Source organism: Takifugu flavidus, chromosome 3 (genome assembly GCF_003711565.1).
Source record: "Takifugu flavidus isolate HTHZ2018 chromosome 3, ASM371156v2, whole genome shotgun sequence".
NCBI lineage: Eukaryota > Metazoa > Chordata > Actinopteri > Tetraodontiformes > Tetraodontidae > Takifugu > Takifugu flavidus.
The window spans coordinates 11,505,948-11,575,719 of record NC_079522.1 but is presented as its reverse complement, the minus strand read 5'-3'; the positions used below and the strand labels follow the sequence as shown (position 1 = coordinate 11,575,719).

General features: G+C 45.3%; 3 protein-coding genes and 1 long non-coding RNA gene across 5 annotated transcripts in view; 2 read left to right on the top strand and 2 right to left on the bottom strand.

The window, feature by feature from the left end:
- The window catches only part of obsl1a (obscurin like cytoskeletal adaptor 1a), an 11,023-nt gene extending 5,410 nt beyond the window's left edge, over positions 1 to 5,613 (bottom strand). The window contains exons 1-11 of one of the 2 annotated variants that reach the window (XM_057027217.1): positions 5,323 to 5,598; positions 4,796 to 4,860; positions 3,398 to 4,703; positions 2,430 to 2,699; positions 2,038 to 2,298; positions 1,657 to 1,962; positions 1,281 to 1,547; positions 926 to 1,201; positions 683 to 797; positions 371 to 531; positions 22 to 294 (exon numbers count right to left, since the gene is read on the bottom strand). In XM_057027217.1, the coding sequence (XP_056883197.1) occupies positions 22 to 294; positions 371 to 531; positions 683 to 797; positions 926 to 1,201; positions 1,281 to 1,547; positions 1,657 to 1,962; positions 2,038 to 2,298; positions 2,430 to 2,699; positions 3,398 to 4,556 (3,088 nt within the window). In that variant the 5' untranslated portion in view covers positions 4,557 to 4,703; positions 4,796 to 4,860; positions 5,323 to 5,598. Of the gene's footprint in view, positions 1 to 21; positions 295 to 370; positions 532 to 682; positions 798 to 925; positions 1,202 to 1,280; positions 1,548 to 1,656; positions 1,963 to 2,037; positions 2,299 to 2,429; positions 2,700 to 3,397; positions 4,704 to 4,795; positions 4,861 to 5,322 lie in introns of both variants that reach the window. The other variant, XM_057027216.1, reaches the window with a different exon arrangement.
- Positions 5,614 to 21,748: 16,135 nt separating this feature from the next.
- LOC130522929 (sodium/potassium-transporting ATPase subunit alpha-1) lies at positions 21,749 to 34,277 on the top strand. Its single transcript, XM_057027818.1, has 23 exons — positions 21,749 to 21,986; positions 22,318 to 22,428; positions 25,656 to 25,715; positions 26,984 to 27,085; positions 27,202 to 27,303; positions 27,399 to 27,512; positions 28,008 to 28,142; positions 28,298 to 28,415; positions 28,524 to 28,792; positions 28,874 to 29,182; positions 29,425 to 29,559; positions 29,662 to 29,854; positions 29,934 to 30,109; positions 30,205 to 30,341; positions 30,753 to 30,903; positions 30,979 to 31,147; positions 31,227 to 31,381; positions 31,465 to 31,588; positions 31,674 to 31,819; positions 31,941 to 32,071; positions 32,152 to 32,253; positions 32,760 to 32,851; positions 34,080 to 34,277. The coding sequence occupies exons 1-23, from the start codon at positions 21,975 to 21,977 to the stop codon at positions 34,106 to 34,108; spliced, it is 3,072 nt and encodes a 1,023-aa protein (XP_056883798.1). The 5' UTR covers positions 21,749 to 21,974; the 3' UTR covers positions 34,109 to 34,277.
- A 1,854-nt stretch (positions 34,278 to 36,131) lies between these two features.
- LOC130522927 (sodium/potassium-transporting ATPase subunit alpha-1) lies at positions 36,132 to 51,331 on the top strand. Its single transcript, XM_057027816.1, has 23 exons — positions 36,132 to 36,377; positions 42,864 to 42,983; positions 43,375 to 43,434; positions 44,198 to 44,299; positions 44,375 to 44,476; positions 44,559 to 44,672; positions 44,755 to 44,889; positions 45,227 to 45,344; positions 45,430 to 45,698; positions 45,766 to 46,074; positions 47,227 to 47,361; positions 47,436 to 47,628; positions 47,720 to 47,895; positions 47,990 to 48,126; positions 48,242 to 48,392; positions 48,939 to 49,107; positions 49,187 to 49,341; positions 49,646 to 49,769; positions 50,046 to 50,191; positions 50,275 to 50,405; positions 50,498 to 50,599; positions 50,741 to 50,832; positions 50,980 to 51,331. The coding sequence occupies exons 1-23, from the start codon at positions 36,366 to 36,368 to the stop codon at positions 51,006 to 51,008; spliced, it is 3,081 nt and encodes a 1,026-aa protein (XP_056883796.1). The 5' UTR covers positions 36,132 to 36,365; the 3' UTR covers positions 51,009 to 51,331.
- Positions 51,332 to 51,536: 205 nt separating this feature from the next.
- LOC130522931 (uncharacterized) lies at positions 51,537 to 52,904 on the bottom strand. The gene is made up of 3 exons (XR_008949737.1): positions 52,561 to 52,904; positions 52,371 to 52,474; positions 51,537 to 52,289 (listed from the first exon to the last, which is right to left on the bottom strand). It is a non-coding gene; the product is annotated as an uncharacterized LOC130522931 (long non-coding RNA).
- Between the last annotated feature and the right edge of the window lie 16,868 nt (positions 52,905 to 69,772).

Here is a 69,772-nt window from a genome sequence, read left to right as displayed (position 1 = left end):
GTAATTAACTTTTGATCTTACCCTTAACTGTAAGCTGGAAAAAGACAGAATCTCCATCAGTTTCGCAGACATACTCTCCTCCATCATTTGCTGTGCCCTTTAGAATGCTCAGCCTCCTGTAAGGACCCTCAGATATCAGCTGGAGTTTGTGGCTTTCCTCCACCACCTGGCCATCCTTGAACCACCGCACCTTCCCGCTCGAACGTGACAGCTCACAATGTAGATGGATGTCCTCTGAGATGTAGCTCTCCATCACAACATCATCCTTGGGTTCCACAATCATCACAGGAGGTTCTGTGTTTGGAGAAGCAACATAATGATGTTTAATGTGGTGTAGAATGCCCACTCTCATCAGGTCAGAATGCCGTACGTCTTATGTTGACGCTGAACTCAATGCTGTTGTTTCCTGCCTGGCAGGTGTAGATCCCAGCATCTGAGGCATCAGCAGAGCGTATGATGAGTCTCCTCATGGTTCCTTCTGCTTGTAGAGTGATGTTCTCACTGCGATGGATCTCACAACCATCCTTATACCTGTTGCCACACACAGTAGGAATTGAGAAAAACTAACTTTTTACACCAAATATCAGACACAATTTAAACACAGTTAATGCGTATCCTATAAGAGATTTCTACGGTAACTTCATGGTCACAATGATTTCATGATATGGCAACAGTGTCTTACCAGGTGACTTCAGCATCTTCTGAAGAGACATGACAAAGCAACACGACTGGGTCCAGTTCCATGCTGTGCTTGTGCAGTTCCTCTTCTGGAACGGGGCAGAACTCCACAGGCGGTCCTGAAAACACAGGAAGACAGAGTCATACCACTTTAGTGCGACGCTACACACAGCCATAAACAACAAAATAATACTTAGGATAAAGTCATGGAAAATTGATAGTTTAGGGTAAATTGATGGTCTTTTACCTGCAACTTCCACATTGAATTTGATAACATCTCCTGATGTCTCACACGTATAAACTCCAGAATGAGATTCATCAGCTGAATGGATCACTATCCTCCTCATATTCCCCTCTGACTGGATGATCATGCCATCAGTCTTCAGGATCTCTTTGCCATCTTTAAACCAGGAGACTTGAGCAAAGGGGTGGGAGACTTCACAGTAGAGGACAATTGTGTCGCCAGTTTCTACACGCTTATTGCTGTCGGCGTCTGACAGAGGACCGAACTTTATCACGGAAGCTGCAAATAATTGAAACCAATTATTGTAATCCCCAAATATTTTTTGTGTTGAATGTAGAAACTGGAACTTTCCACCTACGTGTAACCTGGAGCAGAGCAGAATCACGAACTCCATTGGCGATGAACGTGATCTCTGCTTTATCCTCGCTAATACAAGTTTGATGGATCACCAAAGAGTGTTTTGTTTGGCAATGCTGTATTGAAAACCGCCCACCATGCTGCAGTTGAGCGCTGTTCAGAAACCAGGTTCCAGCCATGGTTGTCGACAGTTCGATGAAGAAGGGAGCATCTTCCCCTTCGGAAACCTCACAGCCTTTGAGGCGACATTGGATCTTTGGCCCGGGTACTAAATGGAAAAATTGGAAATACAAGTGAATACTGCAACAAAGACAACAATCAAATGTCCCTGGCAGGTTGTGCTGCACCCTCAACATACATCCCATAAATATCCTCACCCAAATGGACAACTTTGGGAAACTCAACATGGCCGCTTCTTCCATATTTATTGATGCAACAGACTCTGAAACGGTAGTTGCCTTCGCACTGCACGCTGTCGCCGGTGATCTCAGTTGATGTGGCAGTCTCTGACGTGAAGCACTTGAGCCATTCTTGAGAACCCGCTTCCTGCCTTTCCACAACAAAGATGGATCGGGTGGAGGTTTGACTATTTGGAGCAGGGACCCACGTGAGAAGGGCGCTATTGGGGCGGTCCATGTCCATTGTGGCTTCAACTGGGCAGATTGGAGGACAGTGTCTCGAGGCTAAAAGGACCATGGAAAAAGTGTATTAACTCTAGAAACAAGGTGAGGATGACTTGATCAACTTTCTGAGCGCACCTCTGACTTTGAGACGTGATGAGGTCTTGGATTTTCCTGCTACAAATGTCACTACACCCGAGTCATGATGTGCCACGTTGATAAAGACCAGAATGTGAGTTTTTCCAAATGATTTCAGGATCACCTGGTGCGTCTCTTTTAGCTTCAGACCATCCTTGAACCAGTGGACCTCCATGTCATCATTGTCCACCTCCACACAGAAGACTCCGTTCTCACCCTCCATGACCTCCAGCTTCCGCGGAAGTTTACGAACAATAGTCCCTGTAAGATAGAATTGATGAACTTGAGGGACATGAACAAACTATGAGCACTGATGAAAGTTGAGTTAAATTCAAGCCAAAAATTGGTCTTTCTTGCACTCCTAACCTGTGTAAGTGTGTAACTTGTCCTACCTTTGACAGTCAGCTCTGCGATGCTCTTGGCTCCATCTGGCATCTCGCAGAAATAAACCCCATCATCGTCGGCAGCAACGTCACGAATGGTCAATCTTCTCCTGGTTCCTTTTTGCTCCATCCCATATTTACTGCTGGGCATCAATCTCTGGTCCTCCAGGTACCAGGCAGCCTGGACCGACTCCTCAGGTACCTCACACTCCAGCACGGCAACATCTCTCTCTCTCACCTCAACGTCCTTTAAGGGATGTCTGAACCTCACAGCTGAGCCTGAAGAGATTGAAAAGAAGGGAAGTTATTGTATACAATATATAATTATGTTTATTGTATCTTTTTCAAGATTTTATTGCATTTTTTTCTTGGAACACATGACTGAGAAATATACCCTTCAAAATACCTGATGTCCCACAGCAGGAGATACATTTAAAGTCACAGACATGTAATATGTGTCAAAAATTAAGAGGTGAAAAAGCTCAAAGCTTGAACTTTTTATCTTTAATAATTCCAAAACAGCATTTCTTACTAATCAGATAGATAATCAGATTTATGAACCACAGAAACAGCTTCATCATATCTCTGTGTGTATTAGTATAGTCCAGTACAGGATAGTAGAGTGTATATAGTCTACTAGATGTCTCTGTGTCCCAAGTGCATATAATATGGCAAATAATGCAAAATGGCTTTTAATGGAGCAACTTAAAGCAATCTGACATTGTGATTTTGATTGGATGACCAGCCTTAACTTACTTTTGAAAGATATACTGTTCAGAACTTTGCCAAACATTCCAACAATGCAGAGGAGCAATTAGTCTGTGCAAGTGCAGGTCAAATGAGTGACACAATAATTTATCCATTCATCAGTTTCATCTCTTTGTTTGTGAGGAGTTTGAGGAGAGTATTAAGAAGAAACCACAGAAAAACAGTTGGAGTTTGTGGGATGATGGTGTGTCCTGGAAGATTTTCCCTACCTTTGACGGACAAGTATACGGCGCTGAGTGTGTTTCCTAGAGCGTTTGATGCCGCACACACATACAGTCCCGTATCCTGCACTTTACAGTAGAGAACCTTCAGGGTGTAGTATCCTTCCCTGTCTTCAAATATCAGATGGCGTCTGCCAGGTTCCAGAGGAACACCATCCTTCTTCCAAATGATCTCCGGTTTGGGTTTTCCGGTCACAAAACAGCGAAACTTAGCATGTTTCCCTTCTGCCACTGCAAACTTTTTAGCTTTAGAAACATCAACAGATGGTTCCTGAGTCACCTTGGACAACCCGAACCTCCTGTGTTTTGGAGATGAGGGACTATTACTTTGACCATTGGAGGACATTTTACTCTCCCCCCTCTCTGGCACTGGTTCCACAAGCAGGACAGCTCCTGCCAAAGCCTCGCCGCAGCAGTTGGTAGCCCGACAGGTGTAGACGCCTTTGTCGGGCATGCGAGTCCTGTAGATCCTCAGCTGGAACCAGCCACCCTCCTGTTCACTGACGCTGAAGTGGGAGCTCTCAAAGATGTCATTGAGCCTTTTTCCATCTTTCTCCCACGTCACCTCTGGTAGGGGGGTTTCCCAGAGTTTGCAGGAGAAGTAGGCATCTTCTCCTCGATCCACCCGCAGTGAGAGCGGCTTGATGAGGAAGCGCGGTTTCTCATCAGATGATGTATCATTGTCGTCTCTCTTGTGTTCTCCTTTCGGTCCATTCTCCTTCCCGTGTCCACCATTCTGCATGGTGCTGTGCCCATTCACAGGTCCTCTGAGTTCTGCACATTCTTTAATCAGTCGCGTTTCCTCATTGACCTCTGGTTGACCTCGTCCTCCCGCCTGTCCCAGGGCTCCTTCTTCTACTTTAAGGGATGCTGCTGCATAAGTTTCACCAATGCTATTTTTGGCCTTGCAGATATACTGGCCGGCGTCCTGCATGGTCACTTCTGTAATGGTCAGTAAATAAGATTTTCCCTCCTCAGAAAGTGTATAGTGTCCTCCTGACTCAATCTGGACATTTTTACGCTCCCAGATCACATCAGGACGAGGATCTCCATCGATGAGGCACCTCAGGGTGGCGTCTGAACCCAACTGTGCTATCACAGGCCGCGGGTAGCCCAAAACTCGAGGGGCTCCTCCATAAATATCCATGATGGCGTCACTGGCTGGTCTTTGTTGGGGGGGGTCGTCTCAGTTATTTTTGATGAAACAGCTGAAGGACGGAGACACAGAAATCACACTAACTGGAAATAGCTGATCTAAACAACACAGAGGGAGCGACTGATCCAGAATTATGATCTGTAGTTTACAAGAGAAAGTATTACAAATAACAATTATTTGCAATTGATATTTTCAAACTGCAATCAGAGTGGATTGTATAACTTTCTCACCAATAAATATGGAATGAATCTATTAATATTTGTAGACCCGAAACCTCTCCAGCGGAAAATAAAAGCTGCAAACAGAAGTTTTAAAAAAAAAAAAAATTGACCAATTAGTCCCCAGAAATTCTCTAACTTGTACATTAGATGTATTAAGACATTAAGACAATTTGAGAAATGTTAATGCTCAACTGTTTGTGTTAACTGACCTGACAGCTGGTGTTAAAACCAACTGAAAGGTATATTTATAAAAAGGTCCAAGAAAAGCACCCACAGACGGCACAGCGCAATGATAGCGCACATGTGCACTGCCTGTAGTTTCTCGGATTTGTCCTTTCTGACACGATATTATTACCTTCCGCATTGGTGCATCAGTTAGAAATACTCAAAAAATGTATTTTTTCATTCTAAAAGCCATGAGTTTGGGTTTTTTGTCACAATTTGCAGCCCATATGCACAACTGATTCATTAAATCCTATTTGAAGATTGCCTCAGAATTGTAACCTGATCAAGTAACACACAAAAGACAACCTTACCACTTTTCCAGGTGTCTTCAAAACATTCGTCTCATTTTAGGTGCGACTTATTTACAGTTAATCAGTGTTGGGGTCTGGAGCGACTCTCTAGTGTCTCTGGTTTCTTCTTCCTCGCCGTCACATAGACGGAGTCACAAATGTGATTCCACCTCCTGGTTACGCATCGGTCCTTTGGTTGGAGGTGACAGAGAAGCAGTTTGCTTGGTTAGTATGTCAGCTCTGGTTCTGTCATTGTCCCACAGAGCTGAAACGCGGGGTGGGGGTGAAATGCCTCAGCAGCTGCCGCTGCCGTGAGCCGTTGCCTAAAAATAACAGCAGCAGTTAGGACGACAGCGAGATAGATAAAGTTCAGCAGATAAAGATAGAGCCAAGTCCAGGGTCTGTGATGGCTCAGATTAGCAGGAGGTAAAGCTCAGGAAGGTCAGGACACCCCAGCTGCTGGAACCCTGTGACTCAGGGCCGCTAATAAGGGGGAGGTTACCCCAAAATGTCACGATTCCAAACCCCAATCTGACATCACATTCGGAATTTATTCCTGTCATCCTCAGATCGTCTTTGATGAATTGTTACGTTAATCTCAAATTGCCCCCTCACAAGTCTTCATAAAGCACAATTTTATAGTTTAAAATGACAAATTTAGTCTCTTCCAAGAAAGACAGTTGCTCTTTTTTGCTCCTTTTACACCATCGCTGCTCCTGAGAGGTCATAATGCTGCTGTTTCCGTAGATACGAGCTGGTAACTGTGACCTCCTATAGCAGGACAGCACGCTCTCGTGATGAAGGAATAACTGATAAAAGTACAACCATGTGTCTGAAACGGTGAATCCATCATGTCTCCCAGTCCTGACGTCTCGGGCGATAGCTGCTATCAGCGATCCCCGCGCCACTGAAGCTCATCGTGGACCGTTGTCGTAGATACTCGACCTTCAGCTCAGGTCACATGTGTCACTCATGGGTTTGAAACAACGGTACAATTCAAGAGTTGTTTGTGGATGATGTCAAATGATAAAAATAATCTCTAATCTCAAACTGAGTCATTTAGAGGACTCGCCACAGTAGCTTCCGGCCCCCCTGACCTTCTCTCCTGAGCTGTCAGCTGTTGCGCTAGTACACTACGAGTTAAGGGCAACGTGTCTCGGCGCCGTTCAACATCCTTACTTTTGCTCTTCGTACAATAAAAACAAATGTTCATGACCTTGTTCAAATAAATCCAAATGAAATGTTTTTGGGATTCATTTGAGTTAGCTATCATGCTAACGTGATTGGCTCCAGTTATGGCCTTCCTTTATTAAGTTTACCTGTTCTCCAGTCTCCTACAGAAACAAACTAGACATTATCACACACTGTAAAAAATCACATGCGTCTATTTTTTTATATGGAAAGCAAAATTCTGATACCCACATTTGTGCACATGGACTGTCATGGATAGTTATGGCCACTAGATAGAGAGAGAGAGTCATTTTGAAGTATCTCACCATCTCAGGAAACAGTGAATAAGATCTGGTTCATGAAGTCATGTCGGTGGATGGATGTTGAACACTGCACTTCAGCTGACTGCTGATATTTATGCCACGCTCACATGTCCCTGTGATGCATGCTGGGAGAAACAACAAGGGATTTGCGGAAGGGCAGAAGGGGGGCGTTTTTAAAATGATTATAATTATAACACTTGGTTTTCCCAAGAAAATTTGTTTTTATACTTAAAGGGTAAAAATCTTCTCATCTTCTTGACCGCTTTATCGCTTTCGAGGTCACAGGGAGGGTACTCATCGGGCGAAGGCAGGGTCCACCCCTGGATGAGTCTACAATTCATCGCCGAGCCCTTTATGAGCTATTATGGATTTGGTACCTTGCTCAAAAGGACCTTGGCAGTGCTCAGAAGGTGTTCTGGCACCTTCATTGTGTTTAGTAAGCACTTTAGACTAAAGTCAACCAGACAAATTTTAAAAAGATATAATGTAATTGTCATCAGGCTTGAGCTCTTATTTATGTCCTATACTATTGGGTGTGTGTCAGATACCCCTGTGTACCTCAAGCCCTCACCATTCTGTGTTAGGTGTAAACTGGTACCAGTATTTGGTGTTGCACTGTGTAAAGATGCTACACTCTGACCTTTAGCTCACCTCCACACTGTGTTTGCTTTAATAATAAAAGTCACGTGTTGCATTGGATAAATACTGCATTCGTTTGGAATTGGTTGTGGAAAATGATGGTTCCCTGAGGGTGGCTCAGGCACACATGAGCTCTGTTTCTTGCGGATGGGTTTCCAGTCCAGTTCCACTTTAGTGTAGAACCTGTGCCATATTGGGCTGGTGCTGTCTGTGGACCTTACTGGTGCCCCAGTGCATTACGCAACACCATTCGAACATGGTGCCATGGTTTTGTAGAAGTTTATTTAGTTGAGCGGAATAGTGGCACCAGCACGTGCACCGCAGAAGGGTCCCGGTCGGCCCACAGGACTTCAGAAACTCCAGTTCTTTGTTTCTCCCATTAGAGCATTTAGAAGCTCCACTCAGAAAACCTGGAATTGAAAAAGAATCAACAAAAATGTGAATTGACTGTATGCCAACAAGCATGTTGTTATAAAAGTCCACCGACAAGCAGTGATGTTTCTGGTGGGTTGCGTGAGTAACGCAACGCCTCCTGAAGTGAGGTCGGCTAATTCAGTGACGAGAGCGAGTTACAGGGATCTGACATTTGCGCTCCAGCGGAATCGCGTAAGCTCAAGCGGCAAATGCAGCTGTGCATCACCAAGGATCTGATACGCACGTTAACACTGTGGCAGATGTGAGCGGAGCTGTAAATACCATCACACCGCTGGGTCGCCACTGGCAACCATCTGCTGCACACAATGACCCTTTAATGCAGCTCATGGGTTTCCTTCACACGCTCACTTCCTGTCTTTAGCTAGCATGGATATTGCAAATGACCTCCATTTTTTATTGGAGGAGTGCGTTTAAATGCACACAAGGAAACCAAATCACTGTGGTAATCTCAGGACGCCATAGAGCGACTAGAACTGGCCCAGGGAGTCCAAATACTACCATGTCCTGACAGCTAGTCCATTGGTGCCATAGATTTAGCTTTGGCTGCTACCTTGCTGGCTTATTTCTTTGTGGATTGTTGTGATGTGACTTAAAGGCTCAACAACAAAGTGAAACAAGTTGCCAACTATTGGGAGGAGGTGGTTTAGCTCCACCCATAATCTGGCTACAGTCATCTCCTTTGTAGACAAAAGTCCAATGGCATAAATCAGGCCCACCACTCGAGGGATGAGTGTTGTCTGATTTCGGGGCACATGTAAGATGGGGGGGTGGGGTGGGGGGGGCAGGGCCCTCAACCCCCACCCTCCTCTCATCAGCCTGCTGCTCACACAGCTGCTCATGGTGAAGCCCTTGAGCTTAGTTAGACTTAATTAACTACTGACTAATGAGTGTCAAGTAACATATAACAACTGTGTGTGTGTGTGTGTGTGTGTGTGTGTGTGTGTGTGTGTGTGTGTGTGTGTGTGTGTGTGTGTGTGTGTTTGGGCTCCTTTCTTTAGAAAGAATGAAGACATGAAATTGCCTTCCAACTTTTCCTCATATCTTATCTGAAGGTTGTTCACTAGAGGGCGCTGTTCAGCATCCTGCGGGATAAGAGGGCTAGCTGAAGAGTTAGTAGTTCATGTCCGAACTTCCCCAAGTGAATAAATGCCAATTAATAATTCCAAGGTGCCAAAAATCCTCCGCATTCAGCTCAGCATTCTACAAGACTGACCCCTGGTGGTGCGCATCACTGAAACATTAAGCTCCACCTGTTTCTGATGCTACGTCCAACCTGAAAAAACCCAGGTGTTGAAAAGAAGAAGAACTTTTCAAACCTTTAGTTTCTTTGCAAAAACAAACTAATTTTCACTTTAGAAATGGCAGACGGAGAAATACGGCCCAGGGCTATTTAAGGCTTTTATCAGGATGCGAGACCTGATGTTACCATGGCAACAAATGCACAGGCATTCAGGCACGTGCAACGAAATCTGTCCTCCATGTGAACCCAGACGGTGAAAATCAGTCACATGTGCACAAAAGTTGGGGAGGTTCTGGTGTAGATGATCCCTTGCTGACATTTTTATCAGAAATTGAAAGATGTTTCTTTGCTCTTCTGAATCCAGCAGTTATGCACTTTGGTGTCGTTATTGCAAGGAAACACTTGAACACACACAGTCGTGCTGATACCATCAAACCATCTATTCAGGAGGAAAGAGACAGAATAATCTGCAGTGTCTCCACTGGGAAATCCATGTTCTCCCTCTTTACTTCGCTCATCGTGTCTGTGAAAAAAGAAAACTGAATCCTCGTGTCCCTTTACTGCCGCTCGTTCTTCAGTTAGCCGTTAGCAACGACAGCGAATGAAGAAATTAATTGTTAGCGTCTTTGTTTAAGGGGTTTATTTTCTTTGCTCTGCCCTGGGTTCATCTTTGGTTGGTCTTTTCTTCTCAAGACTTTGTCTGATGTTTTTCGTAACCACCACTGTAAAGCTGTTTGTGGTTTGAAGGAAAATTTGAGAGATTTTTCCCACAGGATTCCACGACTGAGGTGGGTGGTCTCACGCCGTCCACGAAGATTTAAACCCGCCGACAGAAATGTGATGGAAAACAACAATTACACTAAATAAGATTTTTTAAAAAACAAAACAGCAATTATGGAAAATAGGAATATTCGACATTGAGCCATGAAAATGCTTACAGAGGTAAAATCTAGCTTAAAAGCAACACAACAGTCACCTTCACCACTTGCCTGTTATGTTGTGTGTTCTGTTTTATTTCTGCTGTTCAGCTTCTTTCTTTCCTTTTTCAGCTTTTACCCCCAAAATTCTACTTTTATTTCAGATTCTGCTGTAATTACTGGCATTATCATGGCTGCACGCATGCTAATATTAGCAATTAGCTCAATTAGCTCTGGGAGACAAAAAAAAATCAGGTCGTTCATTGTTAAAATTAAGATGCTGAGAAAATCCTGCGATGTTTTTGACACCAGATCTGCACGTCCTCGTATCATAGGTGAAAAAAGACACGGTGAATAGGGAGGAATGCGGCAGATGAGGCACGTGTGTCCTACATTAAACTGGTGTTGGTTCTGGGCAGAAACCAGCGAGCTGAATGAAGCGTTAGGTTACATAAACTCAGCACACGTGATCCAGCAAACAGCTCGGAAAAAAATCCCTCATTCACTGACTCCTGAGTGTGTTTGCATGAGTGAATTTAACTCGGACTCCGAGATTACACGCAGTGAAATGTCAAATGCCTACACCATATGACATGCTGCGGGTGTGTGCGAGTGAGTGAGTGCGTGCGTGCGTGTGTGTGTGTGTGTGTGTGTGTGTGTGTGTGTGTGTGTGTGTGTGCGCGTGTGTGTGTGTGTGTGTGTGTGTGTGATCGACTCGTTTTGGAGACTGTGAAAGTCTGATGGGCAGACAAACAGATGGAAGGAGACCTGGTGAGACAGCGGGGAGGAGGGAAAATCAATACAAAATGTCATTTATCATCCGCCAGTGACAAATGACTGAGTGTCAATTATTCAGCTGGAAAAATGTGGTCGTATGTGGTCAAATACGCACGTCTTTGGTTCGTGATCACATCCTGCAAATCCGCTCCTGATCAGATTGAATCGACTTTTCCAAAAATGAGGCTTTTCTGAAACAGCTGACCGGCAACAGACTGTAATCCACAAATATATTCATGTTTTTTTATTCCCAGAGGAGCTTAAATAAACACGTCAGTAGACACGTGACTCTGGCAGCATTATTCAGCTCAGGAAAAGCTGCGTTCACAGGGGCAATTGTCCAAAAACACAAATTTAAAGAGTTCTCAGAAACCTCAGCTACACAAATGTGACAGAAGACCATAAAAGTGATTAAAAACACCTTTTTCCTTTGAGTGCTGAGACTCCAGCTATGATGCTACATAGATTAGCATCTTAAAATGGCTCCAATCTCAAGGGGCAACCAGCAAGGAAAAGTTAGAAAGCCTGATCATTCTTAAACTGAGATAAGAAAATCACAACAATCTCGCCTCACTGGAATATTTCAGTGTCTTCAACGTCGTATCGGATCACTGCCGTCATCTTATTAGCTCCGTTAAAGCGAAACGGAGATGATCAAAGACATTTGATATGCTAACGCTTATTAACCACACTGAACTGATCATTTCCGTGTTTTAGCCGGTAATCAGTTAACTGAAATAACAGGTCAACTGTCCTTCACCAACATGCAAATAGATCTGCATGTCCTCAGCAAATACTGTCTTATAAGATGGGAATAAAAGGACTCAAAGCCAAATGAGAATATTTTTTACATTTCCCTGATTAATGGTCATATTTTACAGACTTAAACTGCAGGAACAGTTTACAATTTAAGTGGTCCCAAAAACCATATGTTTACAAGGCTTCAGATGTGATTGATTAACACTTTGAATTGAGATAAACTATAAATCAGAACATCGTCTTAGGGCGAGGCGACATCGTGACCTCGTTATCGGGCCTTTTCTGTCCATTTTGTACCAATTTTGGAAGCATCTTTATCACAGTTGAAGCGCCGATATACTGCTGCACCATCTGTCTTGGGGGACAGTGGCCTGGCTTGTTGCCATGGAAACCAACTCACGGGGTTAAAATCCAGATATCTGATTTTACTGTTAATACGGCGCAGGTCACATGTTCAGGTCATGTGATGAAGGGAGAGAATGAGTTAAAAGGACACAGAGAGCGGAAACTGTTGACCAGGCGTGCTGCTGGTGCGAGTGGTGAAAACCTCCATCACGGCCACCCTAACACCCCCCCCCCACCACCACCACCCGTAAAGCATCACAACTGAAAATTACGTTCTGATCCAAATGCAGGGTCGTCTTTTTCATTCCTGGGGGGTCCGATACGATCCAACAGAGCCACAAATGAAGCAAAGGGCTTGATTCTTCAAGGGTGCATCTGCTGTTAAATTGGTGCCACCAGGGGCAAATCCATTACCCTTCTCTGAGTGTGAGGAATCGGCCACTTTTCCCTTGTTAAAATGGCTCCCTGAGGACTGCCTCGGCACAAGCGCCTCATCCATGGACAGTGGAGACGGGGGAATATCAACAGAAAATCAGAATGGATGGAGAAAAATGAATGTGATGTAGGAGCTGGAGAAAGGGAGACGCTCCCTCAAGTGTTGGACCAGGAACTGTGTGAACTGTGAAGTTATCTTCAGCGGGAGACTTAATCCTCTGACTTGAACTGTTCTATATCTGTTAGATATAAGAAGCACTGATCTTTGGACTAAAGGCACCGTGGGGCCGTTGTGCCTTCTGCAGCACACTCTAAAACTGTGTCTGATCGTAGCTTTGTGTGTAAACCATTAGCATCACCTGCTAGCTGCTGGTGTGGTGGATTTAAACAAAGTTATCAATCCTAGTCCTGCAGCTGGGGTAAATGTAGTCAAAGTTGCTCGTTCCTCTGGTGTGAACGGTACTTCTGGTGGAACCAGGAAGTGGTTTTATCACGGCGAGGCTGCAGACAGGTGAAAGGTCTCTGATATTTAAATCTAATAACTGGCGCAAACTTAGCGTACCTGTGCTCAGAGGCGAACAGTCTGGGATAAATGTCCCACGTCTCGGGGGTCAACCTGACCTGGAGATGAATGTAACTGTCTGAAATCACAGCGAGAGCAGGTGGAACCTTCCAGCAGAAGCTCTCCTCTCATAGCGGAGGCACTTCAGCAGGAAGATGAGTGACAGACCAGTTTGGGTTTGCTCTGGGTTATCATGGCTTCCAAAACACATTGTTCTCCACTCAGTCTTTCTCAGACTCTGTTTTTCAGTTCTTCTCAAAACATCAGTCACCCCCTGAAACGGTCCCCAACACATCTGGAATAAAACCATGTCGGCGCCTTGTGTGTGTTATTACATCATCTGAGTCTCATAGCAGGGACACTGTCAGGCATATATATTTTGTACGTTCCCTCTAATCCTCTATATGGCTCACAGTTAAGCTTAAAGCAGCACATCTGGCTGTCAGTATACACATCTGGATGTTGCCTTGAAGCGATAAAGCTGAGGAAAACTCATTACTGCTTGAGATTTGTTGGCGTCGCATCCCAGTTTAAACATTGTGCATTAATAGGGCATCGAGTTCTGCCTCTGAGAAGAATATTCAACTATAAAGGTGTCAGACTGCTTAAAGTGGAATGAATGGAGACCTGAATGGCTGCTTGAATGTTTTTGACGAAACATTCCATCTGCAAATACAAATATAAAAAAAAAAAGAAAAAAGAATGATGATTTATTCTGAAGAATTACTGAAGCCAAATCCTAATTCTGATGCTCCTACAACTGGAGTTTAGCACGTAGCAATGCTCCTTAGCTGGTCAATCACCTGTTGTTGCATCATAAATGAACAGTCTGAGGGGGATTTGAGTCTCATTTTCACTAAATTGAGCTTCAAACAATCAAAATAATAAGAAAATTCAAAGTAAAAAGGGTGAAGAGCGCTGGAGGGCCGTGGGTGAGTGGAGGATTATTCCAGTGGGAGGTGGTGTTGCCCTGTCCTCTCTGTTACACGTGGAGGAGCAGCCACTGTGTCAAACTGTGTCCTCTCAAGGCTGCTGGGAATGTAAATATTGGAGCTGACATCTGTGTGTGTGACTGCGTGTTTGTGTGTGTGTGTGTGTGTGTGTGTGTGTGTGTGTGTGTGAGGACGAAGAGTTATGCTTGTTTAGAAACCACCTTAAAAACAATGTATGTTCTATTCATGTTGTCCTGCTGTGTCAATAACTCACCTTCTTTATTTGTGTGTGTGTGTGTGTGTGTGTGTTGTGTGTGTGTGTGTTGTGTGTGTGTGTGTGTGTGTGTGTGTGTGTGTGTGTGTGTGCCTGCAAACTGGTAGTTTTCCATGAGGGAAATTCATGAGCGTCTCAGAGGGAGGAGTCAGCAAAGGAATTCTTTGTGTGTGTGTGTGTGTGTGTGTGTGTGGTGTGTGTGTGTGTGTGTGTGTGTGTGTGTGTGTGTGCGTGTGTCCTCATATTTAGTACATTTTTAGCACCAAAGTACTCAATCTCCTTGCAACATTGGTGCATGTTTGCAAAGTGGTGCCATTTTGCTGGCCCCACAAATTTAAGGCCAGTTTGAGGTTTAAGACATGATTTCACTATTGAGGTGAGAATTTGGTTTATAGATTACCATCGGGGTATTTAGATTATCATTGGGGTATTTAGATTATCATCGGGGTATTTAGATTATCATCAGGGTCAGAGCTCGGAGGGTAGTTGGGCTTGATAGGGTTAGGGGAGGCAGTTGGTTCATGTATTACGTCTAGGAAAGTCCCTACACAGATAGAACAGGATATATAAGTGTGTGTGTGTGTGTGTGTGTGTGTGTGTGTGTGTGTGTGTGTGTGTGTGTGTGTGTGTGACAGGGAATGTAGTGGTGGTATACAGTGTAATAGGAGCAATGCTACCGGGTGGGTTGGGGGGGTATGAAAGGATTGTTGTCATAACGTGTGTCATTCATGTGAGCTGTCGTTGCGTAACACCACGCACACTCAGGTCTGGTGAGACCCGGAAAGTTTTTAATCCACATTGAAAAAAAAAAAGTTTTGGGAAGTGGAAGAATTAAAAGTGAAACAGATAAGAAGCGGTGTTGGGGGGAGGGGGGGTACAGATAGAGAGACAAAGAAATCACTTGTGAGATGCCAGTGTCCTTCCCAAGGACAAGCAGACATGCCACCGCTGTCACGTGAGGAGGCTCCTCCCCCGCTGCTGCTCTGTCTCCTCCCCCGCTGGTTTAACCCCTCGCTCGCCTCCATCAGCGCATGAATGAAAGAGTGAGGAAGTCCACTTTAGTTCTGCTCCAAAAAAGCATAACTGTGTTACATAACCATCAACTTTCTTTGGTGATGATGGACAGATTTCAGCTTTTCCCGTTCAGAACTCTGACTCTCACTCAGAAAAAGATCTTGTCAAGTTGTCATTTTCCCTCTCGTCAAACTTCTGCAATTAATTCTGATTTTAAAGCCCGCTAACCTCCTGCCTCAGCAAAGCTCCACGCAGGTTCCGATGAAGAGCAGAATACTGAAAGTAGAAGATTGGAAAAGTCCAGTTCTGACTTGTAATTACACCCATGACAGAAAATAACATGCCATTCAGACTGGAGCAAACAGATGAGGTTGTTTGACGCTAAAGTCACCTTTCTCGGCAAAAACAAACAAAGTCTGTCCCTGGTCCCCTCCCCCTCCCCCCCCCCCTCCCGCCCAGGCATTGTTGAACAGCTTTGCAGTGACCTTTAACCCAGTTAGCTACTTCAGTGAAGTGAGGGAGAAAATTACTCTTTCAGTCCGCCGTCCGAATTTATGGTTTTTTTTGTCAAACTTTGGTCACACTGAGTTCAGGAAGTAACAGACAGAACAAAACAGTGCAGCGGTCCTGCTCGCCAAAACACCTCTTCGCTGTTGAACAAGGCTGGCAATTTGTCTTGGGAATTACCGGGCACTTGTTGAATGTGGTGTCCATAAATCTCTGTCTGGAGTCGAGTCGTGCGCGCTTTTTAAAAAATCTCTGATAACACATTATGGAGCACTTATGCGGCATTACGCCGACTATTTTGGTTCCATGTATTTATCGCTTTGGGCATCGGCTAGCATTACACTGGTTGAGCACAATTACACCTTCCAGCAGATGTTTCCAGTGGTGGGAACTGTGGGATGTCGTAATGAATAAGTTTTGCGTAAAGCGCCGCATTTTAGGAGAGAATGTTATTTTCTGATAACAGAGTTTACTCAACACGAGACAACGCCTTTTGCCCTTATCGGTAGTTCATGACCCCGGAACAATTTGGTGGTTTAAACACTCATTTTAAAACAACTGCTCAAATCAACCGCTTGGTGGTTTGGACCCAGCGTGACACCGAACCGGATGAGCAACATTGATTGTTGTCTATAAACGGCTCAAAAAAAACGATTTTATTCAGCTGTTCGTGGCAACATACAAAACCAGCAACGCATCTTCCACAGTTACATCAAGGGATGAAAGAGGCAACAATTTTGAGTTCTTAGATGATGGTAGGACTTGATCCTCTACTGGGAGTCATCACCAGAGGGCAGCCAGGATCAGCCAAGCACCTGCACCAGCGCTAACTTTGGCGGTTTTGCCATGAAAACTGCCGCCAGTTTTACTTTCTTGGCTGCTAGCAGGCTGTGAACGCGAGACACTGGCTCCTTCAGGTTACTAGGGTGGCTGTGACATCACGTGGAGAGGTCGCTTCTGTGTGCGTTAGAAAACTTGGCGTGTCCGCCTGCGTGTCAGCGCGAGGCAACACTGTTGCTCTTTGTTGCCGTTGCCAGGGTTTGGGATCGGCCAGGCTGCCAGGGCCTACACTGACTCTTTTCTTTCCCCTCGTTCATTCGTTTTCACTGGATTCTGATGAACATCTGTCCATAGAGAAATGTTTGTTTTTGGTTTATTTGGGGATTTTTAGAAGTTGACGATGGTAGTTTCAACCTGCTTTTGTCCCTCTGGTGGCAGCCGTGATCTCCGATTAAACGATGCTTCCGGTCTGAGTGGGTGTGACTTTGGTGTGAACAGACTTTTCTCAGATTACACATTTGAATCCAAATCTAATATTTTCTCTTTAGAATGTGATCTGACCGACAGTGAGGAATCTTTTTTTTGCCTTTCCTGCACAGACGAGTTAGGTTTGTGGCCCTGACAGCTGCCACATCCATCACCACTAATAGTTTATCAGATATTAGGAATGATTCGATTAATCTAGCCCAGCTCTTTTTAATGGAGCACTGATGAGTCTTTGGCAACTGTTGGGAGCTAAAAATAGCAGCACCGTTGCTTTTGTATCTCCCTTTTCCTTTGCCTGCCTTTAGTCTGAGCTGTTTGTGAATACAGTCTGATCTAACTGTTTGTCACACTGTGGTAGTTCCATTTCAGAACTCATAAATAGTTAATAAAAAGGTTATTTTCTTCCTTTAGCTGAAGAGGAAAGCTGAACCTTTTCCAGGCTCTAATTCTGAGCAGGAACATTGTCATCTTGTGACCTGAAAACATCTGTCTGAGTACAAGATTAGTCGAAGATGAAGAAATTTGTTAAAGTTACAGTCATAAACAGTGCTGAATAAGTAATGTTTGCACAACCATGGAGCTAGCTGCAGTTAAACATTACCGATTTAAACTTTGGGATCAACTAACCAACTTCGAAAGTCAGTTTAATTTGGTTGGAACTGCGTCCCCTAATGTCGGCGTCAAGATCTACAGTTCTTGAAGTCCAACAGTGCTGAAGCGTCTCTGTTAGTGGCTGCTTGAAAGGCCCCAGAAACCAGTCGCTTCCAGTCAAAAAAGAACGAGCATATAATATAAATACAGCTACGACAAAGGTGGAGAACTGAGCTGAAGCCAGTGACGGAATCAGAAGTTTCCATTGGGCTCCAGGTTGACATGAACCAGTCTTGTACAAGAGTCCAGATACTCTGTGTTTCCCTCCTTATCTCCAGATTTAGCAACAGAGCTGCTGTTTACCTTTTGTGTTGTCACTTTTTTCTTTGTTTCACATATTTTCAGCAAAGACAGAGGCCATGGCACAGATATGGCCAGCAGTGCATCTGCTATGCATGGCGCCATATAATTTCTTCCTGTCTGCAATGTCCTAAGGCCATGTTTGTCCAGCGATATTACATTATATCAAAGTAGTCTCTGTTCTCTCCGGAACAAAATTAGATTGGCAGTGAGACTGACAGAAAGCACAGGCGCTGGATTCAGGTGGGGGTGAACAGACACCCAGGCTGGGAATTTGGAGCAAATGTGTGAAAATTGTTGTTTTTTAGGAGTCAAGGCTTCGACAATGAGCCATGGTCGTTTTTCATCTGTTTGAAGGCTCGGAAAGCAAAATAACCACAGGTGGATTAACACAGAAATGAACCTCTGGCCATTAAATCGGCGCGTGTTGGGCAGTTGCTCCTTGAAGATTACCAGTACGACCAGTCAATGCCTCCATGATTAGCATGTTTCTCATCTCTGCTCCATCTGTAATCCACCACAGATTACCTTTCAACCTTTTTACTGCGTCATACATTGACTTCAAATGTCTCGAGAGCCAAAAGTTGAGCGGTGTCCTTGTGGAATTGCTGCAATTATATGTAACTAATTGACCTACTGTCTCTCTTGTTAGCATTAATAAAGCTAGGACCAAAACTTTCAGTGGTGTGAAGAGCAGCAGGTTAAAGGGGAGACAAACTCCCAGTTGGTCGGTAGCACATTCATTTCCTGGCAATAAACCCCAGGAGAAGACGTCCAGGTTGGCTCTGATACCAATCCCTCTCAGAAGTGAATAGATTTTTGGGCTTACTAGTCACATTAACTCCCCCCTCCTAATGCAAACCTGTGCCAAACCTGGGTAAAAGAAAAGGTTTGTTATGTGTCCTCAGTTTAAAAGATCAGTCTCCGCTGGAGTCATTTTTTATGATATGTTAGCTCAGTGCTAACAGGCTAACTGACTCAGTTCAGTCAGAAACTTCATATTTATATCACTAACCCCCCAACCCTCCCCTAAGCATCTTCTTGGGGATTTGCTAGAATGTGGTTTGTTCTGTTTTGGTGCAAAACCTGTCCCCCTAGTGTTTTTTTAAGGTTGTGACCCCCCCCCCGGGGGTTCTCCAGAGACCTTTCTCCAGAGTTTTTCAGTCTAGTCGGGGTCAGGCAGAGAGCAGATCAAGGAGAGGTGGCAACGATTTGAGATGAAGATGACATGATATAATCACCAAGATAGTGTCCTCAGCATGGTTTGTGGATTCCTCCGGGACGCCTGTCGATATGTCGTTTCCATGGCGGTTGGAAAGTGGTCACAGGTTGGCTGGTTCTGGTCTTGTGACGGCTGCTGAAGAACACACACATCTTTGTCTGCCCGACAGGGCTGGAGTTACGCAACATGGCCTTTTTTTCCCCCCCGCATCAAATGTATGAGTACGTTAGTGTGATGGAAATGGAACATTTTCTCCCCCCTAAATGTTGGGCACAAGTCAAACGTGTAGATAATGCATTTGTGTTCAGGGTTTACGTATATTTCACAGTAATCAGTCATGTGATTTTAGCCGGAATTTAGAGTTTAATAATCAATTTTGATGCTTTAGCACAGGTAGGCTGGTGTACATATGCCACTATCTGAAACATATAGGACACTATTTTGGTATTCGTATGGCATTTTTTAATAAAAATGATTCTCAAATAAACTGCCCCAGAAAAACTTTACTTGGTTAGATGAACTCACTGTGTTTGTCCTAATAATAAGACTGGGTTTGCCCCCCACTGGGTCGCTCCAAAGGCCGTGTTTTACCTCTTAAGCTCCCACGCATGTTGGCGTGTTTGGGGTTAAACATGAAATGCTTTATGCCTTTAGTTATGGTGGAACCAAGAATCTCTGTGGGGTTATTGGTTCAGCTTGGGGGGCAAATTCGCAAAGATGCGTCTCAACCCCACACGTTGAAACACAAGTTGTTGAGTGTGTTTGAGCAGAAGGCGTGGAGAAGAGAAACAGGAAGTGGGCAGGCGCTGTGTAGTCAGAGATTATCATCAACCAGGTTCCGCTGCACTAAAAGCATTGTGGGTAATGCCGTCATAGTCCACGTGTGTCCTTCACTGCTGCCCTTTCTTCTTCTTCTACTGTTTTATTAACAGAGCTAGAATCTACTAATCTGTTGTCAAGAATGTGGTTTTTAAATTTTTAATTCATAGATCAACAAAATATTTGTCAGACTATTGTAAAGTTTTCTAGGTAGTTTCTCCATATTTCCTGTTTTATTTCTGTACTTTTTATTTCTGTACTAAGTCATGGTGACAGTTATTATATAATAATAATAATATAAAGAATTTACTTCTGAAAACTGGTGTATTTTACATTAACCACCCTGGTTTTTATGATCTTCCTTTCATATTCTGGTGACTATAAACAGTAGGAAATTAAATACAAACACCCCCACCTCAGTATTTAGGAAGAGCACTAGTTTGTCACCAGAAGACATCAGGGTCACTGGGGTTGTGATCATGTTGGGTCCAGAGCGTCGGTCGGGTCCTTCCTGCCCCATTGAATGTGTCCGGGTTGTGAAATCCCTTCAAGGACACTTTAGGTGGTTCAATCATTCATCACAAATGCTGCGAGTGAATCTTTATGAGCCTTAACCGCAGCAACAATGACTAGAGGTCGGGCAAATGTTTAGCCTTTAGCCCCCTATTAGAGTCGCAGGTATTTCTTCCAGCCGTTTGCCAAGTTAGCAACCAAATCTCTGCCCCCAAACCAAGCATGATTTGGCTGCTCTGACTGGATTCTTTTTGGGATCATGTTATGTTCTTTAACATTTCACAGGTCGGTTAAAAGGAAGTAACATAATTCGCTTCTTTGTTATCTGTATATTTAACGGTGAAGTTTGATCTTGGACAAAGAATCAAAGTGACAGATTCCATCTCGTTATCTTTGCTGAACTGTTATTAACAGTAGACACAGTTTTAACACACTTTTATGTCACTTTTATGGAGAGTATAAGCTAACTAAAGCGGTTAGCATTTACCAAAGACCTTTTTTCCTCTGACTTGCAAATGTAAAATAAGTTTGCTATATATGTTACAGTAAACTATCTTCGTATTAAAGGAAGTGTTGCAGCTAAATGTGGTTATTATGAGAATTTTTTCAACCGGATTTATTTTTCAACGGCTCAGTTCTGCCTCCTCCTTCTTTTCCTCGCTGCTCTGTTATTCAGGCTGTCATTCAGCCCCAGGCCATCAGTCACTGGTAGAACTGGACTTTCACCTTTCCTGGATCCCCCCCCCCCCCCCCCCAGCACATCTCTCTGTTTTACTATCTCACCTTTTCTCTGCTCATCTTTGTTTGTACTATAAACTCTGCGCACAGACTTAACACACACTTGGCCGCCTCGACTAAAGGACGTGTAGCGGACACTTCTGATGTACTTTTACTTTATTTGGGAAGTGTTAGACTGAAAGTGCCGGCTCAGGCTAAAGTTCTTTCTTGCAACATGGTTAGTGCTACATGCTACGTGAATGATTGGTGACTGCTTTGCTAAAAGCTAAAATGGTCAGGAGTAGTGCTCAGCTGATACATTCTGTTGCATTCAGTGAAGTGTTTATGCTGGGATAGACTCCTCAGTAGGACACTGTTGTACCATTCAATAGTCCGATACCTCTGTTACAGTTTGACCTGCAGCTAACAGAGGTCAAGAGAGTGAATAAGTGAAAGACAGGAGGGAGGAGGCAGCAAGTAAAAAAAAAGACAAGTTGAGTCAGCTTAAAGCCCTCCCCTTCCTGAACACTCCTCCCCAAACCAGTATCTCCCTAAAGCCCCCACCCTTCACCTTTTGGGTTGCTAATTCTCCCCTATCTAGTTGAAACCCCTTCCTCCCCACCACCCCTACCCCATGACTCCACCTATCTGAGCAGGTGGCTATAAAGGTATGTTAATGCCCAGCAACTTGTCTTCTCTGTTCGGGGGAGTGTGAACAACTGGGCTGAGGAGAGCAGGCGAGCGAGCGAGCGAGCGAGCAAGAGAGAGAGAGAGAGAGAGAGAGAGAGGCGGGGTAGGAAAGCTGTAATTTAAAAAAGACAATTGGATTGAGTGTTCTCAGACCTACGCTGCAACCATGGGGCTGGGAGTAAGTACACAGCAACTTTGTCACATGGTTTGGCTTCATTTCTGAGAGTTTTTAGGTTAAGGCCAAAGCTAGAGTGGATTTCTAACTCCCACCAACTTTTAGTCACAAGATTTTGCTAAAGGTTGCTAGTTGTGGCTTTTATGGTTGTACCTTCTGTGTTTTTAGCTTTTTAAAAGCCGGAGCTGGCTCCTCGTCCCGCTAACAATGTTGAGAATGTTTGAAATGGAATCTTCTGTTTGGCCCCATGCACCAGAGGGGGGAAGTTTGGAGCGACGCTGCCACATGTGCTCCCTCGGAAGCTCACTTTTTCTTCTGTTTGTTCTGCTCCCAGAGAGGAAAAGAGGAGTACAAGCTGGCGGCAACTTCAGATGGCGAAGCAAAGAAGGCCAAAAAAGGCAAGGGGCAGAAGGATATGGACGATCTGAAGAAAGAAGTTGACCTGGTGAGTAGACGGGCACCTCATCAACATGAGAAGGCTCGGCGGTGTGTCCTGATGCAGTCACGGCTGAGACAACGCTCTTCTTTGGTCACATGAGTCTGTCTACTTTCCCATTTCAATGATTGCTGCTTACGCAGCTCTCAGCCACTCGGACGTGTTATTACGGCACTGCTTAAGTCCAGATCCCGCTTATATCCCCATGTTTGCCTTCACTTTCTCTAAACTCAGACCTGGTGTTTTAGTCACCTCCCATAAACAGACATTAACTGTCCACCAACTTCCTCTCTGGGCCTCACATGTTTAGTACGTCAGCTCGTGATGCGTTGAAGAGCTCCGAAGTTGCACAACTGGAGCATCAGACAACATATCCTGTACAGAACAGCTGCAATGTTTCCGCACTGAAATCGGTCAGACTGGGAAATTTCAGCCCGCAGAGCATTTATTTAATGCGCTACGGTGGTATCTATATCGGGTTTCACGCGTGAATGTAACAGGAAGTTTACGCGCATGTCTGTGATGTGCCCTTGAGATGACTTTAAAAGACAAAGTTCCTTTGTGTTCCGCCAAGGTGGCGTCCTTCAAAAGGTCAGCAGGCTCATCTCTGAGGAGCAGCCTGCCTTTAATGAGCTAGCAAAGGTTTCCCCAAAGGCTTGAACTCAGCTCTTTGTAATTTAACAAGTGAAAGTACATTTAATCTATATGATATTCGAAGAAGGGTATCAATTCTTTCATTTAAAGACTGAATTTTAATGGACTTTCTTTAAATTCCATCCAAATGTGCCTCAGTCATGCTATATAAACTGTCACTGTAAAAGAAACAGAAACGCTACAACATTTGCATTCAAAATGGAAATTTGAACCTGTCAAATATGGAAATTATCTTACTAGTTACTACAGTAACGTTAATATTAACAGGTGTACCATTGATCCTCATTAGTTTTATGTCTTTAATTTCACTTTGTGCCACACAGGTTACAGAGTCCTGCTGGTTATTAGACAATAAAATTCCCATTTAGGTGACACATTAATGATTATTGTCTTAACAACGTCTCAAAGTCCTGCAAGGGCTGAAGGACTTCGCCACATTGTCGCTTGACTGTACAGTAACTTATCGCATCGTTACTTTTCTTTGATGTGTCTTCAAAAGCCTGAAAGGATGTTCAGTCTCTGGAAAAAATGACCTCACGTTTGTGCAAATAAATGTTCTCGAGCTAACCAACAGTTAGAAAAATGATAGCGTGTTAATGATTATGGCCATCAAACTCACACCATCGTCGTATTAACGGAGGCACCAAAGTCCAGCCAAAGACAATGAATCCGTTCCCATAGAAACTTAAAGCCATCGGTGATTTCAATCAAAATGTGACAAAGTCCAGCAGGAAGCACTAAACGTAGAGTCTCAGGGGGGAGGGGGGGGGCACATTTTCTCTGACATCTATACAAGCAACGATAGGTTAAGACACGTGATTGCACCATAGAGGGTTTTAATAAGGCTGTTGGTGAATAAAAGTGAAAGATGATTGAAGGCTCATAAGCCAATCATAAAATTGCCAAACCAACCCAGGATATGGCAATTTAAGGATTTCTGAGCATTTATATACTGAACTGATGTCCATCTGGTTCCATTGGGGGAAGGTGTTTAGCTACATTTGATCCTATCAACAGAAATATCAACTGAAATATCTACCTGGTGCTACATTAGATAGCAGCACAGCGTGGCTCGCACGATGGCTTCAAAGGAAGAAGATTGTGATTTGATCCCCAGATACGAGACCTTTCTGTGTTGAGTTAGAATGTTCTCCCCGTGTCTTTGTGGGTTTGCTTTGGGGGCTCCGGTTTCCCCCACCATCAAAAGCATGCAGGTCAGATTAATGAAGAGTGCTGGCATGGCCTGAGCTGCATGGGCTCAGAGCGACCCTCCATGTGGCCCCCAGAATCACATTGTGTGTCCTTGAGAGCAAAAGTAACGTTTGTTAGTGAAAAAGTGAGGGGTTTCTCCTCTGCCAAGGTGTTTTACTCCCTGATGTGACCAGATGAGGGCTGGTGGCAGCTCAGTCTGTTTGGAAGTGGGCTGAGAAGTGAAGGGTTCTCAGTTCGAGCCCCAGGGCAAAACATGGAAGGTGGTCGTGTCGGGCCTTGTGATGAACGGGCAGCTCATTCAGGGGTGGACCCTGCCTTCGCCCATTGTGCGCCCTCCCTGTGACCCCTGAAAGTGATAAAGTAGTGAAGATAAGATGAGGTTAGATGAGTGACAGGATGAAGGCTCAACCGTTAAGCTCCACACCTTAAATACAAGCAGCACTTAATCTTGACATTTGACCATTAACTCCCAAATTTAGACCTATTTACTCTAAACACACTATGTCAGGGAACATCTAGTCTCAAATGGGTTGCAACTGGAGTATCTATGGCACCCCTCTCTGGTGGGAGAGGTTTGTGTTTGGAAGCCTCACGAGGCTAATTTGTCCTGCTGTTAGCAGATGTTTATTTTCAGTAATCATTGATTTCACATTTTTGCAAACACAGTCAACCTTGTGTTTTTCTCAGCTTTGGGTTTATGCGTTTTCTGGAAATGAGGGGGAAAGTTAGACGCACGTCACTCACAGAAGTGGAAAATCTGAGGTCTCAGAGTACCGACGACTCGACACCAGTGTGGGCATATTTGTTTAACTTTCCTGGGCTTTGTAGTTTCACAGCATGCTAAAAACCTGAATGGTGGGAGTCAGAATAGTATTTCAGGTCATCCAAATTACAGTCTAGGAATATCTGCTCATTCACTTGCTGTCGTTGTTTTTTGAGGCAGCGCAGCCACGTGGCTATTTTAGATACACACTCAGTGAAATCAGGGATATTTTGGAACATTTTGATGGCGCCCGTCTGAATAAATGAGCACTACTGTTGATAGTCTCCAGCACCGGAGCGACACTTTTGGCTTCCAACGTGAGTGTATCAGTAGGGCGACACTGATTCAGGCCCCAACAGACTGTTTGCTCACAGCAAACCAAATATTTGGAGGCTGGATCCAGTGTTTTTCGGTCCCAAATGCATGGCTGCTGACCCACGTGCTAGCTGCTTCCAGATGAGTCTGGCGGCATGCCTCCATCATTCTACTCTGGGTCCCAACACCTGCTCTGAGGCGTTCAATTCAATTGATCTCATTAATTTCTCAACCTTTGTAGGAGATAACATCTGCCGCTTTAACAGTCCCCCTCTCTCTTCTTTTTTCACAGGATGACCACAAGTTAACTCTGGAAGAACTTCACAGAAAATATGGAACAGATCTGACCAGGGTGAGTGTGTTTGTACTGGTGCATGTCTCTGAGCAACACCCTGTGGTTGTTTTACTGGTTGCTATTATCAGCCACCGTCATCAGAGGCAACTGTTGTGTAATTTGATTATTAATTATCTAGTAATTCTCATGCAATTAGTGTCTGGCTGAGCAGGATTTGTCTTTGTGAATGATATTATGCTGGAAAAGCAAGAAAATAATTAATTAATATGGAAAAGTATCCTAGATGGAAGATTAAGAGCAACCAGACGATACAGAGAGCTAAACTATTTTAGTAAAAGGTCGTGGACGGATAAATTGTCATTATCTAACCAGTCCTTTGGCCACGCTGGCCACATGTCCATTGGGAGGCTCATCTTTGTATGTTTCATTAGTTTGGATCAGTCATTCCAGATCAGTTTGCTGCTGTCACTGAAAGGTCAATGAGCTGGACAACTGCAATAGAGACAGGGTGAACAGTATCAACACAACACAAACAGAAGAGGAAAAAAGAACTGAAACCAAGTGCAAAAATGGCACCAAAATGACTCAAACGACAGCAGTTCAGTCAGTTTTAAGGAACAGATGCAGTATAAAAATGAACTAGTAGCATTAAATGGATAACTGAGTCAGTTAGCATCATGCTGGCTATTATTAGCCTGCCATGACGAGACGTGAGTATTCTCTGGAAACATGTGAACTCTGTTGACTGCCCTTTAGAACTCAAGTCAATACTCAATAGTAATTGTTGTCTTCATTCCCAAATTTCCCACTTGAGAGAGAAAACATTATTTATTTTGGGGGAAAGCTCCTGTCTAAAAGAAAGTCATCGGCCTGGGGAAATTGTGGTCTAGAATTTGGCCCAGATCACCTGACTGAATTTACCTAGCTGGGGTGATCGATTCACAAACAACAGGTCCATGGGCTAATTTGGGCCAGGCAGAAATCTAGTGCTTTTATGTCAGAGGAAATAAAAATCAACCTGGCTGAAGCTCAGCCATCCAGGTACAGTCCTGTCTCATGAGGTTCACCTCTTTCTGAAACCATCCACATGAAAAGAAACAGTCACTACCTTGTTTCCTGCAGATGTGGTTTCAAGAATCTGGTAACAGTACTTGTGGAAAAAAAAACAACAGGACTACGGGAAACTTGCTCCTATATGACCTATGTTGTGCGTCCACCATTGAAGGAACAAAAGGACTTCCTTTGTTTATACTGACATCACGCAAGATGTTCATAACTCTAAGGTTCTGTTTCCTGTCAATTGTAATTATTGTGTCTCTGTTCAGGGTCTTTCAAACTCCAGAGCCAAAGAAATCCTTGCCCGAGATGGCCCAAACGCCCTCACTCCTCCTCCCACAACCCCCGAATGGATTAAGTTCTGCAGACAGGTAAGACTCGCTCACAAGCTCAGCAAATCCTAGCTGTAATTTTCATTTTGCTCATTAACGTTGCGACCCGTTGAACTGGTCTTGAAGCTGGAACACTGTTTATTTCTTGTGCTCAGCTGTTTGGCGGTTTCTCCATGCTGCTGTGGATCGGCGCAGTCCTCTGCTTCCTCGCTTACGGTATCCAGGCTGCCTATGAATCCGAACCAGCCAACGATAACGTGAGACCCTTTTGGTGGTTTCTGGTGGATTGTAAGCATCTCTGACAGGGTTGCACAGTAGGGGCCAAGTAACAGGTCTGTTTCCGTTGTTGTAGTTGTACCTGGGCGTTGTGCTCTCTGCTGTCGTCATCATCACTGGTTGCTTCTCCTACTACCAAGAGGCCAAGAGCTCAAAGATCATGGAGTCCTTCAAGAACCTGGTCCCCCAGGTACCTGTGCCACAGATTTCACCACAGCAGGGGTTTCACCTCAGGAACAAACCGTGTTCTTTTTAGTTCGGACACAAAAATGCCACCTGGTGGCTGAATCTGAAAAGGATGTAAATGCCATGAGAGTCATCAAAGATCTACAGTTGCAGTGCACAAAGCTACAGTAGCGCTGATTCCATAAATGTTTCATTTTGTGTATAAATAAATGATTTATACACAACTTAAGACAAATTTAGTTTCAGTTTACATTGTAATTAAAGTTAGACTGCTGAAGGTAGATCACCGCTTTCGTGTCAAAACATTGCATTACCAGTGGCTAAACATCACAGGTTTTAGGAGAATATCATGTCAAATGTAAAGAACAAAAAAATGGAGCGTGTTGTGCAAAGTTAACAGCAGTGCGACGTTATCAGCCCGACTATGCTGCTGACTGGCTGTTAATCATCGACTTCATTGATACTGAGAATGATAGAGCAATGTCTGCGCTTAACCCAGCAAGCCCTGGTCATCCGCGAAGGCGAGAAGAAGAGCATTAACGCTGAAGAAGTGGTCGTCGGAGATTTGGTGGAGGTGAAAGGTGGAGACAGGATCCCTGCTGACCTGAGAATCGTCTCAGCTCATGGCTGCAAGGTGGCGTAACTTTGTTGTCAACAAAGAAATAGCTTTCCAGAAAATCATAAATAAACGTATTAAATAACCATTGTTTATTCATTGTTTTGGGGGTGTTAGTTGGTGAAGGTCTTGGTTATAACTCATTTAAATCTTGCCTTATTTTTTTCTTCCAGGTGGACAACTCCTCTCTCACTGGTGAATCTGAGCCACAGACTCGTACTCCAGACTTCTCCAATGACAACCCTCTGGAAACCAGGAACATCGCTTTCTTCTCCACCAACTGCGTTGAAGGTAAAAAGCTTACAAATATTAGCTAGTGTGGAAATAAATGAGCTCAGGAAGCTATAGCTAAAGAAAAGCAAGAGTTTCCCCGCTCTTACCACTCAAAACACCCACCAGGCACTGCAAGAGGAATCGTCATCAACACCGGAGACCGTACCGTCATGGGCCGTATCGCCACACTTGCCTCCAGCCTAGAAGGTGGCAAAACTCCCATCGCCATTGAAATCGAGCACTTTATCCACATCATCACCGGTGTGGCCGTCTTTCTGGGTGTTACCTTCTTCATCCTTTCCCTCATTCTTGGGTATGGGTGGCTGGAGGCCGTCATCTTCCTCATCGGTATCATTGTTGCTAACGTGCCTGAAGGTCTCTTAGCTACAGTCACTGTGAGTCTTGGTCACCAATTGTGGTTTTTTTGGCTTTACTTCACATGGGATGCTGTTTCAAGACCAGGTTTCTGTCTCTAGGTGTGTCTGACCCTGACTGCGAAGCGTATGGCCAAGAAGAACTGTTTGGTGAAGAACCTGGAAGCTGTGGAGACCCTGGGATCCACCTCCACCATCTGCTCAGACAAGACCGGCACCCTGACCCAGAACAGGATGACCGTGGCCCACATGTGGTTCGACAACCAGATCCACGAAGCCGACACCACAGAGAACCAGAGCGGAACCTCTTTTGACAAGACCTCCGCCTCCTGGACCGCCCTGGCCAGGATCGCCGGCCTCTGCAACCGAGCCGTCTTCCTAGCAGAGCAGGGCAATCTTCCTATTCTGAAGGTGAAAATGCGATACCCTCCTCTCATTACAAAAGGTTTTGCTTGAGTTCGTCTATTCTAACCGCCTACAGTGAGTTTGAATAATTTACTGGTGTTTGAGGAAAACAATCACACCGGCTTGGATTAAACTGACTGTATGAACATGTGGATTGATCTTGTTTCAACAAGAGGCCCCATATGAGTATTAAATGAGCTGTGTTTTTCTTAACACCCCCTGATTACTGGCAATGCTGAAATCAACAGAGAGATGTTGCCGGTGATGCCTCAGAAGCAGCTCTGCTGAAATGTATCGAGCTGTGCTGCGGCTCAGTCAAGGAGCTGAGAGAGAAATACAACAAAGTAGCTGAGATCCCCTTCAACTCCACCAACAAGTACCAGGTCAGTACCGAAATGCCATATATAAAACGAGGACTCACCTGCTGCTTCAAATACCCCCAGCGGATGAAATAGGTCATGACCAAAATCATTTCCTCCCAATAGCTTTCCATCCACAAGAACTCAACTCCCGGTGAGACAAAACACCTGCTGGTGATGAAAGGAGCCCCAGAGAGGATCCTGGACAGGTGCTCCACCATCATGATGCAGGGCAAAGAGCAGCCTCTGGACGATGAGATGAAGGATGCTTTCCAGAATGCTTACGTGGAACTCGGAGGTCTTGGAGAAAGAGTCTTGGGTACAACATTGCTCCATTTTTTACAGCACTCTACTGAAGAAAAAATACAGGATTACTAATGTCTTTATGGTTCCATCAGGTTTTTGCCATTTCAACCTGCCTGATGACCAGTTCCCAGAAGGCTTTTCCTTTGACACTGATGAGGTGAACTTCCCCACCGAGAAGTTGTGCTTCGTTGGCCTCATGTCCATGATTGACCCCCCTCGTGCTGCTGTGCCCGATGCTGTTGGAAAATGCAGGAGCGCTGGAATCAAGGTTAGCGCGAGAAAGAGAAGCTCAACTCTGCATAGCATTAAAATCTTTCATTCAATTGTCATTGGCTAACATTCCTGCATGTTCAATACTTGTAGGTCATCATGGTTACGGGTGACCATCCCATCACAGCTAAAGCTATTGCTAAGGGTGTGGGTATCATCTCTGAAGGCAATGAAACTGTTGAAGACATAGCTGCACGCCTGAATGTACCCATCTCAGAGGTCAACCCAAGGTCAGTACTGTAAAAAGATCTGAGTTTTAGGAAGATACCTTAACATTAGCAGACTCTAACATAACATTTCTTTCTGCTCGTCCAAATGGAGCTAAATTAAATCAGTGCTCCAGATTGTGCTCAGCCAAAAAGTCTTTCTTGTTTATGACCAACCAATAAATCTTTGCCAGTCTCCGAGTTGCTGACAGCACACTTTACTCGGCAGAAAACTTTGAAAAAACATCGCAGACCTGCACTATCTGACTGATCAAATGAACCATGGCATCTTTAATAAATCTAGTTTGCTGACAATACCACGTTATTTATGTTTGCATCCTATTGTTAGATTATCCTTTCCTGTTATTAGCTTAAACCATCAGATCTCGTGGTTTGACTGTCCTAATGCTGCTGCTGTGTGGATTTATTGTCCAGGGATGCCAAGGCCTGCGTCGTGCACGGCGGTGAGCTAAAAGACATGACCGCCGAACAGCTGGACGAGTTGCTGAGCCATCACACTGAAATTGTCTTTGCCAGAACCTCCCCACAGCAGAAGCTGATCATTGTGGAAGGCTGCCAGAGACAGGTGAGTCTCCAGCTGGGCTTGAGATTGCCTTCTTTTTTTAGCGACATCCTGACTTTTCTTTGTCTGCCAACCCAGGGCGCCATTGTGGCCGTGACAGGTGACGGCGTGAACGACTCTCCTGCTCTAAAGAAGGCCGACATCGGTGTTGCCATGGGTATCGCTGGCTCAGACGTCTCCAAGCAGGCCGCTGACATGATCCTGCTGGACGACAACTTTGCCTCCATTGTTACAGGAGTGGAAGAAGGTAAGTGTGTCCTTTAAAAGCAACCATTTTTATTCACCGCAGGGAAGAACATGCTAAAGGAGTAACTTACTCTCATCAGGCCGTCTGATCTTTGACAACCTGAAGAAGTCCATCGCTTACACCCTGACCAGTAACATCCCCGAGATCTCACCCTTCCTCCTCTTCATCTGTGCCAACATTCCCCTGCCCCTGGGAACCGTCACCATCCTCTGTATCGACCTGGGAACCGACATGGTGAGCCCTTTTTTTTAATGACAGGAAATCTTCACAGAAACAACACTAGGATTGGATCATGGATCTTTCCTGTTCACCTGCAGGTTCCTGCCATCTCCCTGGCTTACGAAGCTGCTGAGAGTGACATCATGAAGAGACAGCCCCGAAACCCCAAAACAGACAAACTGGTGAACGAGCGGCTCATCAGCATTGCTTACGGACAGATCGGTGAGATTTTGCTTTATGGGAGTGGTTAAAACGCAGGTTGATGTTCAACTCAACCTCAAATTGAATGAATGTTGTTGGTTTTTAGGCATGATGCAGGCCACTGCTGGATTCTTCACATACTTTGTGATCCTGGCTGAAAATGGCTTCCTCCCTTATGATCTGTTGGGAATAAGAATGATGTGGGATGACAAATACGTTAATGATCTTGAAGACAGCTATGGACAACAATGGGTCAGTGCTGCCGCTCTTTTAAATGGAGAGGATCGTGGTGGAGACAGAAAATACAAAACAAAACAAAGGAGGCCCATGAAAAATGTCCTCCTCTCATCCTCTTTCCAAAATCTTATAACAGACGTACCAGCAGAGGAAGATCGTGGAGTTCACCTGCCACACCGCCTTCTTTGCCAGCATTGTGATCGTGCAGTGGGCCGATCTCATCATCTGCAAGACCAGGAGGAACTCCATCATTCAGCAGGGAATGAAGTGCGTACATGTGTGCTTTGGAATTAATATTCACATGGGAGGAAAATTGTAGTAACTTTGGTCCGTTCCTTCTTCCTCAGGAACCGAATCCTCATCTTTGGTCTGTTTGAGGAGACCGCTCTGGCTGCCTTCCTCTCTTACTGTCCGGGCATGGATGTTGCCCTAAGAATGTACCCTCTCAAGTGAGTAACTGCCCTCCTGGCCACCAACTCATCTTTCTCGACAGTTGGTACCTTCTGCCATCCTTTTTGTTATTTGTTCCTCCTTTTAACTAATTAGCTAGATTCTCAGAAAACCTTATTTAGTTAAAAGAAAATCAAAGACCTATTCAACAAAGCCAGAGATTGGCGGTAGTGTTTATGGGAAATGATTGGATGTAGTGCCCTTTAAATGGGAGCGTTGGGGGTGTGACTCCTTTATGAACAAATATGAGCAAATATGATCTAAAAACATTTGTTGTTACAGTAAAATAAAATTCCAAAACAGATTTTATAATTCCACCTGAACACCGTTTTAGGTCTTAAAAATAGAACATGTGATGGAGGACATCTGGTTATCCTCAGCAAACACAATAAGTAGAATAAGTAGCTCCTTTGTCTTGTCTGGAATTCCAGTGTTTTCCCCAACTTCCTGACATTTTTGGCACATCCCGCTTTGTGATAAATCTTTTTGTTCATCCCATTTCTAGGCCAACTTGGTGGTTCTGTGCGTTCCCCTACTCCCTCCTCATCTTCCTGTATGATGAAGCCAGAAGATATATCCTCAGACGCAACCCAGGCGGTAAGATTGCCGAGTCTGCTTTTTTTGGCTTGTGGATTAAACATCACTTTATCTGCTCAGTGTTCTCGAGATGCAGCCTGACAGCAGCACCGGAGGACTCTTTTGAATTTTAAATATTCGGGTTTTTTTCAATTGGTTTCTAGTAGTAGCCCTCTGGTGGAGGTTTGAATTAACGTGATCAGCCCTTTTTCCTTCAAGCTCACTCAAACCAAACTGAAACCAAAAGTTGTTGATTTCCATGTTGCGAAACAACTGGAACTCTATGAAGAACCATTAAGATTTTGTAGCCTCTAGTGGTGGGAACAGTGATTACAAGATATGAAGACTCAACCCCTTTAGCTTGTCAGAGCTAAGACATTTCCACAAGCTCATTTTTGATCATTACTTAAGAGTTTTATTTTTTTTTAAATTAATATTTTCTAGGCTGCTATAGAAATAAGAGAGAGAAGAAGTCTTAAATATGTTCTCAAAATCTATTGAAAATTGATAGTTTCATCAAATGTTTCAAAAACCTAGCCAGCCAGCCTTGGCCTCTTTTCACCCTCCTGACATGTAAAGCTAGCAGTATCTCTGCTCAGAATGAAATGGAGTCCGGAGAACAGAAGCAGTGGTGTGTAGCTGAGCTGATTTTTGTTTGTGTTGCCCCTGCCATAAATGCAGACCAGTGAACTGCGGCAGATGGCAACGCCTTGAACCCTTAACGTTGCCATGCCTTGCTGATGCATTGTTCCACCCACCGGTATACTGCCCTGGCATAGATGAATCTGTGTGTGTTTTATGTGTAAGGGTGGGTGTGTGTGGGTCTGCTGCAGCTGAGCCCTCACGGCACAGATCAGTGAACATCATATTGTCCATCCACAGTGAATAATATTTCAGAATCTGCCTTTTGCTAGTTTCAAGCAACCTCTAGCACTGTGTTAACCGTTGCCCTTGAGCATTATAGCTGCGTTCAGATCGGTACGGTCCACGTTGTTTATCTATTTGCTTGTTCAAGCATTGGGAACATTAACAAAATACGATTTTGGTTTGAGAACTAGGCATATTTTTGCTGTTTCTGTAGCATCATCTGTTTTACTACCCATGTAAACACCTGGCTTACACATTGTGTACTGGACTGAATTTCCCTGTGAATCCACAAATATCTTATCTTTATCCTTGTTTGATAAGACATGAGACTTGATGGTCAGCGACCACAAAAGAAATTCACACTGTCTTCTTTGATTTTTAGGTTGGGTGGAACAAGAAACGTACTACTGAGTCCACACGACAATCGCAGAGAGCCAAGTTTGGTCACTATTTAATGCCATGTTACATGTATTCCGGATATGTTAGTAAGGCCCAGAAAAAAAATAAACCAAAGCATGGATAAATTAAACATTTCTTAATGTGTTTGTCTTTCACAATAAAACATGTCCGTATCACTGTATGACATGGCTGCTGTGTCTTTACCTTTTCAGTTCACTAATATCACAAAAATTCCACCTTGAAGCTATGAGCGAGTGTGTGTGTGTGTGTGTGTGTGTGTGTGGCCATTATCTCGAGGGCCAGTTTGACACAGATGTTTGCGCTGAATTGCCCTGTTGGTCTCAAATGCAAAGAGGTCCTTGGTTAAAATAAACTCTCATGCTGCTGCTTCTGTGTTTACCTTGCTCATTATGAACGCCATGGTCCCCCCTTAAACCTGTGCGTGTGTATGTGTGTGTGTGTGTGTGTGTGTCCAACTTGAGTTGCTTCTGCTTCACACACTTGTACAATCACCCTCTGTTCCCTTCCCTAAATGGTAGGTTATCGCTAGCCTAAATGGTGCCTGATGTTTGCACTCATCATCTCAATCGTTTGTTTCTTTTCCTCTCCAGCTTCTCCGCTCCTTCCTCCTGCAGCAAAGGTCTTTCAGAGCCAGCAAGGCTCTGCAGACAAAGGATGGAGAGATGTGGAGAAACTGGGAAGAGAAAGATGCTGGGAATGGGGGTGGGGGGCACATAGCGGTAAAGTTGCAGAGGGAACAAAAAGCAGACAGCACTATTAACATGCCTCCATCCTCCATTCGCAAGCAGGGCCCCTCAATGTGCCTGTTGCTATGGCAACTCATTGAGAGTGCTCTCTCTCTCTTTCTCTCTCTCTGTGTGTCCAACATCTAAATAAAATCTTGGCTATTTTTAGATCGACATGTGAGCTACACTGATTGCACGGAAGTGAGCCCAATCATCAAAACAAAAACACAGCTCATGGCGAACATGAGCGTGGACATCTGCACATGCCTGCAACCTGATTTTTATCGGTTTTACTTCACATTTTTCAATTCTATTTTCATGAAAAAGGGCAGGTTTTTGCCTGTGCACGGGGGGGGGGGGGGGGGGCGCGTCAGTGATGTGTTCTACCGCGAAATTTCTGTCTGATCCCTCGTCAGGGTTATCTTGCCCCTTTGTGCAGAGTGCTCTTCAGGATAACAGTCATGGCTCAAGCTGCACCTTGAACTTGAAGGATTCTCTTTTCCCGCCCTTTGGATAAAATATGAACAGAATATGAATCCAGTAAAGGTTCCGTGGCTGAAATTCACAAGTAGCGAGTGTGTTTTCAGGCTCAGATCCAGGGATGAAAGCCTAAATCTCTCGCTTGTGTTGTGGGATAAAAGGGCTTAAAAGCTCCTGGAGCAGATGCAAATAGCCGCGATGGGGGCTCCTGCAGAGGTACATTGTAGCTCGCCTTGGAAGACAACATCCCATGAAGACTGAAGTGCTGAACATTAGAGGAGGCTGTAAGTGGCAGCAGAAACACTTTCAGGGGAAGCAAGAACAGGCTGTGGAATTTAATGGCTTCATGTTTTGCCTCATAGATGCTTTCATCTGAATTTAGAAACAAGTAGATGAAAGAGTTTTGTCAGAACAGCAGGGGAAACAGGTGCAGATGAATCACAAGCATTTAAAAAAAAAAATCAACAAATGAGTGTTGTTACAGGTGGAGGAGGTGGATTGGAGCAATGTTTTGCAGTTATTATTTTAGAATTTTACCCAAAGAAAATTGAAATAAAGTAAGAATTGTGAACTGTCCAGACATTTTTAAACAAAGCTGCTGATTTCCACCACTGCAAAGTATTCTTTTGAAAAAAATTTAGATAAACGTGCTTATTTATTGTCATTGTGTTTTCTTCAACGTGCTCCTCTATGATTCAATGAACCAAATCTGCAGTGTGAAACGAATGAGAAGAAAAGAGGAACGCCCAATATTGGCGGAAACCACGCCCATATCATGTGGTATCCATGGTAATCGGCGTCGACGTCACAATGGCAGGAACGCGGTCTATAAGAAGCGGAGGCTCCGCGGCCGCGGCTCGCGAGCTCGGATGCGTGTTGTTGGGGTGTGAAACGTGCAGGACGAAGTAAAACAGAAAAACACTAAAAAGAAAAAAAAGCAGTCCCATCCAGTTTTATTTTTATTTCAGTCCAACTGTACATAATTTAAAGTGGATTTTCTTTGTCATTGACTCACTTGAACTGGGCAGAAAGTCGCAGGAATCATGGGAAGAGGAGTAAGTATACATTTTAATCAGCATTTATCGGAGGATTCTGTCTGTTTTGTAACGTTTGCCGGGTGATTTCTTTAAAAAACAAACAAATAAACAAACGAAACCCCTCAAACAAGTGGTTTGATCGATGTCGGAGCTGCCAGAGTCACAAGAGGCTAGTGAAAGACAGATTTCTTTATTTCACTCTTAAAAGCTCCCTCTTTAGCACTTTCATCATTTCCGTCTTTCAAAAATAAACAAAAAGACCCGCCGCGCGACAGCTCCTGTCCCACCTGCATGAACTCACCTTTTAAGGTTCATCAAGGATCGCAGTGAGATCCTTCAAAGAACTCCAGTTACATAACGGGAGGTTTCCTGTCAAAGTTTGGGGAGCTAACGTGTTAGCAGCGAGGCGGCAGCTGTGGGAACCGAGCTGGGGGGCTTTTTCCCCCCCTTCGGCTGGTTTCAGACCCAAAAAAGTGCCCAAAACAACAATGCTTGGCATTACCGTGCCTGGCTGCAATGTTTGATCCAGCCTTGGTGCACTGCTTTGGGGAAACGGGGGTGTTTCTCCCGGGGTTTGGAGGAGTTTGGGATGTGTAAAACATCTGTGATCAATTAAGTCTTGCTCAAGATATGTTCACGTGTGTGTGTGTGTGTGTGTGTGTGTGGTGTGTGTGTATATATGTGTGTGTTAGATTCTGTTTTTAAATGGTTTTAAATGAAGCGCTGCAGGGACTAAATATTGGTAGATATTTTGTCGTGTCCCGATTGTGTGAAATCATCCAATTTGTCTGTAAACGATTTCTGTTGGATGCAAAATTAGACTTTTATCATCTGGTCAGAAAAAACATAAAAACAGTGAAATTGATGTCCTCGAATGGCTTATTTTGATTAACAGTCTGTAGAGAAAGAAACCAAATTCTTTAGATTAATTAAAGGTCTCAGTTTTGATGCATGTTTTGGAGCCCTTTTAAATTTTGATGGGACCAAACTGTCACGTAATTAGTGACATTAAAATACAAGGGGAAAATGCCTTTCCCTCATTAAAGTGATTTACATTTTATCCCCAAACTATCAAACCATGGCGTAAAAGCAGCAAAATGACCTAAAACATCTGCAAACTTGTGTGTTTTTGCCTGGGCTGAAGCGGAGCCGTCCCCGATGAAGAGACGAGGCGCCGCCACACCCTGCCAGGCTGCGCAGCACAGTCATTATAGATTCAGCTGGCGAGGGATGGAGAGGTGGATGGAGAGGGAGAAGATGAGCGGAGAGAAGGAAGGGATTGCTGGTTTCTGTGGAAAACCGTTTTTTTCTCTCCTCCCATGCGTGACTAGAGCCAGTGCCCTGCCCCCCCCCCCCCCCATCATGCATCACTCCACTTTCACGCTCTCAAGAGGGACGCAAGAAATTGTTTTGTTGTAGGGCAGACGGGGAGACGAGGAAGAGTGTGATGGTATTTCACCGTTTTTCTTTTTTTTTGGGAGGTTGCCATTGGTTCCTTTGAGAGCCGAGGCTGGTTGGGATGGTGGGGGTGGGACCAGAAGGTACCAGTTGCCTGCCGCATTGCCACCTCGGAGCATCTTGGCTGGTTAACGCAGTACGTTGGGGATGGGAAGCTTGCTCCGTAACGGAGGGAGAAATCCTCCAGGTATCGAGCAGGCAGCTGTTGAGCCGGCAGGAGGTCAGCAAGGGTGGGGGTGGGGAGGAAGGAGGTGAATTTGAATATTTCATCATATTTTCAGGTCTTTCTGAATGATCCACTGGCAGAAGTTTCTCAAATCTTCCACATTTAGATCTCCTCGCACAGCACCGCTGATACAATCAGTGTTTGAAACCACAGCACAAAAAGCAGGCCGTCATGTTATGTTTCACAGATTGAACGCCAGCTCGTTCAGGAAATTCATGATCTGAAATAGAAAGACCATTTCTTAACCCCACTACAACGGAGCGCTTGACCAAGTGGTTCTGTATTTGTTAATCTCAAGAGAATCTTTACAATGAAACGGACATCGGTGGTGTCTCGCGCAGCGTCAACACCCTGCAGCATGTTGTCCTCAGTGTTCCACTTCTGTCCACCTGTTACGCTGCTGCTTGAGTTTTAATGAGATGTATTGATCTCTGCACTGGGTCCATTTCTGTCACCTTGTAGACGTTGCTTCATTCACGTAAATGTTCTGGAAGTGACATTCTAAAGGTTTGTCACCGTATTCTGCTCTGATGGGGAGGAAGTGATTAATAATTAGGTATTTTAAGTTTTGTTAGCGGCGTCAGATCGGACCCAGAAAGCCGACCCTGAGGGGCTCCACGGCTGCATCTGTACATCCATTCTTCCAGGCTGTTTCTCCCCTGTCCTGCCTGTTTAAACCTTCCCCCCCGTCCGCGTCCCCTCCCTCCCAGGATTTAACATTCTTTCCGCTCAGCAGTCAGCGTGTATTAGCTGGGGCTTTTGTCACACGCCACCACGCATCCCCGCTCTCTCCTGCTCTCTCACGCCATCTCTGCATCCGTCTTTGTGTCTGTTTGGCCAAGCAGCTTGCAGCCGTGTGATTTGTTTTCTGTGGCAGCTCTCTGAACTTTCACTGCAAGCCTGTTGCTCAGCAGAAGTGGAACGTTTGCATCAAAAATAACAACCCCCCCCCACCCGCACGAAGGAAATAGGAAAAGCTGCACGTCGAGGGAAAGGCACGCGTGAGAATGGCAGGTGTGACTGCAGGTGTGATCATGTGATTCGGGCCAAAACGGCCCTTTTATTCACAAAATAAGTGCTGCAACTTGTAGCTGTGCTGTCCAGTCACAGTAATGGAGGCGTGGCTTAAAAGGTGTTGCTCGCCGATGGAAAGTGAGCTGTAAAATAGCTTCATCCCTGCTTACAAAGGTTTTGTTTTGCTATTTTACACTCTCCCCAGATTGCAGCAGTAATTTCTCTGATACACTTTAGGTGCATCATCGGTGCTTTTGTGTTGAAGGGTTACGTAAGGCAATACATTACCTTCCATTTTCATTTTCACTTAATCTGGCCATCCCAAGCGCACCACGCCAACTGATTCGTGGCCTCAAAAGACAAATGCACAATGTCAGAACACACGTGTGCCACTGTGTGCTGGGGAGAATGAGGACAGGTGGATTTACAGGGAGGTAATAACCCTTTTTGGTTTTACAGGGAATCATTAGTTTTGATCGTCAAGGCTAGCTCATTTCTGGTGTATGGCATGCTCATTTAACTCTGTTGGTTGCTAATTCCCTTGAAACAAAGCGGAGAAAATTGGCTTATTAATCGCAAATAATAGTGATGAGAGTTATAATCTTGTTACCTCCAGTAATGGCATTTTAAGAGCCGGAGTACAAGCTGCTTTCCCGGCCACTAACTATCCAGAGAGTGTGGATGATGGACAAGGGGAGAGCAGTGTCATTGAAGATGGCTGACCTCTTCCAGTACAGAAGCTTTTTAATTGGTGAAATGCATCTGAAGGATGTGCTCCCAGGCAACTGTTCCTGGACTCAGCCTGATGCTGGTGGTTTCTGCAGATTTATAACAACTGGACTCTTTTCCATCCTGACGTTGAGCTCGGAGTGGTTCCGTTCTGTATCACCCCGGTGCTGCAGAAGCACCCACAAAGTTTCCAACAGTGAAAGGTTGATTCATTCATTGATTTCCTCATTCAGCCTGAAGAAAGCAGAAAGGTTTGCCGGACGTGAACAGCATCTTAAATCAACGCGCTTTCTTTTCAGTGTAAATGGGGACAGTTGGAGGGAAGTAAAAGAGGTAGAGAACAGTGAGGACATGGGAAAATGAGATGAAAGAGAGGGGGAAGGGCTAGAGCCCTTGATTCTGTCCATTCACATATCTTCATAGGGGTGGTAATAGTTGCTGGTAGCAACCTGGCAAGGACCCATGGTTGGTGTGCTCATTTGGAACAGTTGAATGAGCAGCTTGTGGGGAAGCCAGGAAGAACTTTGCCTTCTGTTCGCACTCATGGATCATGGCACCACTCGCTCAATGGTGGATGTCTCAGAAGCTGGAGAAAAATACCACCCTTGTTTTTCATCAAAAGTTCCTAAAGATGTCATCATTAAACCCCCCTCCATCTACCAGTGACATCATTGCTTCATCCTGTAATCCTGCAGTATAAGCTGCACCCAAACTGAGCTGTTTCGCAAACAGACTGCAGCAAATGATCAAACTTTCACAAACGCATTGTTCTGGGCTGGGCCACAAAATTCCTGCAAATCTCCACAAAATCTGGAGATGATGACGCATTAATCGGCCTTACAGTCAGCTAAAGTGGTCCATATGGCCATAGCATCACCAGTCACACGGTCAGACTCCTGCACCTTCTGTTGGCGTTGGTGGTTTAAGGAAATGGAAACCCTGAACAGGACCAGGCTCATATGGAGGGACCCTCCTGGTGATGGCTGGCTGGGTAAAGGAGGAGGGGCAGAGGGGATAAGGCCAGGGAGAAGGTCACAAAGATGAGAGGACCAGAGCCATCATAAATGGTACCCTGGAGATGCAGATCCATACTGCTATTATGTTAAAGCTGACATGTTTTTGTTAAAGCGGTGACAGAGCAGATTTGCCATCTAATAAACAGCTGGTTTTCATGGGAGCAGCTGTCCAGAACAGGAAATGTCAGTTTAAGTTTAAAGGTTAGACTGGGGCGGAGGCTATCGGGGACAATGTGTCCTGAATGATTTAACATTTCCATCTCTCCGTTCCCTCAGTCGCTGGCGATTTACCTGTTGCTTCTGAACTAGCTCTCAAGCACACGTTCATTCTGTCCCATCTGTCAGAATAATCACCCACTTTCAGCTTTTGGCTCAAAACCTTCATTTGCGAATTATTTTCCTCCGTCCAGATGGCCCCTAGGGGTCCTTGTGGGTCCTGAGGTCAGGATCTGTCCGTGGACATCCAGAACCAGGTTCAGTGTTTTCCCAGCTTAGCTGGCCGGGGGGCTCAGCAACGATAACAACATGTGCTGGGATCACACACTCTGCTCTGGTGACTCCCTGGGAAACTTGAAAAGGCCAGTCCTGTAGAAAAACAAGCTTGCTTCCACGTCTTGGACCATGAGCACGATGTCCATATCTGGCTGTGCTGGAGTGAGGAGCTCATGAAGGAACGTCGTGCCTTCATGAGTGTCTGCCAAATATTTGCCAAAATGGCTGCGTTCACTCACTGATAGCCATTTGGTCTGTCGGCAAACAAGCTAACATCTCTGACCCTTGTAGAGTCCCGAATTATTAATGCTGCTTAACTTGTTATCTTCTGGTGTTTGAGCTCTAGTTAGAAGCCAGAGGATTTCCCTCACCTAGAACAAAAGCAACACTGTTTTTTTGTTTGTTTTTTTGCATGTGTGTGGTAACATCAGACTCTTGTCCATTGTCTTTCAGCTGATGGATACTAGCATCATCTACTGCTGACACATAATTGTGGAGCAGCTCACTCTGAATTTCACATTTCATTCGCCATAAAGGATGAAGTGGAACAACCTCAATGGAGCGTTGCATTTTTTATTTTTTAAATCTGTATTCTGGTCCAACACTCCAGACTCAAATCTAAATGGTCTTGGTGGGGGTTGCTAAAAGCTCCTCTTGCTCATCTTTGCCTCCATATCTGGTGCTTTCTGTGTCTCGCACATCTTCTGGCTCGTGGTCGTCTCAGCAGGCGTGATCTTTTTGCTTTGTCAGCAGCGGCCAATGATAAGGAGACGAGCTGAAGAGGACGACTGTCACCCCGCTGAAGAGCTGATGGCGTGATAGGAGAGAAAAGAAACAATTGTTTGGCTTCCGCTCTGAGATCCTGAGCTGGAGCTGAAAGAGTTGCTAAAACCCAACAAGACTCCCCACATTTAGAGGCTAAAGGCTCTTGCGTGATGAATTGTGGAGCTTGGGGATGAGATGGAGAGCTGCCGCTGACGGCTTACACGTCCAGTCTGTTCCAAAATTGTGGGTGTGAAAACCAGTGGGCTCTGATTTCCCCCCGCGGCCTAATCCATCCCACCATGCAAAAATAAAACTGTCGTACAACTGACCTAGAAAAATGAAAACCTCCCCGCTGTTTTCAGCTCTGATGTTCCTCAAAGACAAGCAAGTTGGTAAAGAGACGGAACACTAAAGTTTGTGTTACCTTGTTTTCACGCACGCCAACCTCCTCCTTTTAAAGGGTCCCTAAAACGCTCTGACCCAAATATTTCAAAATAAATGCACGATGACACAATGTCTTCTGGCACTTTGACACATTTGACACTTGCCGGATCAGATGCACCTCATCGGTTCTCATGCAAGCTCTCCTTTGAAGTCAGTCAGGTGAAGATAAAGTAGCCTTGTTTCCAAAGTTTTACTTTCAAAGTTTGAGAGCTGCTCATCAAATATCAAATATGGAAACATGGAAAATGTAAAGTTCCAGCGTCAGTGGCTGAGTTAAGGCTGTACAGCATGTTCAGACCCTCTTTCTGCAGCTCTGAATCCTTTTTTGATGTTTAATCTGTTTCTATTTCATATATCCAGGACGGACGTGAGCAGTATGAGCTGGCTGCCACATCAGAGCAGGGCGGTAAGAAGAAGGGGAAGGGGAAGGGGAAGAAGAAGGATAAAGACATGGATGAGCTGAAGAAGGAAGTGGACATGGTGAGCACTTTGCACCCTCTTTAGGGGGGCTTCCTTTGTTTGTGTCCCACTTCTTTGACAATTAATCTGACCCCTAATTCTCTTCTGAATAATGGTCAGAATATTACTTTCACAAAGTATAATTCTATCTTTTTTTTACTCGGGTGTATTCTGAATGAACAGCCAGTGAATTCAGCTCTGCTGTTCAATGCTGTCCTCATTCTGTCCCCACTGCCTCATTCCTTTTGTAACTTATTCCCTTTTTTCACTGAATAGAACTTGCTTTTTTCCATCAGGTAGTTATTTTAGCAAAGGTCAGCACACACCGTGAGATAAATGCCAGAGTGAACACACACAAACACACACACACACACTCTGGACTGTTACACTTTTCCTCCGTGTGTTTCTTCAGGATGATCACAAGCTGACCCTCGACGAGCTCAACCGCAAATATGGAACCGACCTCAACAACGTAAGTGGCGGAACGCAGCGCTTTCGTTAACGTTTATTTTGATGATGGAGCGAGAGCATGCGGCAGATTATATAAATGATGGTATGATCGCGCCTCCTGGGGCTTCATTAAACATCGATGAAGGGGAATTGGGGCTGAAAGGGGGAGGGGCAGGTTGATGTGGTCAGAAACACACGCTTGGTTTCTTGTGAGATGTGGAAGCGTGGATCCTTTGATAGCTCATACTGTACGCTTCCATCCAGGATGTAATAATGCTGACAGAGCTCTCACGTCATGCTAAGCTAGCCTGTTTGGGTTTGAGGTAGATGTGGCTTCAGGCTTTCCATAAAACCTTGTCCCCGACTGTTGAAGCGCTCCATAACCCTCAACTGAGTCGCTCTTCTTATGCAAATGTGCTTGTGGTCATGCAGGAAAGATCAAGGAGAATAGTTAATCAGTGCCTCTTAACTGGGGTCCCGGAGCTCTCAGTGAATGTGTGCATGAGCAGTGCTCATGAATAAATTATCAGCTGCTGGAGCCCCTCTGCCCTGATTTCTCATGCTCACATTAGCATCATTTCTTCTCACCACATTCACCTGCTTCTTTTATCTTCAGTCTGTTTTTTCCTCCTACCTGGAAGCGTAAATGTTTTTCATTCCCAATAGCGCTGTGTTGCTAAGCAACCAGCGGCATTCACAACCCCCCCTGGCTTTGAAGGTATGGTGCCGAGATCATAGGGGCGGTCGGCATCTGCGCGGTAAAAGCATTTCTGTCCTCGCATTAGGGACTGACCAGTGCAAAAGCAGCTGAGATCCTGGCCCGCGATGGACCCAATGCTCTCACACCTCCTCCCACCACACCAGAGTGGGTCAAGTTCTGCAAACAGGTAATGTCGGCTCAGGATTTCCTCTGGTTGTTCGCCAGATCAACCCTTAGAGAGTAAATGTTTGTTTTCCTTCAGATGTTTGGCGGTTTCTCCATGCTTCTGTGGACTGGTGCCATCCTTTGTTTCCTGGCTTATGGAATCCAGGCTGCAATGGAGGATGAGCCAGCTAATGATAATGTGAGGCCTATCTGGAATGGCAAGATGGATGGATAGACATGTTCTCTCTATCCGGAATTGTCACCATTTTCTCTGCTCACAGTTGTACCTGGGTGTTGTGCTCTCCGCCGTCGTCATCATCACCGGCTGCTTCTCTTACTATCAAGAGGCCAAGAGCTCCAAGATCATGGACTCCTTCAAGAACCTGGTCCCTCAGGTGCGCCTTGCAGGTTCAGTTTCTGAGTATGCGTGAGTTGATCTTCCCTGCTTTTAAACAAGAACTGCGTCCACTCTCGTAGCAAGCCCTGGTTGTCCGCGACGGTGAGAAGAAGCACATCAATGCTGAGGATGTGGTGGTTGGAGATCTGGTGGAGGTGAAGGGTGGTGACAGGATCCCTGCAGATCTGAGAATCATCTCTGCCCACGGGTGCAAGGTGGGTCTCCTCAACAAAAACATTTTCTTTTCATCTAAAGCTGTAAGTGAACTCCGGGAAAGCAGATTACAGATTCGGCCCCCTGCTGTGCTCAGGTTCTAAATGTTTGTGTTAAATGTTTGGACCTCTGGGAATTTCTGACAGCACAGCATTCCCTGGTACTGTAAAATTTGCTGTCTCACCTGCCTCTCCCAGCTTCTGTCCCATTTTGAACCAAAGCACCTGACCAAATCCGGCCACCAGAGCAGCTGTGGAAGCTGTCTCAGACTAGGGTGTGATCACCTCTCAATGTAGCCGTCATCATGGTGCCTGTTATTTTCTATTTTTCCTTTCTAAGGTGGACAACTCCTCCCTGACTGGTGAATCAGAGCCCCAGACTCGCACCCCTGACTTCTCCAACGAGAACCCTCTGGAGACCAGGAACATCGCTTTCTTTTCCACCAACTGCGTTGAAGGTATGAGGATGGGTTGATCAGAGCTGCTTCCAGATGTGGAGGTTGTTTTCTCTGTCTACCAAGAGTCTGACTTCCTTTGCTGCAGGAACTGCTCGTGGTGTCGTGATCAGCACTGGAGACCGTACCGTCATGGGCCGTATCGCCACGCTGGCCTCTGGACTCGAGGTTGGGCGTACTCCAATCTCCATTGAAATTGAGCACTTTATCCACATCATCACCGGTGTGGCCGTCTTCCTGGGGGTGTCTTTCTTCATCCTCTCCCTCATCCTCGGTTACACCTGGCTGGAGGCCGTCATCTTCCTCATCGGTATCATTGTTGCTAATGTGCCAGAAGGTCTCTTGGCTACCGTCACTGTGAGTCCTGCTCTTTTTTTATTTGCAAGAAAAACGAATGAGTGCTACATCAGGTTTCTGTCTCTAGGTGTGTCTGACCCTGACTGCGAAGCGTATGGCCAAGAAGAACTGTTTGGTGAAGAACCTGGAAGCTGTGGAGACCCTGGGCTCCACCTCCACCATCTGCTCAGACAAGACCGGCACCCTGACCCAGAACAGGATGACCGTGGCCCACATGTGGTTCGACAACCAGATCCACGAAGCCGACACCACAGAGAACCAGAGCGGAACCTCTTTTGACAAAACTTCCGCCACCTGGGCCGCCCTGGCCAGGATCGCCGGCCTCTGCAACCGAGCCGTCTTCCTAGCAGAGCAGGGCAATCTTCCCATTCTGAAAGTACGTGAAAACAAACAGTATCCCAGCTAAACCCAACATGCCACCTTTTATGTGGAAACTGGACTCTGCATCTTTTATCCCTTTTTTGATAGCAGCACAAAGCCTGTTCGTTAGCTCGCATGCTCATTATGTGGGCGGGAATCAGTTGTGCTGACTCATTCTCTATTTTGTCTTTGCTATGTTGTTCACTTTCATTCTTTTAGCTTCACTTCATTCCCAGTACCGCCAACACCTGCTTGAGTGTGGTCATGAAAGATGAGTGTTTGTTCACAACCGTGGCAGCATTGTCAGGACACGGTGTCATCTTTCATAATGTGCAACTTGCGTTACCACACAAAAGACCTTACAATGCTGACACAAAGGGGCAACACTGAAGAGAAATGCTACACTAATGAAATTAGCTGCTGCTTGGTTCATGCTAGATCTGTTGGTCCTTGTGACTCAGATTCTGATGGATGGCAGATGGAGCTAAAATAAGCTGTTGCCTGCTAACCAGCTGGTGAACAGCCTCTGCAGCTGTCCTAGCTGTACAAGCTTTTTGCAACCCACATCCACAGGTGTCGCACAAATTCAAGTCATTCAAGAGGAAAATATCTCCTGCTTTCAGGTTGAAAATTATGAGCAGAACATTTTGCTGATCAAATCAACCCTAATTCAGGGTTAAAGTGTCACGTTAAATAAGCAATGAAAAGAACAAATAACTAGTAAATTTTCCGTGTTGTTGATTAAATGTGGCGTGACTAAATTGTTGAAGCAACATAAATATGAGGAGATGTTGCCAGTGTTGCAGCCTTGCTTCTTTCTCCCTCACACATATTTCCAAAAACAAACCAGTGAACACACTATAACTGTTGGTTTACAGTTTTTCTTTTTGATGCCACTTTTCCGCCCCTTTTTAATAACATGTTAAAGTGCACGTGTGTGCCTGCCTGTGTTAATCCCCTGAAAGTGTCTGGCTGGCATCACGGCTCCTTAATTACCTGTTATTCTCGCCTACTGCTCGTTATTCCTCCCTGACTGGGACAGCTGTTAGAAGAGGACAAAGGTGGCGATGGAAAGATCTAAAGAAGGAAATTTGCTTCAAGTTTATTTCCAGTCAGGAAGAGATATTCAGCAAGAGGGAGCCTGATTGGGCTTCTGTTTGTTTCCCAGAGAGACGTGGCTGGTGATGCCTCGGAGTCCGCTCTGCTGAAGTGTATCGAGCTGTGCTGCGGCTCAGTCCAGGAAATGAGAGAGAAGAACTCCAAAATAGCCGAGATCCCCTTCAACTCCACCAACAAGTACCAGGTAGGGGAAAAGCAGTCTAACAGTAAAAGAAAATGACTTTGACTTAATTCTCCTTTTTTTGATTGTACGTTCAGCTTTCCATTCACAAGAACAGCACAGAGGGAGAGTCCAAACACCTGCTGGTGATGAAAGGAGCCCCAGAGAGGATCCTGGACCGGTGCTCCACCATCATGATGCAGGGCAAAGAGCAGCCTCTGGACGATGAGATGAAAGATGCTTTCCAAAATGCCTACCTGGAGCTGGGAGGCCTGGGAGAGCGAGTGCTGGGTATGGACTGACAGCTGAAGGCACATGTCGGGACCTCACTTTGAGGGTTCTTCTCAAACTAAAACCTTGTTTACCACATTTTTTCCTTCAGGTTTTTGCCATTTCAACATGCTTGATGACCAGTTCCCAGAAGGCTTTGCTTTTGACACTGATGAGGTGAACTTCCCCACCGAGAACCTGTGCTTCGTTGGCCTCATGTCCATGATTGACCCCCCTCGTGCCGCTGTGCCCGATGCTGTTGGCAAATGTAGGAGCGCTGGAATAAAGGTAGATTTTTTTTAATGTATAAACTGACAGCTCTTTTCGACCTGGATGACTGAGAACTTTTATTGACATCAGCTCAAATGTTTACATCTCCTAGGTCATCATGGTAACTGGTGATCACCCAATCACAGCTAAGGCCATTGCTAAGGGTGTGGGTATCATCTCTGAGGGCAACGAGACTGTTGAGGACATCGCCGCACGCCTGAACATTCCAATCAATGAAGTCAACCCAAGGTACTGAGCAAACAAAGACATTTTACAGGGTATCCCAGGGTCACTTCCTGTTCCCGAGATTTCATTGAGATTTTGCTCCTTCAAACATTAGATGTGGTTTTTGTATTTCCTCCAGGGACGCCAAGGCCTGTGTTGTCCATGGCGGAGACCTGAAAGATCTGTCTCCAGAGCAGCTTGACGATATCCTGAAGTACCACACGGAGATTGTGTTTGCCAGAACATCCCCGCAACAGAAGCTGATCATCGTGGAGGGCTGCCAGAGACAGGTACCCCAGCCTCCAGGCTCTCAGGAGCCTCTGCTGTGTTTACTTCAGCATCTTATCATGCTAATTCAGGCGTGACTATTTTAAATTCGCGACTGCAAATGCTAATGTTGAGCGCTCTGCTTTAATGACTTTAGAGTTGCAAAATAATCAAGCATGACGTCTGTTTGGACATAAACTTAACTTGCAAATGAATATTAACAAGCTCACCGTCACTCCTCATCATAAGTAAGGAGAACCATATGTCTTTGCTAAGATTTATTCAGTGATGCCAGTTTGGAGGTCAGCTTTCACATTCAGAAGTGACCAGAGATGCCATCTGGGGTCCAAGTACAGCTGAAAGTCAGGAAGTAGCAGAAATGAATGTATAAGAAGGTGAAAGATGAATAAAAAATTATGCTTTTCTGCTAAAGAATACAGCAGAATGAAACCCGGTACATTTGACCAATGTGTTTAATATCTAAAATATGACTTTTATTTACTGTAATGCACTTTTCATCATCTCAGAGCATAATTTCCACCCTAAAACATGAATGCTGCTCTTTTAAGGGCGCCATTGTGGCCGTGACAGGTGACGGCGTGAACGACTCTCCTGCTCTAAAGAAGGCCGACATCGGTGTTGCCATGGGTATTGCCGGCTCGGACGTCTCCAAGCAGGCCGCTGACATGATCCTGCTGGACGACAACTTTGCCTCCATTGTTACAGGAGTGGAAGAAGGTAAGTGTGCCCTTTAAAAGCAACCATTTTTATTCACCGCAGGGAAGAACATGCTAAAGGAGTAACTTTCTCTCATCAGGCCGTCTGATCTTTGACAACCTGAAGAAGTCCATCGCTTACACCCTGACCAGTAACATCCCAGAGATCACCCCCTTCCTCCTCTTCATCTGTGCCAGCATTCCCCTGCCCCTGGGAACCGTCACCATCCTCTGTATCGACCTGGGAACCGACATGGTAAAGATCCAGCTAAAATGGAAACAAGCAATAGCCACCGTAGCTTCTGCCTGCTAATAAATAATTATGACACAGGTTGCTCTTTAGCTTTTTATCTTTTACTGGTATTGGAATTGTCCACAAGATGGTTTTTTATAGCAAATAGGATGAAGACATTTCCATTAACACCCTAAAGTTTGACCTGCTTTTTAACGGTGCGATGTTGTTTTACAGCTGTTTTCCAAAAATTGGTTAAAGTTTCACCTAAGCCTGCCTATCAGGCACATTTCCCTGTCTTTGGATGATTCACGCATCCTTCCTGCAGGTCCCTGCCATCTCCCTGGCTTACGAGGCAGCTGAGAGCGACATCATGAAGAGACAGCCCCGAAACCCCAAAACAGACAAGCTGGTGAACGAGCGGCTCATCAGCATTGCTTACGGACAGATCGGTGAGCAGTCGCTTAAAAAAGCCGACCCGTGGGGCAACAGCGGAGCTCTTCGGACGGCCAGCCGTGCATCCAGACAGTCACAGATAACGAGACAAGTGGCATAAACCAGAAATAGAGCGGCCCTGATAAGTAGCGCTCCCTCTCGCTTATCCTGGAACCATAAATACTCCACAGCAGCAGGATGCAAGAATTTGGCTCTCATTTATCCTATTTCAACCAACAAATTCACAAAGGCTGACTATGACACTGTAACATGGTCCAACTCTCCTTCCACAGGTATGATCCAGGCGCTTGCTGGCTTCTTCACTTACTTTGTAATCCTGGCTGAAAATGGCTTCCTCCCATCCACCCTGCTGGGAATCCGAGTGTCCTGGGACAACAAATACATCAACGACCTGGAGGACAGCTACGGACAGCAGTGGGTCAGTGTCTGGAGGGACAGTATGGAACCTTTCAGAACTTCAGCTTGTTAACTGAATTGTTTCCACTTTGTTCTGCCGCCTAGACCTATGAGCAGAGGAAGATTGTGGAATTCACCTGCCACACGGCATTCTTTGCCAGCATTGTCATTGTCCAGTGGGCCGATTTGATCATCTGTAAGACCAGGAGGAACTCTGTATTCCAACAAGGCATGAAGTGAGTACAAAATGAAAATGAAATGACTAACCAGGACTTTTTTTTGTCTTTTTGAGTTTCTTAAATCTGAACTCTTTCAACGTGTCTTTCAGGAACAAGATCCTGATCTTTGGACTGTTTGAGGAGACCGCTCTGGCTGCCTTCCTCTCCTATTGCCCTGGCATGGATGTTGCCCTCAGAATGTACCCTCTCAAGTGAGTGAAACTCTCCAAACCTTCCCCTTAAACCCCACTGCTGTGTCCTCTCAACTCTGTGGCTCCACTGACCACATGTTCCTCGCTTACACCTGGGGTGCTGAATCAGTTTTTCATTCCCAGCTTTTGTGTGTTTTCCAGGCCCAACTGGTGGTTCTGTGCATTCCCTTACTCCCTGCTCATCTTCATCTATGATGAAATCCGTAAGCTGATCCTCAGACGCAGCCCAGGAGGTGAGTGCACCATCGGCGCCTTTATTATCTTCCCTTGTTTTTCTCCACTCTTCTTTTTCTATCGGCCATTCTGACCCATCCAAGTCTCTTCTTTATGTGCCTTTAAATAAAGCTTTATACTATCTTCACTGTTGCTCTTTTCTCCAGGTTGGGTGGAACGAGAGACCTACTATTAAAACCCATCAGCCCAGTCAGCTCATGTCTTCTCCTACACTCCAGTCTTTGCATGAATATTGTCTTGCTGCTCGGAATTAAAATTAACCTGTGTGGGAAAAATTGGATCATGTTTTTATATTAGGGAATGCTTGATTCTATTAGATCTATACTGAGATGGAACGTGCTGATGATGCTGTTAATAAATGATAATGCTAATAATGGGGTAAACACTGAACATTGACATGACTATGCGTGCCTTGTTTCTGAAACAGGACCAATTTTATACATGTTTTTAACAGTTATGAACGTTCAATAAAAATGCGCTCGAGTCAGGTCCCACAAATGTTTCCTGTGCTCATTTCTTGATGGTGGAACATGACAAAAAGTGAGGAAAAAACTTTTTGACTGTTGAGTGATCAGATTGTATTGGATTATGGAAATACAGTTATTACATTACTGAAACACTTTAGAGTTTTGAAACGTATTTCTTTTAAAATGTCAGGATTTTAATAACATCACTGACTTTGATTCATCACAACTGTCAAGCAAAGGACGATTAAACGTCATTATCTCGCCATAAATTCAATAACGCGGCTGTATTATTATTCTTGCCGTTAATAATATTTTTTTTTTTTTTACTTTGAGGCACGGTGACACATTTATGGCTTGCAATAGAAACTTCGTGAGTTTTTTTTGGTCTGCCAAAGTTTACGATGCTAGCTCGCCAGCTTCTGCGGAAACCACAAATATCACGAGTGAACGTCTCAAATAAAAGGACGATCGTGTAGTACTTATCTCATCCAAACTTTCAGATATAAGTTGTTGCAATATTTACTGAGTGAACTTTAGCAACACGCATAATTAATAAGGTAAATATTCCTGGAATAATTTATGTGAATTTATACACCCCCTTACGCCACACCAAATGGTTTAGTCCCGAGCGAGACAAAAGTGCACCAGTCAAGAAAAAATGCGATATAATTTAATAATGCGTGCCTCTGGAAAATGAATTGGCATGAATCATTTGGTTTTATTGGTTTAATGATGCTCTTTCAGAACTGTTTATTTATTTTCAAAGGTTTCAGGAGTTCTAAATTAATTTAATTAGTAGCAATGCACAGGTGTCACTCATAACCTGCGCGGGTTCAGCGCGGTCACCTAGTGTTTGGATAACGTCATTTTTAAAAGCAACATCGAGAGGCGGGAACTCACCCAGAGAATTTAAGTTGAGACCTGTATTTATAACGTTTGACGGTCAATCGCAGAAATGGTCGTTTGGGCTTCACGTATAAAACCTAATACTGAAAATAAAGCACAGCAACAATAGAGTATTGGCAAATAATTTTCACTCAATCTGAATTAAAGTGTGGAGCAGCTTTTACTCAGACATTCTGTTGATTCCTGTCCAGTTCTGATTCAGGCAGTGCAGATGGTCCAGTTGGTTAAATCCTCAGTCTAACCACGTGCTGTTTTCCTCCGTTGTTTTCTGGAATTACAATTAGTATTTTAGTCTAAGGTGCTTTCAGAGTCCTCGCACAGACTTGTGACTGAACGCTTGTTTCCCCGGCGGACCTCAGGGTCAGGTTCAGGGTCACATCTCACCTCCGACCTCCGTAGAGTGGACGCTTGCCTGCTGACAGCTCGACTCTAGCTCAGCTCACATCCCCTTCGTCTACGAGGACAGGCATTGTTCAGAGGGGTCAGTGCATGGTGGCAGATGTCGTGTAAGCCGGAAAGGCGGAGAGAAAGATTTTTATCTCGTGTCGGGAAAATAACTCAACAAGAACATGGGGTCTTCATACTGATCAATTATCTCTGGCTGTTTCTCATCCCAAATTAGAAGTATAACTATATTTGAGGAAACTGACATCAGGATACCTCATCACAGGAAGCTGTTTGGTCATTTTAAAACAAGCTTATATCCCCTTGTTTTAAGATTATTTTTTCCAAATTATTTATTGATTACTGACATAGTTAGCTCTATCAATGAAAACCAGAAGAAGTTCCAGTTATTGAGTAAATTTGCCCTCCGAGAGCATAGCTTACCTAATCTGTTTGATCAACAACTTCAAGAATCTAAACATTCTATTTCAGACTCCATTTTCTGCATCTGTCCTTGTTACCGACTGATAAATCTTCCTCCATAAGGGCACACATCTCCTACAATGCATGCTGTTGAGTTCAGGATCTGGTTGGGGTATCCTTTGCTCCTCCGGTGAAGGCCTTGGGGTGTTCAGGGGCAATATTGCCAGGTTATCTGAACCATGAATGGACACCGGCAACAGAAATAGGATGATAAAAACACTTTTATGATTATACAGCTCATTGTTTTTGGAGCTATAGGGAGCCCGCCTTTTCTAAAGGGACTCAATGAGGCAGAAAACTTGTCCAAGTGTGGAGACGAAGCCTTTTGTCCCCGTGTTTTCCTTCACATGACTACACATGTGTTTTGGGAGCGGATGGCTCTTAGCTCTCCTGAGGGCAAAACCAAGTTCTCCCTCCTCCTACCACATCCACAGTGGTCTTGGCACAAAGCAGCCTGTGGCAAAAGGTGTTTGCCAGGCAAGTGCAGCTCGATGCATACCTGAGCTCGGATGAATAAAGCAGGGATACCAACTGCAGTTCAATTGTGGCAGCTAAATTTTAGCCACATTCAGTATGTATACATGTACAATTTAATTGCGCTATGTTCAAAATTAGACTGGTGTCTTGTTGAAAGATGGTCTCAAGCAATGGAATTTTCTCCTCAAGTAGTTAACGATAAGCCTTGTTTTGGTGAGTGAATCCATTCCGCTTTCTCGTTTGACCTGATCACATAATAAACAACAGGTCTCAGGCAGCAAAGGATGGATAATGGTACAGTTTTGTTCATCTTGTAGGTGTTATTTATTGTGGAGATAAGATGCCCGCTTGGATGTTTTTGTTCCAGGGTCATACCTCAGTGAAGGGCTGTGGAGCATGACCACATGTCTTGTCTAGTTTAACTGTGATTAAGGTGTAGACATGCCAGAGAAAATTGCACATCTGGGTGTCTCAGTCACATTAACATGTTTACATGCACTTCAGTTCTTTTTCAAGTGTCATGTAAACATACTGATTGTTGCTGAAAATTGAGAAATTGTTAAAATCTTAATCATATGGTCAGGAGATTGATGATTTTCTGACCACCACCAGGGGGCAGTTTAATAGTCGTAAATCTTTGTCTGTTGACCGTGGCGATGCCTCTGCTAATCTGCAATCATGCTCGATATTTGCACTTGGGTCAGATTTTGCCAAGGAAGTTTTACTATTTATTTGCAACTGTAACCTAATGAAACCTCGTGTTCAAATAATTTCTGATCTTGTGGTCGCAGGTGTTGTTAAAACCACAAAGCCTTGAGTTTTATTTGTTAATGGGAGAAATGAAGGTTTTCCTTGTTTTTCAGGACATGAATGTTGACAAGAAAAATGGGTTTTTGCCTGCTGAGCTGTAATCGGTAATTCTGCACATCTGAAAAAGAAAACATTTGTGCTGCCGGAGGGCTAAAGCGTCCTGAACTGAGTTAGCATCTGCTATAGGAACGGGCAATTACAGCTCGTTGGAGCTGATCTATGTGCGTGTTTGGTGTGTCTCTGTGTTGTGTGTCCTCAGAGAAGAAAAGAGCCTGAAATGCTCTGACTACTTTCAGGACAACACAGAGAAACCCAAAGCAAATTTGATACAAACAAGTTTGGGGTTTGATAATAAAACAATCTTAGAATGTGTGTGTGTGTGTGTGCGTGTGCGTGTGTGTATAGTCGGAATCATGACGTCAACTGTCAAAGCTGACAAGTTCTGCCAGTGACAAATTAAATTGTCGGTTTGGTTGCCAACATGCAGTTTTGTTGGCTCTGCAGTAGCTAAAGGCTACTACAGGTTGCTACAACAAAAGGGGAGCTGTCTCCAATACATGTGCGGGGTAGAAGGGGCAAGACTAGAGGGGGCAAAACTTCAACAGATCCAGTGAAATAAGTCAGGCAAATCTAAACTTGGATAAAAACCTTTTAAAAGATGTATAAGACGTTTTAGCGTCAGTTTTGATTTAATTAAGTCCTTGTGCTTTAGGCATTGACAGTGATCGGTCACCATGACAACCATCTCCTGCACCTTTCAGCTTATTTCTGGGTGTCAGGGTTCCCCTCAGCCATTAATATGCGCAGCAGCAACAACGGTCCACTGCCGGTGCGCTTTGGACGGGAAGTTTTCTGCTCCACGTCCTCGGCAGCATGCAGGGGAAAAAGCCGTGTATGAAATCAAACATTCAACAATTCCTGTCGACATTCACTCACTCACAGGTGGGAAACAAAATCCTGTCCAGGTAACTTGTTTTCTAAATGAATCCATGTTTCCACCACAGCAAGAACAGGAGAGAGCCAACCACAGCAGTTTCTGTGTGTAACTGAGATTGTTGCCTTTCCCAGAATCCTCAGAATATTTCCTGGAAAGAACAAATCCAGTTATCTTCAGGCAACGTGGGTGAAATGACATTAAAGCAGCCTTTTTAAATCTGGCTGAGGGGCCAACATCCACTGTTCGAGCAAGTCTAAATGCAACTCAAAGTTAACATCAACCTTCTGAAGTGTCCTTCACATCTGTTAGCTTTATGTTACTACAGTAAATAGCTGACATTAGCATGCTAATACTTTACCCTCTGTATTTTTTCAATCGAACTGAATCTACAGGTTAAGTTTGGCGAGACCTCCTCTTTCCTCGTAGCCGCCTGTAAAACTAGGTTATCGGCCACCAGAGGCCAAGGAAACAAGATTCAGTGTCTGTTGGAGGCTGTGGAGCCTGGATCAAATGAGATTTGAGTGTCATCTCTTGATATCAACCCGAGACGATAACGGATCAGAAACGACCTGTAACAGGATACAGGGATTCATGCTGAAGTTGATGGAGCGATAGGGCAGGCAGGGAAGGAAGACATTTACCAGCGTTTAACGGTGCTCTAAGGGGAAGACGGGGCGGACACAGACGAGAGCAGTTGAGATATCGCCGTTAATAAACGTTCTGGCTTGTCTTCATCTTTATCTGGTTCTGTCGATCCATGAGAAAGCAGTTCTAAGAAGATGTGATACCAAAACAATGTAAAGATAATTGTGCATTTATGCACATGCATGACTGTAAACAAGCAGATTTGAGTTGATTGTTGTTTTTCTGGTGCCTGTGTGGGTGTAAATAAGCCCACGTTGACAAACAGCGCTAATGACATTTTCTTCTTCTGCCGTTAATTCTGGCACTGGCGCGTCTTGTGAGTGTGCCACCGCGCACGTGTTTACCACGGCCAAGATGAATGTGTTTTTATGAATAGAGCAAATTTCAGCTGTAGATTAATGGGCCAGGCAGCCCCCCCCCCCCCCCCCCCCCCCACGCATGAAACGAGCATCCAGGGACCGTGCACATACACTCAGAGGAGGGGGCCACAGAAAGATTAATTATCGTCATGTTGCTGAAATGACCTGAGGACAGAAGAATGAGAATAAACCATAGGAAAAACGAAGCCACACCCACACCAGACTGAGGCCACGCCCCTTATGTTTGTATAGTAGAGGTGTCACTGTCACAAATTCCATGACGTTTAAAAATCTTTCTGTTTCAGTGCATAACTCTACAAGTGCGTCATTAAAATTTGATGATTTTTCTTGCCTTAACCATGAAATATGGCCACATGAATGGTTCATGAGGGAAAATTAATTTGACAGTATAACCTGAGAATTGGAGGGCACGCGGGAGGGGGGATCAAGGGTGGGCGTGCAGCTCCAGGTCAACCACAACCGTCATTTATTTGGCCTGCATGACACAAATGTTGTGATACCTCTCTGTAAGAGCACGGAAGCTCAAAACATCCCTGCAGCACCAGGTTTAATGAAAGTCATACAGATCAGGCACCTGAGCCCACGTGCTCAGAGAATTGGTGCTGTATGTCATGTTAATGAGCACGTGCAGCCAACCAAACAAAATCGTGCTGTTTGCGTTTTCTCCAAGATGGCTGTTCTGCTAACAAAGCCTCCGTTAGCTTGAATGTTTGTTTACATGTGATAGTCCGGCTTTACTGTTTTTTTATTATTTCTAATTTTTCTCCTGTTCCCCAGGGTCAGAACACACCCCTGTGATCCAAATGAACATTTTCTTCGTTAGCATCCGTACCGTTGAGAGAGAGCCTGCATTTCACCACTCACACCTGATTTTTGGTCCACAAATACGGCGTTTAATGGTTGCCTTTATTGTTTCTGCAGCCTTGAATTAATTGCAACAAATCCGCTCAACAATGAGTCTGTTAGCAATCATCTTGCCCCAGAAACAAAGGTGTTATGGTGGAGAATAGGAGGAGAGACAGTGGAAAGAGGGCAGCTGCTGTATTATTCTGGTGCACTCTTTGGTTATCATGGATTCTAATGCTGACGCCATAACATTGGCAACAAAGGCGGGAAGTGGGGGGGGGGGGGTGGGGGGGGCAAGTTTTCTCTTTCTCTCTTGGAACCACATTACAGGTCGTCAGAGGTGGCAAAAGCATATGTGAGTAAAAGAGGAAGGATTTTCTCTTGCTGACTGTTCAGCCTGTTTGGGAATTAGAATATCCGCCATCTGTTCCCCAACAAAAGCAGCAGTGCCAAGATGAGATCTAGGCGGGATGGACGGGCGGGGGGGCGACTGTGTTAGCGTGCATGACTACCTGTGCGTGTGCCGCTGCATACATTTATGCATGAGTCCTGTGTGCAGTGTGGGGAGGGGGGTGTTATTTATAGCCTGTAGCCTGCCTCACCAGGCTGTTAGCTACATGTTTATGGGGAACCGAAAGGCATGATGGGAGTCCCAGCAGACAGAGCCTTGCATCTCGATGTTATGTCACACCTCACGCCACCACTACTCGCTGGCTCCCTCTATTCCTTCCAGTGTGTCTTGCAGCTTTTCCGGTCTTCTGCGGTGAGCTGGAGCCGTGTCGAGATCTTCATTCATCCCTGTAAAACATCCCAGCGCTGATATGATATTCCAGAAGAACCTCACTATATTGAAACCATCACTCAGAACCTACGTTCTAAGCTGTTTTCCCACATCTGTTTCCTTCAATACACCAAGTTAAATTGCTTCCAATTTTGAAAGATGTTGAATTGAAGCCACTGGATTTTGGGGTTTCCTTGTGGGAGCGTTTGTCAGGATCTGGGACCGACTTAAAATAAACAGGTTCTGTGTCATAGCTGCCATCTGTTCCTGCCTGTGTCTACCAAGGGATTCGGGAACAGGAGGCACTTTGAGTTCTGGCTCTCAGCCCGACAACGTGTCTTCATCAGGTTGCACTTTGGAGACGTCCGGAAGTTGCTCGTGCATTGATGAGCCTGTGGACGAGCGCGCAGCAGCGGTTCAGAAGTAAAAAGCTGCCTTTGACAAATTCCCAGCCCGAGGTCCAGCTGTTCAGAGCTGGGAATTGTGGCCCTGCTGGGAGTTTTACAGACTAATGCCAAGCAAAGCCGCCTGTGCCCACGCTGCTGTCTGAGAGGTCGACCTGGAATTACAATCGGATTTAAAAACCAGGCGCCCACAGAGCGGAGAGGACCGCACGTCCGGGTCTCATTTATTGCAGTTGACATCAGGTGTAACACAGGTGAAAGCAGGTCCATCACTGAACGCCACCCGCGTCCTCGTCTCGAGCTGCTGCCGTGTCAGGCTGCAAAGATAGTCCAGGATGGAGGCTGGCACCGGATGGGTCACGGGCTCGGCATCAGAACTAGAGGTCCACCTCTCAGCAGAGGTGAAATACGGCCTCAGGTGACCTCCCAGAAGGTCACATCCATCAGAATTTCAGTCCATTAGTAAAGTGAGGCGACCTCTAGGACTCCAGCAGTGGATTGCCATGGTGACATCCTTGGACACCAGGATGACCCTTTGTCATGTGGTTTCTGTGTTGGGTCAGGTCTTTGGGCTCTGATGGCGACGTACAGATGATCAGCCTGATCCATTTAGGAGCTCACATGGACCAAACTGGTTCCTCTGACTTTATTTCCAGAACCATGACTGACAAGTGTCACATGTTGGCGAGTCTCAGCTGCTGTGGCCGCCGATTGTCGATCGCAGGTTGTTTTAAGGATCTGGAAAAAAGCAGTTTGATGTGCGGCGCTTTCAGTCAAGACCCTTTGAAGCTGCTTCGAATAACGCCACTCTGAAATCCGCTGCTTCTTATGGATTTACTGGGAAAGGATCGAGCACACGTGGTGGGGAAACGGGGAAAACTGTTCCAGTTAATCATGAATTTCCAGGCTAGAAAATAGATGCTGCGCTGGTATCGAAAGAGACTGCAGTCCGACTATTAGCATGTAGCTTTCTGTCAACATGTCAACGTCGTGGACAATGTTGACATGTTGATGATTGATGCAGAACAAGTCACAGAAATATTAAAGTTCCTCTTGTGGGGCCTCAGGAACCAGGTCCAGCTCTCCAGGCTTTCCAGCTCCGACCTTGAGGTTCTTAACAACCCCAATGACTCCCTTGGACTGGTTGTGCTGGTGCCACTTCAAACATTTGAATGGACAAAAAAAAACGCAACTAGCCGGGAAAACTGGGCCGCTGGGAGGAGGAGAACCGGCACAATCGGGATGAGGACATGGAAAAAGAGGCAGAGGTGGCGAGGCGTGAAAACAAGAGGAGCGATATGTGCTGGGGGAGAGTATGGATGAATTTGATGGTATACTGGAACGGGGGGAGGGGCAGTGAGGAAGATGGAGCAGTATTATGGATAAAAAGAGGAGGGGGAGGGGGAGAGGAGGTGGATCTGATTCGGCTCTTTTGTTCTGCTGCTTTTTCCAGTCGGATCATTTCACCTCAAACAGGAAGTGGAGCCCACACGCTTAGCGTCACGGAGCATTTGTAGCACTAATGGTCGCTAATGGGAAACGTGCTACCCTTTTCCTTCATTGTCAACAGAGAGATGGGAGGAGAGGTCGTAGAAACGAGGAGAATCGTGAGGCTGAAATGAGATGCTAATGTTTTTGGCTTCTGAGAATCCTGTCTAGCATCCTTGTCTCGGTGCGCTGCCAGCGTGCAACTACGAAATAGTTTCACTTGTTTGACACAAATGGGGGGACCGCACACGTTTACAATGAACGAGTGAATGTTTACCGCCACCTACCGGCGTTACCAGATTAGCTGAGCTAAACCCAGAGCTTGATGAGGTTTGTAAGCACAGTTGCAGCAACTTTTAAGTATTTCTGTCTCCAACAGAAGCATAAATGTGCTCAGGGGCGCCTGGCGGTGTGCTGGATTTAGAGGAGCTCGTTGGAGATTAATTAATCCCCTTGTGGCGCTGAGGCAGACAGACTAGAACAAAGCCAGGAACCGGAGAGCAAGCCAGCACTCTGGTCTTCATCTTCCTCTCCTTTCATCAGCATCTGTCGTGAATTCATGCAGACGTTCCCAGATATCCTGGTGGATGTCCTGCGGTTCCCGGGGAGGAACCCACCATTCCCGCGATGACATCTTCATCCTCATCTGATGATGATGGGATTGACATTGGGAGGTTGGAGACGGGTGTAATTCCCACATAGTTCAGGAACGTTCTGCCCAGAGATCTTTGAAGTTGCTATATCGTTTTTCTCAGTTTCTCCCAGTCCTCAGGTTTGATCCATCATGCTGATAAACTAGCATAAATGATCCAAGGGTCTGCCTCGGATGTCTCCACGGCATTGTTGCCCCCAACTTGGAGGCTTTTCAGAGCCCAGTTTTGTTGCAGGAGCTCCGTTTTATTTCTAGATTTTCCGTATTTAGAGCTCACGTTCAGCAGGGATTAGATGCAGATGAGTTTAGCAATGCTAATGTCTGAGCTGCTGCTTCTGTAGTCGGCGCAGGGCAGAAATTGTATGTGCAAAAGAGGAAGATGCGTTCGTGATTTCATTTGACGATGCCTTTTTTTCGGAGTTTTAAGTCTTCAAAATAAATGAAAAGTGGAATAACCTTAAAGCTTAAACGTACTCCCTGAGTTGGAAGTTCAAGGCTGAGAGGTTGATTTTGGATGATTCCTCTGTCTATTCTGTCCCTCTGATGTTCACCTCTGATGTTTCTAATCTCCAGAAGCACGAAGATGAGCAAAGTCCTCTTCATAAGTCAGCGTCCCTGTAGGAGGCATTAGCAGTGTGGATGGTGACGGTGCCCCAGCAGCCGGATCTGATCTGGCGTCTTTGAAGTGAGTCTGTTAGGCTGCAGGTTGAGAGCGTCCCGGCTGTCAGAGGAGTTCCCCAAAATTCTTCCTGGTTTTCAAAAGCACTAATATTAATAAACTAATATTTAAAAGTGGGTTAGTCAAATATATTTAAAGATGGCCTGATTTATTTATTTTTGAGCCCTTTGGGTGGAGAAGTTTGCTGCGGTAGCTAAACACCAGATTGACGCTTAAAAGGAGCACGACCGGCTCATTAAATCCACTTGAAAGCGGCGCTCTGAGGGAACTCTGCTTCATTATGGCAGAAGAGCTGAGCGAGTGCAGACAGGAGGTCCTGGAAGGCTCCTGCGATGAATTACTGGAAGAGCAATAAGTCCAGATCTGTCAGTGGTGGAGCTCAGCAGTCTGGAAGTCCTGGATTGATGGCCTCTATTTACCTAAAAGCCCCCCGGTGTTAGCTTAATGACAACAAACCTGATATTGGGTTCGTTCGTTAATTGTTGAGACCGAATTTGCAGCTCAAATATTGACTCGTTTTCTTGGTCTGCGTGTCACCGTCATTGTGGCTTCGCTCTCCCTCGTCTTGCGTTCCACTGCAGAGCGTTGTTTGTCTGGGCGTGTCTGCTGGGGGGGCAGGGGGCTTGTGGATGCAGACAGGCCGGGGGGCAGTGCTGCGGCACTGTGGCGCGACCAGCTGCTAGCAAGATTTCACTGCTGTTCAGATGACGGATGCTAGCAGACGGAGCATCGAAGATAGCTCTAAAATCTCAACCCAGAGGGGGGAACTTCCTTCTTTCATCGATGCTAACGTTCATGGGTTTCTGGCTTTCACACAAGGAATTCTCTGTGTGTGTGTGTGTGTGTGTGTGTGTGTGTGTGTCAACGTCCTGCATTCTATTAAGTTTCTTGAAACTTGACAACATTTTCCCTGTTCCTGCTGCCTCTGTGTCGTCTCCTCTGTATGACCGCGTGTGGACGAGGAGCTGCCCACGGTGGCCAACGATGCTAGCAGACGCGCTACTTGGTTAGCTCGACATTTCCCTTGTGGCGTGGCCGCCGACCTGGTGGTCTGCAACATTTACGAGACTCGAGTCAAAGCGAAGATTTAGAGTTCAGCACGGCGGCGCTGCAGGAAAGGCCTCCATCTTTCAGGTCGTTTGAGATCGATGAAGCGGTAAAATCTGTCACCGTCCCGCCCGTCGGGTTTTAACGCTGCAGTGAAAGAGGCGGCAGTGAGGGCGCGGTGCACAACACTCCTTCCAATCTGCTGCGGCTTCTCCTGCATTTCTGAATGTTCCTCAGCTAAATGAGCTGTTTGGGAAATGTTGCGGCGGAGGTGTCTGCTGCTGTTCTCCAGCTCTGCTGACTATTAAAGTTTAATAATTGATGGACAGAGGAGGTGCACTCACATCACACGCGCCCCACGGGGAAATTAGCAAAAGTGCTCCTGTCTCCTTTTATTGAGTTTCAGTTTAGGCTCAGTCTGGGAACGCTGACGCTTCAGCCACAGCAGCAGTGATCTGGTCCGTAGCAGAGGCCTGAATAGGCTCACGTGGTCGACCGGGATGAGGAGAAAAAGAGTTCTTTGTCAGATCTCTGTAGTCTAATCATGTTACACAATCAGGCCATCACACACACACACACACACACACACACACACCACACACACACACACACACACACACACACACACACACTGAACTCTGCATTTCCCTCACGTTTCTGCTGTCACTGACCAGCTTTTTCGTACGAGACAAAGCAAAGCTAAAGAGGGTGTGTGTGTGTGTGTGTGGGGCCACAGTGGGTGGGGAAAGAAGACCTTTTCTTTAAAAAGCCAAGTTTAAGCGGCTCTGGAGCCTCATAGCCGTCATCTCTGATTTCGCACCGTCAGATAGCATCTTTAGCATGATTTCAACCGTTCTGTCTCGGCATTTCATCAGAATTTTGTTCCAAATTTAATTTTGGTTCATTAGCCCAGTGTTTGTTTAGGTGTGAATCCAGTGTGGCCCATTTAGCAGCATTAGCTAAAACGCTGTTTTTTTGATGCCTTCAGTTGTCGCTCACACATGTGATTTAAACACGCAGCCGAGGCTAATGTGACATATGCTAGCAGGAGCGGTCAGAGAGCCGCGGGTTTATGTTGTCAGAGGTTTGGTTTTCCGGTCCAAACTGCAGAGAAAATCCATCAAGCTGCTAAACTTTCCGACCTCTCGGCGTTCCAGACTGATAATGGTGTCTGAACTCAACGTCCCAGAAGAGCTACAAGATTTATGACCCGTTGCTTTCAGTGCGGCCCAGAGGCCGCCCCACCCCGCTCGCTTCTTTCCACAGACACTCCTCTCCTCACACGTGATGTATGTTTGATCCCCATCAGGCGTTAATTAAGGAATGTGGGCCGCGCTGGCAAGGATGGCGGTGAACAGCGCAGCACCAGCGTTATCATATCAACACGCTAACCGGCTGAGCTCAGCGCCTTTTATTGAGGTCAGAGCAGATCTGGTGACGGCAGAATCGGTTTAGTTTCAGTGTTTCGGAGCGCTCGTGCAGTGGGAACTGAGCATGTTCGCATACGTTGACGTGTGAGAGCACAAATGTTTTACCCAGAAAATCACCGTGTGAATTAATGAATGATAATGCCAAGGCTCGTTATTCAGCCCCTCCAGCACCACATTTCCAGGAGGCTTCATCTCCGTTACAGCGACAAATTTATTCACAGAGCACGTCCTCGATTTTTTCTTTGATCCTTAGATGGTTATTTTAGCATGAAAGTTTCAGAGTTTTTGTGTTCAAAATCTGCAAAAAAATTTTTTTAGAGTTGTGCTGCTGAGGTGACGACGGTCGTCTGCTCAGGCCTCGATTGAGGCCAGACTCACCCCGACCTCCCGGAGGCAGAATCCTTTGATGGTCGTTTTGTCCCAGACGTTTCGGGAATATTGGTTGAGTCGACCAAACCTAACTGGAATTCCAGCTTCTCCCTCAGATGCGTGTCCCGTATTAGCGTTTGTGTCGAAATGAGAATAATCGAAGCGTTCGTTTAATAGCATTAAAAGACGTGAGGTTCCTAATGACCCATTAATCCGGGTTTACATTTTCACGCCCTGGGGGGGGAGGGGGGGGGAATCGCTGCGGTGGCGGCCTGTTGCTGACTCAGATCCGTGTGAAAGCACCAATAGAGGAGGTTTAGCTAAAGTCTCGTTGATCCCACAGCGATGCGGCCGAGCGTGGCCTCGGGACGCCTCGGTTACGTAATACTTGCGTGCGGGTCAGCGCTGCGGCCCCAACGGGACAGAAACCATTTAGACCCGCGGATGCTGTCGGGTTCAAGCCGTCAGCGCTCGTCTGCCAATCAGCCGATTCTGATTGAGGAGGATTTAGAATTCAGGCTGAGGCTCGAGCTCCACCACATGGGAGGAGCTTAGAGGCGCCCGAGTCCCAAATTCTGCATCCTCCAGAGAGAAGAGGCCCGATCAGCAGGCTGGTGTGACAGGAACCAGAAAAGGAGGTGGAGGCGCTGGTGGCTGCAGAGGTGGATGGTGGCAGATCACTGACCCCCCCGGAGGTTTAAATGTTCCATCCCAGGGGCAGCAACTGCACACTTATATGTTCAATTTACACACAACTGATGACGCCTGAAACTGTTATTGATGAAGAGAAGCATTCTGGGATAATAATCGGTCTGTGAGGACCCCTGGTGGACGTGATCGGAACTGCAACAATCCCTCGAACAGCATGAAGTAAAAGTTGAACTCTTGCTTTTCCAGACCATAAAAATATGAATGAATAACAACAGGAAAGTGATACTTACAATCTTAATCCCATAACGAGTTCAACACTGTTTTCTGTTCGTGTTCGTGTCCGACAGCAGGCTCGAGCCTGCACCGCCATTTCCTACCACTAGTGGGCAGCACCGTTCTGAAAACGAGAGATGGTCGATGGCGATGGTGTGTGTGTTTTTGTCCTGAATCTAAAATTGAGAAAATATCACACTGAAATTCTGTCTAATAAATCAAAGAGTCGACTGATTGTTTGGCTGAAATTGCTGTTTCCCCACAGACGTCTCAGTCTGCTTTTTTTCTTGATTGCAAAAGTACTTTTACCTCACAGAAAGTCTGTTAAATAATGTTTTCTGGAGTTAAGAAGCTTTTCCAGCCCACAGATTATAATCATGTCATAAAATGCATCTTATAGTCTGATCACCATATTTTAAAGAAAGATTTCCTGGAATAAACACCTGTTATAGCCAACAAATGACTGTAGATATTAAAATCATTGTCCTGCCGGATGCAAGCTTGTTGCTAACGTCCTCGGTCTTCTTCCTCTGCATCCGTCAGCCCGAAGCCTTAACTGCAACTCCATCCATCCACCCTCAGATATTCCTGGTTTCATTTTTCATCAGTCCCCCCAACAAGATTTAGCTCCCACTCGTCCACTCGGCCCCTGTGCAGCACCGTAATTTAATCGTTCCAATCTTTCTAATCTAAAGATTTACTTTTCATTTTTCTAATACTGTTTTGTGGTGGAGGGGGGGGGCACATTTGTGAATATTACAACCTTGTTTGATTCCTTGCCTTTATTAATCAGAGACTTCTTTTGAGCCCCTCCTCTCTCTTCTCTCTATCCCCCCTGAGTCCCGTCCCCGTCCTAAATCTCCCTGATTATTCAGCCTGATGGATTAGGGTGTCCAGATTGTCCCTTTGAATTAAAGAAAATGATAAGAAAAGATATGAAATGGAACATAAACATAAACTTTCATTCTGAAGGAGAAGCTGTTGTAATGATTTGAGGGCGGGGCCACAGGCCATCACATGACACCAACCCCGTAGCCCCTCCCCTGGAACACAGCTGGGTTTCAACCTGCACCCGCGCACGTCGCCGGGCCAATAGCTTCCATGTTGTTCACAGCTCCTCTCGTCCGTTAAAGTCGTCCCCTAAACGTGACCTCTGAATGACTTTCCCACCCTCCCACTGTCACCATCTTTACACCCGAGCGGCGGCGTCTCCTGACGTGACCCTGGATTAAATCTGCGTGTTGATGCGTGACCACCAAGGTGACATTTGGACTAAAGTCTGTCAACAGATAACAATTAAAACCTTTTTTGATAGTTTTTGTTTGGATCAGGATCCCTGAGGATCAGAAACGAGGCTCTGCGCTGTGTAGAAGCACCTAAAGCAGCAACACGCAGGCTGCTGGGACGCATCGAAAACCTGTGTTTGAGTCTCGGTGGCAACAAACGGCTCATTTCAGAGCGTTTCAATCTCTTCCGCTCTGATCTCGCCATAAAAGCAAGTCTGATGAATGAAATGAATAATAAATCAGCCAAACTTTCTTCTTATTTCTGCTCATTCTGAGACTTCATTACGCAATAAAAATGAAAGATAAAGCCCCAGAATCTCTGGACCAAAACCTCAAATGTTAAAATTAAAATGCATTAGCAGAAATGCCTTTTCCTTTGGGCTGAAGCAGCATTATTGGACCCATAAATATCTAATCAAGTGCCTGATGGTGCTGACACTGTTTAATAGCTAAACTCTTACTCTGCCATGTTTGTGTCTAACCTTATTATTCCAATGGTGACTGATCAGTGAGGAATGAGCCATAATTCTAATTCTTTTATCTTTAACGTGTGGGTTAACGAGGGGAACTGTGTTGACCCTGGTGTGTGTGGGCAGAGTGCTGCCAAGCCCTGTATAATCTGCTCAGGACAGCTGACTCAGACCTTTCATGGACTCCACATGGGACGCTCGTTCTGATGAGGGTGGGGTGAAGGTTCTGGAGGAGCAGGTGTGTCCAGGTGTGTGTGGAGGAGCAGGTGTGTCCAGGTGTGTCCAGGTGTGCCCGACCAGCCCAGAGGACGAGCGGCCAGTGGCGCCACTCTCCTGCACCACCTGGGATCACCAATTCAAACTGAAATGTCCTCTGTGTTGTCTTTTATTTGTGTAGTAAAATTTAGTACAGAAATGTAAAGAAAACAATGAAAACGCAGTTTGGATGAATTCGTTTTCCGTTTCATTTAGTCTAATTTTGCTGATATATACTCCAAGGTTTCCTGCTACTGCATTTTATTTTTTAAAACTGACATTTCAAAATGCATCCTGGCATTGCCAGAACTTGCTGGGGCTTTTTTTATTTTTGAAAATTGAACCATAAATGTTTTTTTTATTTGTTACATATACAGAATGAGCAGTGCTGAAGAAGAAAATGAAAATACAGTGCGGAGAATCTATTTTTCCTTTTATTTTTGAGTCAAATCATGCAGCTATATATAGTAGAAAGCATTTCTGTTGCTCCCGTTTAATTCTAATATTTTAAGATCCCTCAAGCTCATCGCATCATCGTAATATTCCCATTCCATTATTCTGCCCGTGTCCCTACTCAGAGCTTCAGGTTTCCTGCTCGTCTGGATGTGCAGGAACAGGCAGGGGGCAGCAGAGCGTCACATGCAGCTGCGGCTCAGGCAGGACATGTCCAACAGGACATCCCAGTGGTTTTAAACAAACAAAGCCTTGACACGGCCAAATCTAACAGCAAAAATGTCATTTATTAAAACATGATTGGATTTTTGTGATTAGCTATCAAACCACACTTGGAATTTCATTTTAGTTTAGAAAGTCATCAAAGCCCAAATTAGGGAAATTTCTTTGTTCCTGCATCATTTTTTGGTGAAAGGAGACGGATGAAGGACTTGCCGTCAATAAACTCCAAACCTTTCACTTCCAACTGTGCGACGACCGATTCCTCGGAGTCCCGTCATACTGCAGCGGGAGGACGTGCGTGATGACCACGCGTGAGATTCTTGGAGCGTCTGGCTCCGAGTTCCTGCTGCACGCGCCAACCTGAGCGTTTAACCTTGTTTTAACCCCATTAAAACTCTCTGGTCTTCTCCTTCGGCCCCATTGTTTCACCTCAGAACCTGCTTAGCCACCAACAGACAGCTGTCCACGCACGTGTGTGTGTCTGTGTGTGTGTCTGTGTGTGTGTTTTCCACATTGCGTCAGCTCGTACAGCCAGCTGACCTGCAGCTGAACTCTAGAGAAGTCGGTGAGCCTGTGGTTTAGGCTGTGTGTGTGTGTGTGTGTGTGTGTGTGGTGTGTGTGTGTGTGTGTGGTGTGTGTGTGTGTGTGTGTGTGTGTGTGTTATCCTGAAGTGGTGTCTTCCCAGGTCCTGATTAATCAATCAATCACTGTGGGGTCTTCACAAAACCCCCGAACATTTACCACATGTACAGCCGTACGAACCACCAATTCCGCTCATTTTAGACGTGTTTATACACAAAGGAAACAGGGGATCATGAGCTAAATTGCTAATTTGCTAACAAGTGATTGATTACTAAATACCCTGGAATAAGGAAACAGACTTTTGTCTTTGTGGAAAGGTTGCAATCTAGATGTCACCATGTATTTCTGTGCTGTGAGATTTAAGCTAAGTGTTAGCGTTGGATAGCAAGATGTTCTGATGATCTTCTGACCGGGCAGCGCTGATTAGGACAAGATTGTCCGATGCTGACTGAAAGGAATTAAATCAGATCAAATCATTTATTTGTTCTGATCAATGCATTGCAAAACCTACACATTACATTAATATATTACCTTTTGGCCATAACAAAACAATACAATGTGTTACTCATCATTAAAACATAATGTAGCTCCAGCTCGCTAATTAGAATTAGCCCAGCGTTGCAACACAATCCTGGCTGTTGCACAGTCAGTCTTGGTGCAGCAGAAAGAAGAGACACGTAGCTGATGATTCTCTTTCAAAGGCCCCATTTTCACAGCGTTCTCCAGAAACAGCAAAACAGGCCCCGCGCAGACGACAACACATCGGAGTGCCTGTTGATGCTAGGTCAGCAGGCACCGGTACTGAAGCAAACATGCAGACACTCAGAGCTTTAACGAAGATACTGTGTGTAAGCACAAAAAAGAACATTTGCAGAGCAACCGGTAAAGACAGGAGAGCGTCAGGAGAGGTTTGGGATTCCACTGAAACGCTGGCGTTCGATTCTTCTCTGGCTAAGACAAAGTTAGAAGAGAAAGTTCTGTGTGTGTGTGTGTGTGTGTGTGTGTGTGTGTGTGTGTGTGTGTGTGTGTGTTGATAGGACCCCTGGCATTCTTGAAAGGCTCTTATTGACGGCCTTAACAACCTTATTGGACACCAGACACGTGGCTGACGCCCCCCTGCAGTAAGCGCGTCTCTGGGCAAATGAGGACGCCCCCCGTGGCCGCGCAGCGTGATGCAGCATTGATTCCCACCTCGGACGAGTTTGACCCAGGCGGGGTGCCTGGATGCTGCACCTCAGGGCATCTGAGTGCTGTTGGGGGGGAAACGCGGGTTTAAAAGCTTTGATTGGAGCAGCGTTTGCTAATGTGACCCCCGCAACCTGCGCTAGTGCGTTTAACCGTCTCTGTGGAGGAGTACGGCTGTTGGAATATTATTTCAGTAAACTTTTGGCATATTTTATTGAAAAGTGTTCAGTCACAGTTCAAGAAGAATAATCTGAATTTATTTACCGGGACAGATTGATTAGGGCCCTATAAAATTAATGTTTTCCCTCCCAAATTTCCCCAAGATAATTTTTTTTGTAAATTCTGTATTTTCCATTCATTTATTTTTATTTTTTTTA

What these genes read in the sequence shown, in the direction of transcription:
- LOC130522929 (XM_057027818.1), top strand. An exon ending in CCGAACCAGCCAACGATAAC is followed by an intron (nt 27,304 to 27,398) that starts GTGAGACCCTTT and finishes CCGTTGTTGTAG; the next exon opens with TTGTACCTGGGCGTTGTGCT. An exon ending in TGTTACAGGAGTGGAAGAAG is followed by an intron (nt 31,148 to 31,226) that starts GTAAGTGTGTCC and finishes TACTCTCATCAG; the next exon opens with GCCGTCTGATCTTTGACAAC.
- LOC130522927 (XM_057027816.1), top strand. An exon ending in TGGAGGGCTGCCAGAGACAG is followed by an intron (nt 48,393 to 48,938) that starts GTACCCCAGCCT and finishes TGCTCTTTTAAG; the next exon opens with GGCGCCATTGTGGCCGTGAC. An exon ending in TCGACCTGGGAACCGACATG is followed by an intron (nt 49,342 to 49,645) that starts GTAAAGATCCAG and finishes TCCTTCCTGCAG; the next exon opens with GTCCCTGCCATCTCCCTGGC.